The following is a 72089-nucleotide window of genomic DNA, read 5'->3' as shown; positions in this document are numbered from 1 at the left end:
CTGTTGCACTTTCTACTGCAGAAGCTGAATATATTGCAGCTGGAAGTTGTGTTGCACAGATTTTGTGGTTGAAACAACAGCTTGAAGACTTTGAAATTAAATTTGATCACATTCCCATAAGATGTGACAATACTAGTGCTATAAACCTATCAAAAAATCCTGTTCAACACTCTAGAAGTAAGCATATTGAAATTAGACATCATTTTATTAGGGATCATGTTCAAAATGGTGATATTCAAATCGAATTTGTCCCTTCTGAAAAACAGCTTGCTGATATTTTCACAAAGCCACTTAATGAAGAAATTTTCTGCAAAATAAGAAGAGAACTTGGTATGATTGATGCTTTTGATTAAGTTTCGATGCATTCTCATGTTTCCATATGAAAATGAAGTGATATATGTTGGTTTGTAGTGTTAAAGATGCATTCTGATATTTTTGGTGCAATTTGAAAAATTCTGGGTTATATCAGATATGAACAGTAATCTGCAGAATTTGATCTCAGTGGCATACTAATCCGTTTGCTAATTTTCTTGTTTGCTAAATGCTTTACCACTGCTCCTACCTTTTCATTGGCAAACTGGAAGTCAGGTCTGATTGCTCTAAAACTCTAAAATTTTTTTTCTCTCGAGCGCCTATTCTGCATGTTTAAAGCCCATATTACTTAAATACCCCTCTATTTAGAGCATTGTATCTTTATGTATTTAAGGGCAAAATGGACTTTTAACACATTAATTTGCGCGAGATTCAATTTTTTTTCTGAACCATCAGTCTTCTCGCCGTCTCTCCTCTGCTACACGCTACCTATTCCCTGCAAAAACCTACAGTTGTGTCTTTTCAAGTTTTAAAATTCAAAACCTCATTTCCTTCCGTCGCTCCTTCTCCCAGAACCCGAACGGCTGCATTTTTCTCTTCCCACTCACAAAACCATTTCGGTCTCACCCCTTTCAGAAATCATCTTCCTTCATCATTTTTAAATACTTCCGAAACCTATTGGTAGTGAATCGATTAAATCGATTATTTGCAGAAAGAAAATCCCCGAAATTTTTCGTTTCCTTTATTTCACTGAATCTGCCGAAAGAAATCATTTGCTGTTGGTTATTTTTCTTTGCCGATTCGCACTCTCTGTTTCAGTATATTTCAGGTATGAAGTCTAAACCTTTAATGGAATTGTGTTTCATATTCTATCTATGCCTGTTTGTTCTGCTTTCGTAATGTGCTGATATTTTTTTTTTGTTTGATTTGCTCTCGGTTGTTTGTTCTGTTTTAGCGCTCAGTTGTTAATTTTTTTGGGCATTAACATTTCGTAAAATGTGGTATATAATAAATTGATTGCCATGGAGTCGTAAGAATCCGAGTATGTCTTGCTGTCTGCTCTAATTTTTTTTTTGCCATTGCGCTCTGTTGTGCTAAATGAATATTGATATGCTTCGATTGATTATATATAAATATATATATTGGCTGCTCACATCACTGATTTTATAATCTCAGTTCTCACTGTCATTTCGGCCTAACTTGTTTCTGAGATTGGTTATGGCGCGAGACAAAGGAAAAGGGAAAGCCAAAATCACCACATATTCATCATCGGACTCCACTGACGCAAGTGTTCCTGCGTCTCCTCCTCCACAAAAAGATGCTCCTCTGGTAATTGGCAAACCAAAAGAAACACCCAAGAAAAGAACCAGTGAGCTAGTTCAAGAAAAGGGAACCAAAAAGAAAAAGACTTCAAAAGCTCCAGTTGTACATATGGAGAGGGCTATTCATGAGCCAAGGTATATTCACTGGCCTGCTTTTATTGAAGTTCCTGTTCCTTTGCAATCCTTGTTTGAGTATCAAAAATGGGATAAACTGTGTTCTGACACTGAAGGAGTGTATGTGGATTTAGTGCAAGAATTCTATAAAAATTTGAGGGTTGATGATTCTGACAAAGACGAGCCTTTTAAGGTGAAAATGAAAGGGACAATTTATGAAGTGACAGTAGCTAGATTAGCTAAAGCCCTAGGAATCCCAAACAGTGGGAATAAAATTTGTTCTCATAAAGATGTTTTTGCTGTTGGTGGATTTAACAAAAGAGATTTTGAGGGTGAAGTGTTTAAAGGGGAAGTGAAGGATAAAACTAGCATTACTCATGCTCATCAACACATTAAAATTCTTCATAGTTTTATCATTTATGTGTTGAATCCTAGAACTGGCAGTCCCAACTATTTGAGTACCCTTGACCTCTGCATAATTTGGCATATAGTGAACCAAATTGAGTTTAATCTTGCCTATTTTATGCTGAAACAAATCATGAAATGGAAGCCACCTTACAAGCTACCCTATGCTCATCTTCTTAATGGTCTATTTAGAGACTTTGGGATACCTTTGGAAACTGAGAAACTTAGGACCAATATGATCCCAATCACTAGTTTGCAAAAAGATGATGATGGTAGAAAGCTTAGATTTGAGCAAGGTGCTAGCTCCAAAGTAGTGCAAGTGGTACTTTCAATGTTGAAGGTATTTTGGAGGAAGTAAATAACTTGAGAGAATTTATTGAAATGGAACTTGGAGAGCTACAAAAATTTAGAAGTTTTCAAACTATTCTTATGAATGGTCTTGATTCTAAAGTTGATGGGACTTTGATGTTAATGTACAAGATTGTGGAAGAATTGTTTAAAATCAATGTTCATTTGGGTATTTCAACCACTGAGGCTGGAGAAACCAGTAAGGCTGCTACTGGTTCTGTTCCTCAAGCCGAGAAAGAAAAAGAAAAGGAGGAAGAGAAAGAAAAAGAGGAAGAAGAAGAAACAGAAGAGGAACTTAGACTGAATTTTGACATGCATGATTTCTCCCATATTCTTTTGATGCTGAGAAAAAGGGGGAGAAAAGTAATGGATGAGTAATCTTGATGGTATAACTTGTGGTTGATATAGTTTGTGAATAGTGTGTTATTGATATAACTTTATGGTGTGCATATTGTTTATATAACTTGTGAATGATATACAATTTGTGATTAGTGTGCATATTGTGCATATTTAGTTAGTATCTTTAGTCACACTTGACTCCTTAAGAAAATGCTTATGAATATTTCATTGAAATTATTAAGGGGGAGTTATTTGTGATTAATTGTTGATATAAGCACATACATAGGGGGAGTTATTTTCACATATACATTCATACACATACTCACACTTATTAATATTTACATGGTGATTCAATTGAGTTTTGTCATCATCAAAAAGGGGGAGATTGTTGACCCCACAAGCTCAAAGGAGCATAGATTTTGATGATACCAAAACTCAACTAGAATCAAACTAACATTGTTTTTAAGTGTTGTGTATCTCAAAGAAAAAGGACAAAAGGATTTCATGATGGATTCGTGCTTCTGAAGAAAAGATGACAGTCTAAGGATAACACAGGACGAACCAAAGGAGATCAAAGAAGAAAATGTTACCTTCCAAGGCTTCATTGAAAATCAGAATTGAAGGTACATATAGTATAGAAGTTAATTTTATTTTTAGGATTACTTGTGAAAAGAATTGAGGAGTAAAAGTCAATGATCCTTATTTTCAATCCCTTAAATGATTTTTCTTTTAAACATCATTATTATTGGCCTAAAAAGTGTTTGACTATGATTTGGTGTAAAGTTTTATAGTTTTGAAAGTTATGCAGAAAAGTTTTCCTGGTATGCTAACTGGTTTGCTACTTATTTTAGTATGCTAACTAGTTCGCTATTTTCTCAAGTATGCTAACTATTTCAACTCTGCACAATATCGCAGAAAACGACAAAATAACGGCTATTTTCTTGAAATTCGTATCTGTAACGTTCAAATGAGTTCTGCAACGGTAAAAAACGTTCCAAAGCTATAAATACACCTACCTTTGGCCATTTTGCACTTAATGAAAGTCCCTCTACTGTTAAAAATCTTTAAAGCTTTCATTCAAAGTGCTCAAAGTGATTTATTGCTCATCATTGGCTTATTTACTCAACTCTTCTTTATAGATTCTGTTGTAATTGAGTGAGAGTGAGTTTTTAACACATTATTATCATTTGTGAGAGGTCATTCAAGCACCTATTGAAGTTTGGTTGTGATAAGTGTTTGGGATAACACTTGGTAGAAGTGTGAAGCTACTTGTAAAAGCTTTGTTGAGAAGATTTGTAAAGGGCTTTGTCTCCTGCCTTGAAAAGAGAAGAATAGTGGAGTGAAGACTCAAAGTGGGATCTTTGAGAGAGTGGATGTAGGCTAGTTAAAGCCGAACCACTATAAAAATTCCAGTGTTCATTTTCTCAACCCTTGCTCTTTACATTTATGCAATTTAGCTTTATGATTGATATACTTTTGCTGATATGAAAATTGATATCATATGCTGTTGATCTTGTCATTGCCGAGAAAAACAAGCCATCGCTAACCGCTTTTATCGCTAATTTGTTGATATCTGATATATTCTGCTGGTTATCATTTGTCAGCCGCCGATAGGATATCCGTATATCGCTTCGTTGCTGTGTTAAAAACGTATTCAGATTACTGATATATTTACTGAATGCTTATATAGTCTGTTATATCAGTATACTGATTGCATATAGTTTAACCTTGAGTCAACTTGTCAATAGAGCTATATTGTTCATTTTTCACATTAGTTAATTTAGTTGAACCTAGCTGCAATTTTCAAAGGTTTTGAGCAAGAACAGAAAATTGTTTTTAAAGTCCAATTCACCCCCCTCTTGGACATATTTTGGGACATCAGTTTTCAATATAATTCAGCTCTGATTGATAAAAAATGAATCACATCGTTACTAACTAAATTAACACTAGCAGACAACTATATTTAGTCATCAGGAAAATGTCATCAGGTTTTATTTCACTAACATATATTCACCTTAAAAAAAAAAAAAAGGATTTACCAAATCCATCATGACTCAAGAATTCTACCATAGATATAGTGTTTTAGATCTACATGGACCAATCGGTAATTCTGCTAATAATTCCTGAAACACAAGTGACTATAGCTCTACCCTTCACATCCTTCTTAAAAGGGATTTAAAATAATAAAGCAAATTTTATTTATAGCATATGAAAACAGGAAGAAAAAAAATTTTTTTTACCTGTTGATTTGATTTTTCTTCAGCTTTCATTTTCTAGTAAAAATTTCAACCCCGCAAACTTTTCCTTTTTTAACCATTTTCATTTCCGAGATTCGTGTAGAATTCTGCTGTACTGTCAATGCGGTTAGAAGCCGACGGATGAGTAGAAACAAAGTATGACAACTCAAATTAAGGTAAACATTCAAATGCTAACCAAGAATTCAATTACAGAACTGATCCTATTCCAACCAACCAAGAAACTGCACAAGTACCTAGTAATATTTGAACACAATTTGTATATCACATCAAGTAGAATAAGCCCAACTTCTATATATATATATATATATATATATCCTGTGGCGTTTCCAAATTAAGGCAGATCGTGATCTTTCCTCTTCCGAATATGCCATTATACACCGTATCAAGAATCACTATGGTGTCTTACCTCTGCCTTAATTTGGAAACGCCTCAGGGATATATATATATATACTGTTTAACTAAATAATTAAATATTAATTAAACATTTTGTAAATAAATTTATTTTATTTTATTGATATAAGTTATTATTATTTTACTAATTAAACAATTTTAAGTTTAAATACATTTCAATTTATAAATTAAATATAATAATAAGAAATTTAATAGGTATAAAAATAAATTATTAATTATTAAAAAGTTAAAATAGTATATTTTTTTACTAAATGGTCTTTTTGATCATTTTAGTCATAATAGCATTTTAAATAATAATTTTTACCAAAAACATAATAAATAACTTGCTTACTTAGCACTAAATTTTTAATTTTGTTACCAAACAATATAAGCTACTTTTTAAAAATAATAGTTTTATGAAAAATAAATTTAAAACAGCAACAACAGAATGCAATAGCAATGCCAAATAGTTCTGTGTCTATTCATCAAAGTATTATACAGGAGAATTGAGAAATTGCAAGCAATAGTTAAAAAAACTTTAAGTCTACACGACTCTTTTTAATTCTTTAATTACATAATTTTAATTTATTATAAAATTATGATTATAATTAGTTTTTATACATATATGCATATTAATATTAATATCAATATTAATTTTATTTAAATTTAATCATGCATAATTTCTCTATAGGTCTACAATGAATTGGGGCGTATGACTCTCGAAGGGAAGGAATGGTTATGAGGAAGAATGCCAAATGGTCTCATGCAAACTTTTAGTTTCCATATATTTTAAAAAATATTTGATTGTTGTTGTAAAAAAATATAATGTGGGTAAAAAAAAAAAATATTAATGAGTTTAACAATTACATTATCCCATAAAAAATAATAAGAAAAGAAACATTTATGGCAATAAATATGATATTTTTTTATAAATAAAATTCATTTTTTATTGTTTTCACAAAAATTTTTACTTCATTTCCTATAATGTATGTTTTCTCATTATTGTATTTTTCTTGCATTTTGAAAATTTGTAAATAACTCCGCTTAAGTAGTTTGCGCTTAGCCGGTCCCAAGCTCCAATAAAGGAGGAGGGTTGCGGTAGGTGACAACCAGCGTAAAAATTTCGTCACACCCTATGATATGGATTCAAATGATATAAACGTTGGGGCGTCCTCTACTAACGACGCGCTACATCGGAGCCCGGGTGTAGTGATAAATATGCAAGGGTGTAGGGCGTTCACCGAAAGCGACGCGCCATGCCAGCGCCCGGGTGTGGTGTTAAGTGAGCAAGGGTTCCCACATTATGGACGGGTGTGGGTAAAGAAGTTAGTCCATAGGACAGATAGTAGAACAAATAGTGGAATAGAACACAAGATAGACATAGAAAACAATAGAAGATATCATAGAAGGAGACCAATTAGGAAGGAGCAGGATAGGAGGAGGATCAGGATTGGTACTTGGAATGTTGGATCACTTACAGGAAAATTAATGGAGCTTGTGGATACCTTGGAAAGGAGAAGGGTGAATATTGCTTGCATTCAGGAGACTAAATGGGTAGGAGAGAAAAGTAAGGAAGTGGGTAATTCAGGGTACAAACTGTGGTTTACCGGAAAGGAGAGAAACAAGAACGGAGTGGGTATAATCATAGACAGAACATTGAAAGACGCAGAGTAGTCATGTGAAAAGAGTAGGATATTGAATTTTACTAGTAAAGCTAGTACTAGAAGGAGAAACAATAAATATAGTTAGTGCTTATGCCCCACAAATAGGACTAGACAGTGAGAGTAAACAAAGGTTTTGGGAAGATATGGATGATTTAATGCAAAGCATACCGAATGAAGAGAATATTTTCATTGGTGGAGATTTGAATGGACATGTAGGAAGTGATAGACAAGGTTATGAGAATGTTCATGGAGGTTTTGGTTTTGGCAGTAGAAATGAGGAGGGAAAAAGCATCCTGGATTTTGCTATGGCATACAACCTAATACTAGCAAATACCTACTTTATAAAAAGAGAGTCACATTTAGTGACTTTCAAAAGTGGGCAACATAGAAGCCAAATTGACTTCCTCTTAACCAGGAAGACAAATAGAGCTCTATGAAAGGATTGCAAGGTCATTCCAGGAGAGGCTTTAACAAGTCAACATAGGTTGGTGGTCTTGGATGTCAAGTTTAGGAACAATTCAAGTAAGGTCAGAAGAAATAGTGTAGCTCGAACAAAGTGGTGGGAGTTCAAAGGAGTAAAGCAAGCGAAGTTCAAAAATGAGCTTCTCGAGTCCGAAGTATGGAAGCTAGATATGGAGGCCAATGATATGTGGATACAGATGGCATCAAAGGTTAGAGAAGTAGCTAGAAAAGTACTTGGAGAGTCTAAAGGACATGGACCACCCTCAAAAGAGAGATGGTGGTGGAATGAGGAAGTACAAAAGGCAGTGAAGAGAAAAACGGAATGGTATAAGAAATTACCTAAATGTGATAATAATGAGGCATATGAACAGTACAAGATAGCAAAAAAAGAGGCAAAAAAGGCAGTTAGTCAAGCAAGAGCACAGGCCTTTAAAAAGTTATATGAGAAACTTGGAACTAAAGAAGGGGAGAAAGATATTTATAGATTAGCAAGGAGTAGAGAAAGGAAATGTCAAGATCTCAATCAAGTTAGGTGCATTAAGGATAAAGAAGGAAAAGTGTTGGTGAAAGATGAGGACATTAAAGAAAGATGGAGAAATTATTTTAATGATCTCTTTAATAATAGTCAAAATGGTAATAGCGTGAATATAGATTATAGAACAATAGAAAAGAATGTAAATTATACTAGAAGGATTCAATCTTTAGAAGTAAAGGAAGCACTTAAGAAAATGAAAGTGGGTAAAGCCTGTGGACCCGATGAAATACCAATTGAAGTGTGGAAGTATTTGGGAGATATGGGAGTGGCATGGTTAACTAAATTATTTAATAAGATTCTAAACTCAAAGAAAATGCCTGATGAATGGAGAAAGAGTATTTTAGTACCTATTTTTAAAAATAAGGGAGACATACAGAGTTGCTCAAACTATAGGGGAATTAAACTCATGAGCCATACTATGAAGTTGTGGGAGAGAGTGGTGGAGCATCGACTACGTCATGATACTTCTATCTCTCTCAATCAATTTGGTTTCATGCCCGGTCGTTCAACTATGGAAGCGATCTTTCTCATTAGAAGCTTGATGGAGAAATATAGAGATGTGAAGAAAGATCTACACATGGTTTTTATTGATTTGGAGAAGGCTTATGATAGTGTTCCAAGAGAGGTCTTATGGAATGTGTTAGAACAAAAGAGGGTATCTATTAGGTACATACAAGTATTGAAAGATATGTATGAAGGAGCAACTACTATTGTGCACACAGTGGGAGGGGACACAAGAGATTTTCTGATCTCAATTGGATTACACCAAAGATCAGTCATAAGCCCTTACCTTTTTACATTAGTTTTAGATGAACTGACGAAACATATACAAGAGAGTATTCCTTGGTGCATGATGTTTGCGGATGATATTGTTCTGATAGATGAGACACGAGAAGGAGTCAATAGAAAGTTGAAGAACTTTGGAGAAGTACTCTAGAGTCAAAGGGTTTTAAGTTAAGTAGAACGAAGACAGAATACATGCATTGCAAGTTCAGTATAGGTCAAACTGGTGATAGGGAAGGAGTTAGTTTGAATGGAGTGGTACTGTTACAAAGTAATCACTTTAAATATCTAGGCTCAGTCCTTCAAATAGATGGGGGATGTGAGGAGGATGTTAGTCATAGGATTAAAGCCGGATGGTTGAAGTGGAGACGTGCCACGGGAGTTTTATGTGATCGTAAGATTCCCAATAAATTGAAAGGAAAATTTTACCGTACAGCCATACGACCGGCTATGTTATATGGTAGTGAGTGTTGGGCACTGAAAGAGTCGTATGCATCTAAGATAAGAGTTGCAGAGATGAGAATGTTAAGGTGGATGAGTGGCCATACTAGACTAGATAAAGTCCGTAATGAGAGTATTAGAGAAAAGGTAGGAGTGGTGCCAATTGAAGATAAGTTGAGAGAAGGGAGATTGAGGTGGTTTGGTCATGTGAAGCGTAGACATACGGAGGCTCCAGTTAGACAAGTAGAGCACATTAGGTTAGAGGATAGAAAAAAAAAAAAGGGGTAGACCTAAATTGACTTGGAGGAGAGTAGTACAACATGACTTAGAAGCATTACACATTTCTGAGGATTTAACCCAAAATCATTCAGAGTGGAAAAAGCGAATCCATATAGCTGACCCCAAATTTTTGGGATAAAGGCTTAGTTGAGTTGAGTTGAGTTGAGTTTGAAAATTTGTAAATACTTAATTTACAATGATTAATTTGTTAAATTATTTATATAATTTTTCAATAATTACTTAAGCAATAAAAAATAATTAATTTAATAATTATGAAATTTATTAATTCTTAATTATTCAAACTACTCTACAGATTAGCCACGTTCTAATTATTTTAAATTAATATTTTATTTTTTAATACTAAATATATCTAATTAATAACAAAATATTATTTTATTAAGAAATTTAGAATAATTTTATTTAATTAAATAAAACGAAAATATTCCACCGCATCGCTTGAGCTATCATCTAAGTGTGTGCATATATATTAACATATTTTATATATTAATTTTATTATAGGAGTTTCAGGCTACAACTAAAATAAGGGAAGGACTAAACCTCCAAAGGGAGAAATGAAATGATAGAAGTTTCTTTTCTTTTAATTAGTGATCTTAAATTCAATTTTTAAATATGAAATACTTTTAAAACTTAAAAGAAAATGCTTTGTTCTCCTTTATGGGTCTATCTGATACGAATCCAAATTAATCGAATTAATAAACTTCAAATATCGAGTGATTTCTAAAAAAAAAAAAAACAAGTGACTAAAATACTCTTAGATATTACTCATTTATAAATTAAGTAAAATAAATATGACAACCTAGCTTAAAATTGCTGCCATATTATTGTCATATACTTTCTTATATATATATATATATATATATATATATATATATATATATATATATATATATATATATATTATTCTTTTTGTGTTTGTAGAAAGAGGAGATGTTTGGCATCTCCTTTGACAGGGATCGGCACAGCCTGCTTGTTTACCTATTACCAACACAACCGGTTAAAGGTACCCACCTCTTAGGTGGATCTCTAAACCAAAATTTTAGACTCTCTCTCTAATAGTTTAGAGAGAGAATTTTCTCTCCAGCAGTAGACTTATCTTTGGGACCTCGGTCTCATTTTCAATCGAGATTTTCGTCGACTGTCCTCTGCCCCTACAGGCGAGGGACGGCTCTCCTTTCCCTTGCCTGGATGTGGGTCGCCCTCCCTTCCTTTGGGTGGGTTGTATATACTCTTTTGTGTTTTTCGTTTGTTGCATGTAGATATGATTGATAAGTAGAGGGTCTTTTTGAGAAACCTGCAATATTTATGGATATCTTGAGCAGTGGTGGTGGGTCTGTTCTCTAGGCAGCAATTTCATTCGCTAAGTTTAGGCTCTGTGTTAGGAGGTTGTTGTCCCCATAAGCTCAAAGTAGCGTAGATTTTGATGATACCAAAACTCAACTAGAATCAAACTAACCTTGTTTTAAGTATTGTGCTTCTCAAAGAACAAAAAAAAGAACCAAAGAATTCATGATGGATTCGTGCCTTTAAAGAAAGGATGACATTTTAAGATAACACAGGATGAATCAAAGAAGATAAAGGAAGAAAATGTTACCTTCCAAAGCTGCATTGAAGATCAAATTTGAAGGTACATGTAGTATAGAAGTTAGTTTTAACTTTTAGGATTACTTGTGAAAAGAATTGAGAAGTAGAAGCCAATGACACTTATTTTTAATCCTTTAATTATTTTCTTCTGAATATCATAAATGGCCTAAAAGCATTTGATTATGATATGGTGTAAAGTTTTAAAGTTTTCAAAGTTATGCAGAAAAGTTTTCCTGGTATGCTAACTGGTTTGCTACTTGTTTTAGTATGCTAATTGATTTGCTACTTTTTTAGTGTGCTAACTGTCTCAACTCTGCACAACATCGCAGAAAAAGACAAAATAACGAATATTTTCTTAAAATTTGAAATTGTAACGTTCAAATGAGTTCTCAAACGGTCAGAAACATTCCAAAGCTATAAATAAACCTATCCTTGGCCATTTTGCACTCAATGAAAGTATCTCTACTGTTCCTAACCTTTTAAGATCATTAAATCTTTCATTCAAAGTGCTCAAATTGCTTTTATTGATCATCATTGGCTTACCTACTCATATCTTCTTTATAGATTCTATTGTATTGAGTGAGATTGAGTTTTAAACACTTTCTTATCATTTATGAGAGGTCATTCAAGCAATAATTGAAGCTTGATTGTGAAAAGTGTTTGGGATAACACTTGGTAGAAGTGTGAAGCTACTTGTAAAAGCTTTGGTAAGAAGATTTGTAAAGGGCTTTTATCTCTTGCCTTTAAAAGAGAAGATTACTGGAGTGAAGACTCAAAGTGGGATCTTTGAGAGAGTGGATGTAGGCTAGTTGAGCTGAACCACTATAAAAATTCAGTGTTCTATTTTCTCAACCCTTACTCTTTACATTTATGCATTTTAACTTTCTGATTGAAGTATTTTTGCTGACATGAAAATTGACATTGTTTAATGTTAACCTTGCTGCAAACTGAGAAAATTGGTTTACTGTTGAATCTACTGATATCTGATCTAATTTGCTTATTGTTTTATTTGCTATCAACTAATATATCTGGTGTATTGCTCTGTTTGCTGTGTTGTGAACTTATTCAAATTACTGAAATTTTTATTAAATGCCAATACATTCTGTTAGATCAGTGTACTGATTGCTTATGACCCAACTTTAAATCAACTTATCAATTGAACTGTATTGTACATATTTCAAATAAGAAAATTAGGTTAAACCAAGCTGTAATTTTTTAAAGGTTTTGAGCAAGAACAGAAATATTATTTTTAGAGTCCAATTCACCCCCCTCTTGGACATATTTTGGGACATCAATTTGGTATCAGAGCTTGTCTCTCTTGCTTGAGGATTTAACACCTTAGAGTGATCCATACACTTGGTTGGTTCATCTAGAAACTCGGCTAGTATACCTGCTCTGTCACACCTTACCCCTCTGTAAGGCATAACATGATCCCGTAGAATACCTAATGAACTACCGAACTTCACCTACCGATAACTCATTAAGTACCTTACAAGGGATTTTAAAATAATTTTCTTATTTTTGATAAGTGGTGAGCATTTCTAATAAGTATTTAAAACATGTAATTAAGTGGAAGGCTAGTTGGAAATTTTAGCCCATTTTATTTTTCCGCAAATTTTATAAAAATTTTGACAGAGTTCTGTCTGTATTTTGAGAAACCAGTTCTTCAAATACCTGTAAAAAGCACTTCTAAAAATTTTTCTCAACTACTACTTCAATTTCACAATCAAACTCAATCAATTTCACAATCATTTTAATAAATTTCTCAAGTTCAAAATTCAATAATCCTCAGCATACTAGCAACACATTTCATTTAAATTAAATAAAATAGTTGTACTCATATTTCATTAGAGACAAAGCAATTTATATACATTCTTACAAAATTTACATTAAGAGAGTTTCAAACTACAATATATATTACAACTTTATACAAATTTTATACAAACTGCTCAAGACCCATTTTTACATGTCCATACATTTATGTGCAATATATATACATCAAAAGAAATATTTACAGTTAGGGTATAAATTATACCCGAAGACTTCAAGCTGAATGATCCTCAATCTTCAGCAGCTCAGTCTGCTGCTCCTCTAGTCTCTAAATCTGTGATAGCAATAAAAGCTATCGCTGAGTACTAGGACTCAGTGATGCACAACATACTAAAATAATCTTTATGCAGAATATAGATCACATTTATTCAAAAATTTAACTAAACATGAGCATTAAACACAAAACACGAATTATGAAATTTTAATGCAAACCAATTTCATTTCGAAGAATCAAAATACATTTCATAAAATCCACAGTTAGATCATGCCATTCGAAACAAATAGAATCTCAATAGCCAGAGGCTAAAGAGAAATCACATCACAAGGCTAGCTAGCTCAAATATATGGATATCCATTCACATCCTCTTCTACTGGCACACCTCAACACTTCTCCAGAGAAGGAATCAAAATTCGAAACTAATTACCCCCACTAGTCGTGCTAGTGAGGTGTTCAAATATATGGTCATGACACTGTGGTTTCAAAACTTATCTTAACAATTTGCTAAACATTTTCATTTCAAATATACACAATAACTTTCACAATTTAAATCAAACATCATAAGAATGCCATAATTCAATATTTCACATTATTCAAACAGTATGCAGAAGATAATTATAAAAAGTATACGTTGTGCACAAACCTCAAACGAGTCGCCTGTTGGCTTTGACTCGACTCCTCGGGTTCTGTCCCGGTATTCTTTTCCACTGAAACACACAATTTTACAGTGTTTCAGTACCATAACTTAGCATAAATCCAATAATAAATTTAACTTCACTTTTACTTAGCTCTAACGTGCTAAATTCGACGTTCTTGAAATTTTGTGTTTCGGGTTACTATTCACTACACTATTCAAGTCAAATTATTGACTTTCTAAGGCTTAATAGGTATGGGAATTCCAACTTCACCCACATACCACATTTTGGTCACTAAACTTGTTAGTTTTGGTCATTTTCTCAAAACTTAGGCCTTTTAGGCAAAATTGCCAAATTTTCAATTTTGGTGTCCCTAATTGTACTGTTTCATTAGTCAGTTTACTGTTGGAATTTGGCAAAACTTCCTTCATAGAAAATGTTCCTTATTGTCTTAAGTTTATTCTCCTTTTTGAATCACCCCAATTGGAGTTTTTTAGCTCAAGTTATAAGCAAATTACTATTACTGTTCATGCTGCAGAATTTGGTTCTGCAGATTTGTTGATCCAACTTCATTTAGTAGTTTGATCAAGCTAAGTCCATAATTTGGTCTAATTTTCTTCATATGAAATGTTTTACTATGTCTTAGGTTTCCATCGGTTCAAGAATCACCTAAATCGGAGTTTTCTAGAGAGAGTTATAGCCATTGAAACTTTAATGTTCATATGGCAATCTGCAGTTCTGCAGATTCATGTCACCAACTTTGCTCAGTAATTTGATTGGGTTAATGGCATAATTTGGATTGGTGTTCTTCATGAAAGTTTTAGATCTATATCTCATCTAACCCCTGGTAAAAGTTCAGGTCATTTTGACTTGCCTACCTCGAGTTATGACCAAATGAACAAACACTATTCATTTGGTCAGTTTGTGCAGAGGCAGCCTGCGATTTTCCGACTTCGGCCACTTTGTTTACTAGGTTTAAGTCACTTTTTGGGCAGCCTTCCTAAATGAAAATTGTGTCATTTAGTGCCTATTTTCATCCCTAATTGGTCCCATATCCATTGGACTTGTAAAATTTCATTTTTGGTCCCTCAAAGGAGGTTTTGGTCATGCTGCCAGCACATGACCTTAGCCAATCCGAATTGGCTTTTAATTCCAACACTTCTAACACACCTCATTTGGTCACAAATGACCATTTTTCACTTCACATTAGGCCAAATATATCATTTGCCAATTTCTACAAATTTTTGCCTCAAAACCCTAGGTTTCAAACCCTAACCACACTAATTCATTGTAATTAACTAATTCAAAGCATATAAACACAATCTTTCAACTCATTCAAGCATTTTAACATGTTTTACTCACTCAAACTCATGCAAATCACTCTCCCCTCCTTGCTGGACGAATTTTAGTTTAGTCCCTCATACATATTTTTTTTCATTTTAAGCATATTACAAGCTAATTCAAGCTAAAAACATAACAAGTAAACTAATCTTGCACCTTAAATCACTCACCTTTGTGTAGCAACTTCTAACTCCCCTTTTCTCCAATTTTCTTTCTTTTTCTTGCTCCTCTATACTCTTCAAGATGCAAGGATGAGGTTTAGTGAGGAATTTTAGGGGAACTTATGATTAATTTAGAGTGTATAAAGCTTGAGCTAAGAGCTCTAATGGAGGTTTGAGAGTGAGCTTTGGGAGAGGGAAAGTGGACGGTTGGTTTTGGGGGAGAAGATGAGAATAATTTCTTTTTTTTTATGTTGTTTTTTTCTTATTTAAAAGATATTTAACTTAGTCAAATTTGGTAGGAAAAGAATTTTTTTATTATGACATCGTCCTTAATGTCACACATGATGATGTCACTACCTTTTTACTTTTTCATTTTCCTTTTTTTTGTTCTATTTATTTTTCTATTAGTTCTTTAATTTAATTCTCGATTACGAAATTTTCTTTTCTTCGATTTTATTTGACAGTTAGGTCAGGAGTCAGCTCTCGGGGTTAATTGACCAAATTTCCCCTCGCCGGTTCATCCCGGTTTGTAATTAATTCCATATTTCTTCCTGCTTCCTAACCTAATTATTTGACTGGCTTAACAGTTATTTTTCGAGATTTTCTCTTTTCCACTGTGTTTATAAGGGTCCTAAGGACCGCAGCGTCACTTTTTACAGTTCGAAATTTGAGTTTAAAACAACTTCGCAGTCATTCCCGAGAAGGTCACCCATCGCTGTGACTCTCGGCTCGTTTAACTTCTTCTATTCTGTTTTTCTTATTTATACTTAACTAATTGAACATTACTAATTATTTGTGTTTATGGCTTATCTAGTTGTCTTAAGTGTGGTTCTAATCCCCTTAATTTTCCAGACCGACACCGGTCACCGAAACAGTGAAATCTACCAGGCTATGCAAACGGGGGTGTTACAATTCTCCCCCCCCCCCTTAAAATAAATTCCGTCTCGAAATTTTACCTGGTACTAATCTCTGAATAGTTGTGGGTGCTGTCTCCTCATGTCCTCTTCTCATTCCCAAGTACCTCCTGGCCCGAATGATGGTTCCACAGCACTTTTACCAATGGTATTTGCTTGTTCCGTAGCTGCTTCACCTCATAAGCCAGAATCTCTATGGGTTCTTCTTCATATGTGAGGTCTGGATTCACTTCAATTTCCTCTACTGGTAGTACATGAGATGGGTCTGATCGATACCTCCTCAACATAGACACATGGAAGACATTATGTATCTTTTCCAACTCTGGAGGTAGTGCCAAACGATATGCCAAAGGACCCACTCTTTCCAGAACCTCATATGGCCCAATGAAGCGAGGACTCTGTTTTCTCTTTCTGCCGAATCTCATAATTCTTTTCCAAGGAGAAACCTTGAGGAAAACTTTCTCACCCACTGCATACTCAATATCCCTTCTTTTCAAATCAATGTAGGACTTCTGACGGTCTGATGCAGCTTTAAGTCGATCTCTAATCAATTTGATTTTCTCTTCCGTTTGTTGAACAATTTCTGGTCCAATCATCTTCCTTTCACCCACGTCATCCCAACACAACGGGGTTATACATTTTCTGCCATACAAAGCTTCATATGGAGGCATCCCAATGCTTGATTGGTAGCTGTTGTTGTAAGCAAACTCAATCAAAGGCAAGTGTGTGTCCCAACTACCCTCAAATTTAATCACACAAGCCCGTAGCATGTCCTCCAAGATCTGAATTACCCTCTCAGACTGGCCATCTGTCTGTGGGTCGAATGCAGTACTAAAGTTCAATCTAGTTCCTAGGGCTCTCTGAAGACTACCCCAGAATCTAGAAGTGAACCTAGGATCTCTGTCCGATACGATGGATATTGGCACTCCATGCAGTCTCACAATCTCATCAATGTACAACCTGGCCAGTCTTTCTAAACTATAGTCCATCCGGACTGGCAGAAAATGAGCAGACTTGGTCAGTCTGTCAACAATGACCCATACTGCATCATGACTCTTCTGTGTCCTCGGAAGTCCCATCACAAAATCCATTGTTATTCTCTCCCATTTCCATTCTGGTACTGGTAGTGGATGTAACAACCCAGTGGGTACTTGATGCTCTGCCTTTACTTGCTAACAAGTTAGGCATTTGGATACAAACTCTGCCGCATCTCTTTTCATACCCATCCACCAGTAATGCTCCTTTAGCCCTCTATACATTTTTGTGCCACCAGGATGCATGGCAAAGGAGACTCATGTGCTTCCTTCAAAATGATCTGCCTCAAATCAACATCATTAGGAACACACATTCTGCCCTGGTGTAGCAGTAAACCATCATCTCTGATTGAGAATTCTGGTTTCTTGCCCTGCCGAACTTCTTCCAATAGCTTCTGATACTTCTGATCATTCTGAGCGGCCATTCTAATCTGATCAATCAACACTGGCTGTACATGCCATGCAACTGCTGTCTGCCCATCATCATTAATCTCTAAGCTGGCATGTAATGATCTCAACTTATGTACCAAAGACAAAGGAGTAACCTGTAGACTTGCCATAGTCTTGCGACTTAAGGCGTCAGCCACAATATTAGTTTTCCCTGGCTGATAGTCTATCAGACAATCATAGTCTTTTATCAACTCTAACCATCTCCTCTGTCTGAAATTCAGCTCTTTCTGGGTGCCCAAATACTTCAAACTCTTATGATCTGTGTAGATATAACATTTTTCCCCATACAAATAGTGTCTTCAGATCTTAAGAGCAAACACTATAGCTGCAAGCTCCAAGTCATGTGTCGGATAATTCCTCTCATGCGGTTTTAGCTGGCGTGATGCATAGGCAATGACATTTTGATCTTGCATCAATACACAGCCTAACCCATTGTGAGAAGCATCACTATAAACTATGTATTCTTTACCCGGAGTAGGTAAAGTCAGGACTGGAGCTTCAGTCAAACATCTTTTCAATTCATCAAAACACTATTGGCATTTATCCATCCGCTGAAATTTTACATCTTTTCTAAGCAGCTTGGTCAATGGAGATGTCAACATGGAGAATCTCTTCACAAATCTACGGTAGTATCCAGCTAAACCCAGAAAATTACGAATCTCTGTGACATTTCTGGGTGGCCTCCAATTAAGGACAGCTTCAATCTTACTTGGATCTACCTTAATGCCCTCTTCTGATACTACATGCCCCAAGAAAGATATCTCTTTCAGCCAAAATTCACACTTCGACAATTTGGCATATAGTTGTTTCTCCCTCAAAGTCTGCAGTACAATCCGCAGATGTCTATCATGCTCTTCTGCATTCCTCGAATAGACCAATATATCATCAATGAATACCACAACAAACTGGTCGAGGTATGGTCTGAAGATAGTGTTCATCAGATCCATAAAAGCATCCGGAGCATTAGTTAACCCGAATGGCATAACCATAATGGCCATAACGGGTTCTGAAGGCAGTTTTAGCAATACTCTGCTCTTGTACTTTCAACTGATAATAACCTGATCTCAAGTCAATTTTGGAGAACACAGCTGCACCCCTCAACTGATCAAACAAGTCATCAATGCGGGGCAATGGATATCTATTCTTTATTGTCACCTTATTCAACTGCCGATAATCAATACACAAACGGAGAGTTCCATCTTTTTTCTTTACAAACAATACTAGCGCTCCCCAAGGTGACACACTAGGGTGGATAAAACCCTTGTCAAGCAATTCTTGCAACTGCACTTTCAACTCTTTCAATTCTGCAGGTGCCATTCTATATGGGGTTATTGAGATTGGGTCCACACCAGGCATAATATTAATTTCAAACTGCACTTCTCTTTCTGGAGGTAATCCTGGTAATTCATCAGGAAATACATTCAGAAAATCACATACAGTAGGGATGTCCCTTAGTGCTGGACTCCCCACTTGGGTGTCTATCACATGTGCCAAGTATGCTTCACACCCCTTTCTGATCATCCTTCTGGCTAATGCAGCCGAAATGATGTTTGATGGCAGTAAATGCCTCTCCCCATGTATTACCACATCACTGTACAAAGGAGAACCAAAAGTGACTGTCTTCAGTCTACAGTCAATCGAGGCGTAATGCCTGGCTAACCAATCCATGCCCAAGATGATATCATACTCTCTGAAGGGCATTTCAATCAAATCTGATAGAAAAACATGTCCTTGGATCACCAAAGGACAGTCTCTATAGATTCTGTTGACCCGGACCTCTTGTCCTAACAGACTAGTTACTAGCACTTCAAAACCCATTTGCACACATGGAACAGCAAGTGAACTGACTATGCTAGCACTAACATATGAATGAGTTGAACCCAGATCAAACAATACAAATACTTCTTGATCAGAGATAGAGAATGTACCAGCTACCACATCAGAAGTCTCAGACTCTTCTCGCTGTCTCATTGTGTAGATTCTGGTTGAAGCACTTCCTTGTCCCGATCGACCAATCGCGTTCTCGATCGCTCAAGCAAAGGCTCTACCTTTGCCTCTTCCTCTGCCAACTGACTGTGAACCTCTGGGAGCAGGACTCTGAATAGATCCCTCGGCAGTAGTAGGAGTTGGACCATATCTCGAAGACGGAGCACTAGTGCAGTCTCTTGCTAAATGACCCTTGCCTCCGCAGTTAAAACAGGCTCCAGTGGCCCAATAGCATTCCCCTCCATGAACCTTGCCACAAGTCTTACAGGCGTGCGTAATGTGAACCCTCGCCGATCACGACTGCACTAGGGGTCTCTCGCCCGTAAAATCTGCCTCTACCAAATCTTCCACCTTGACCCCTGCTGGGTCCACTAAACTTCTTTTTCTTTCCAAAGGTAGCGTAACTCGCTCAACCGATTTTTCCCCTTGTCTTTTTCTCGATTTCGCCTTTTTCTGATTTTTCTTTCACTGGGGTTGCTTCTGATTCAATTCTCTCCAGTTCAAGTGCTTGAGACATAAGCTCTGAGAAGTTGCTGTGTCGGAATCCCACAACTTGCATCCTTATGCTGGGCTTCAAACCCGTCTCAAATCTCTTACACCTTGCCTTGCTGGTAGTAAGGAGACTCCCAGCATAATGACTTAAGTGGGAGAACTCCCTCTCATACTCTGCCACTGATCTATTGCCTTGTTTTAGACTCAGAAACTCTTGTAACTTCTGATCAACATATGCATCTGGGATGTATTTCTGTCTGAACTCTCTGATGAAGTCATCCTGTGTCAAGATCGTGGTTTAGCCAAGCCGTGGGGATGGTCTTCCACCAATCATACGCATCCTGCGTGAGCGGCGACGCAGTATTCAAACTTCAATTCATCTTGGCAGTGCAGCTTCTTAAATACTCTGTCCATTCTTTGAAGCCATTGCTCTGCCTCTAACCCTTAAATTCTGCAGCCCCATACTTCAATAATTTATCATACTTTTTGGCTGGAGGCAGTGGTTGTGCCACTGGTGGTTGGGGTGGATCTTGAACAGGCATACCCCCAGCTATTTGTTGAAACATCGCAGCCATCTGCTGTGCGAACTGTGCAGGGAACTGTGGCATTTGTGGGGCTGGTGCTGCTAACCCACTAACATTCGGTAAAGCTGGGGCTTCCCCTTGTGCCTCAGCTTCAACAGACTGCTCAACTGAGCGATCCCCTTCTTCCATTTCAGGCTGAAGTTAGGGTATCTCCTGAACAAGTAACATAAGGAGATTTCCCTCCGTTAGTTCATATTCATGATGTAATGCACTGTATGTAACAAATATGGATATTGAGCAGTTGTACTTAACAAGGAAAAGACACAAATTCATAAGTTAAAACATACTTCAAAAATTTGCTCTGATACCACTAAAACATGTCACACCTTACCCCTCTGTAAGGCATAACATGATCCCATAGAATACCTAATGAACTACCGAACTTTACCTACCGATAACTCATTAAGTACCTTACAAGGGATTTTAAAATAATTTTCTTATTTTTAATAAGTGGTGAGCATTTCTAATAAGTATTTAAAACATGTAATTAAGTGGAAAGCTAGTTGGAAATTTTGGCCCATTTTATTTTTCCGCAAATTTTATAAAAATTTTGACAGAGTTCTATCTATATTTTGAGAAACCAGTTTTTCAAATACCTGTAAAAAGTACTTCTAAAAATTTTTCTCAACTACTACTTCAATTTCACAATCAAACTCAATCAATTTCACAATCATTTCAATAAATTTCTCAAGTTCAAAATTCAATAATCCTCAGCATACTAGCAACACATTTCATTTAAATAGTTGTACTCATATTTCATTAGAGACAAAGCAATTTATATACATTCTTACAAAATTTACATTAAGAGAGTTTCAAACTACAATATATATTACAACTTTATACAAATTTTATACAAACTGCTCAAGACCCATTTTTTACATGTCCATACATTTATGTGCAATATATATACATCAAAAGAAATATTTACAGTTAGGGTATAAATTATACCCGAAGACTTCAAGCTGAATGATCCTCAATCTTCAGCAGCTCAGTCTGCTGCTCCTCTAGTCTCAAAATCAGTGATAGCAATAAAAGCTATCGCTGAGTACTATGACTCAGTGATGCACAACATACTAAAATAATCTTTATGCAGAATATAAATCACATTTATTTAAAAATTTAACTAAACATGAGCATTAAACACAAAACACGAATTATGAAATTTTAATGCAAACCAAGTTCATTTCGAAGAATCAAAATACATTTCATAAAATCCACAGTTAGATCATGCCATCCTTGATGTCACACATGATGATGTCACTACCTTTTTACTTTTTCATTTTCCTTTTTTTTTGTTCTATTTATTTTTCTATTAGTTCTTTAATTTAATTCTCGATTCCAAAATTTTCTTTTCTCCAATTTTATTTGACAGTTAGGTCAGGAGTCAGCTCTCGGGGTTAATTGACCAAATTGCCCCTCGCCGGTTCATCCAGGTTTGCAATTAATTCCATATTTCTTCCTGCTTCCTAACCTAATTATTTGACTGGCTTAACAGTTATTTTTTGGGATTTTCTCTTTTCCACTGTGTTTATAAGGGTCCTAAGGACCGCAACGTCACTTTCTACGGTTCGAAATTTGAGTTTAAAATGACTTCGCAGTCATTCCCGAGAAGGTCACCCATCGCTGTGACTCTCGACTCGTTTAACTTCTTCTGTTCTGTTTTTCTTATTTATACTTAACTAATTGAACATTACTAATTATTTGTGTTTATAGCTTATCTAGTTGTCTTAAGTGTGGTTCTAATCCCCTTAATTGTCCAGACCGACACCGGTCATCGGAACAGTGAAATCTACCAGGCTATGCAAACGGGGGTGTTACATGCTCCCTTAGCTAAAGGTTATTCAATCACTAGACCATCACTTTTTAATGGCACAAATTACTCTTTTTGGAAAACTAGAATGAGAAACTTTATACAATCTGTTGATATTGATGCTTGTAGAATAATTAAAGATGGTCCTTACATTCTTATAAAACTAGTGAAGGAACTGTGCAAATTCCTAAAGCTGAAGTTGAATTTGATGATAATGATTGGAAGAAAATTTCTACAAATACCAAAGCTATTAACATTCTTCATTTTGCTCTTGATATTAATGAGTATAATTGTATTTCAGGGTATCAAACTGCAAAAGAAATATGAGACAAACTCGAAGTCACATATGAAGGAACAGATGTGGTGAAAGAGGCAAACCTCCTCATCCGTGATTGTGAGTTATTTGAAATGAAACCTGGTGAAACTATTGTTGAAATGAGTGCCAGATTTACAGATCTTGTTAACCTTCTTAAAGCTCTTGGAAAGAGATTTGAGGAACAAGAACTTGTAAAGAAAATTCTGAGATCTCTTCCAAAGTCATGGAAAGCAAAGACCATTATTATTCAAGATACCAAGGATTTCAGAAAGTACACCTATGATGAGCTAATTGGTTCTCTCATTACACGTGAGATGATCTACAAGAAAGATGAGAAAGAAGGTGATCAAAAGAAAAAGAAAGGTATAACCTTCATATCCGAAAAGGTGGATGAGAAAAAGAAAAGTGATGCTTTCAAAGCTAGTTAAAGTGATGATTCAAGTGCTTCAAGTGATGATGATGAAGATATGGCTATGATAGTCAAGAGATTCAAAAGAGCATTTAGAAAAGGTGGAAGCAAATACAAGAAGTTCACAAAGGAATATGAACCAAAGACTCCAAATCATTCAAGTGAAATAGTTTGTTATGAGTGTAACAAACCAGGCCACATTAAGCCAAAGTGTCCTACATTGAAGAAGAAAAACAATTTTAGAAAGGATAAAAGTAAAAAGGCAATGGCGGCACTATGGAGTGATAGTGACTCTTCATCAAATGATGACACAAGTGACAAAGATGTTGCAAATACTTGTATGATGGCAATTAAAGAAAAAGGTGAAAGCTCGCACATTGAAGATAATGAAAATGAGGTAAATCTTGAACATTCTAATATTGATGAGTTAGAACTTGCATTTGTAAAGGCATACGATAAATATAGATTTTTTAAAAAGAAATGCAAAATTTTGATACATGAAAATTGTGCTTTAAGATCAGAAAATATTTCTTTGAGTATGGCTTCAAAGGAAAATAAATTTTACAAATCTCAAATGAAATTATTTAAGGAAGTTAATGATGAACTTCAAAGATCAAAAGAAGTGCGTGAACAACTTCTTGAGAAAAATAGAATTCTTGAAGTAAAAGTTGAATCTTTGACAAATGATTTAACTAAATTTACAAAAGGAAAAGAAACACTTGATATACTTCTTAGGAATAAAAGATCCACAAATGAAAAATTTGGAACTAGTTATGATGGATTTATGAAATATGGAAAACACAAACATTATTTTGTTAAAGCTTCATCTTCTTCTCAACCAAATATTATATGCTTTTATTGTAATTATAAAGGTCATATGATTAATGCTTGTCCTATTAAAAAAGGAACCTTTAAGGAAAAGAAAGTATGGGTGCCAAAAGGAACCCTATCCAATATTACTAACATAAAAGGACCCAAAGTTGCTTGGGTACCTAAGGACAGTTAACTGATTTCAAGTCTGCCTAAGGAATATGCTGGAAACAGAACACTGGTACATAGATAGTGGCTGCTCTAGGCACATGACAGGAAATTAAGGCAAATTCTCCTCTCTTACTTTGAAAGAAGAAGGTTATGTCAAATTTGGTGATAAAAGTAAAGCTAAAATTATTGGATGTGGAACTATTGATAAAAATCCTTGCATTGAGAATGTTGCTTTAGTATAAGGATTAAAATATAATCTTTTAAGTGTTAGTCAATTGTGTGATAATGGTTTTAAAGTAATTTTTACTTCTACACATTGTGAGATTCATGGAAACAATGTTATGTTTGCTGGTGCTAGAATAGATAATATTTACCTACTTGATTTAACAAGTCTTGAAGAAAATTGTGAACCATGCTTTATGACTTCAGATGATAGTGCATGGTTGTGGCATAGAAAATTAGGACATGCTAGCATGAGTACACTTGCTAAACTTTCTAGAAGAAATCTTGTTAGAGGCCTTCCAAAGTTAAGATTTGAAAAAGAGTTTCAATGCAAAGCATGTGCACTTGGTAAGCATGCAAAACCATCCTTTAAATAAAAAAATGTTGTAACTACATCTAGACCATTGGAGTTATTACATATTGATCTTTTTGGTCTAATCACACCTAGAAGTCTAGGAGGCAAGGCATATACAATTGTAATTGTTGATGATATTTCAAGATTCACATGGACTTTCTTTCTTGCTCATAAAGATGAAACTTTTGATGTGTTTGAAGCATTTTGCAAAAGAATTCAAAATGAAAAAGGCTATTGCATTACATTTTTGAGGAGTGATCATGGAAAAGAATTTGAAAATAGTTTGTTTGAAAATTTCTATTCTCAAAATGGTATTTATCATACATTTTCAGCTCCTAGAACTCCACAAAAAAATGGAGTTGTTGAAAGGAAAAATAGATCTTTGCAAGAAATGACAAGAACAATGCTGAATGAAAACAATTTACTAAAATATTTTTGGGCAAAAGCTATAAATACAGCCTGCTACATTCTGAACAAAGTTTCCATTAGAGCTATTTTAAAGAAAACTCTTTACGAACCTTGGAAAGGAAGAAAACCTAATATTGCATATTTTCATGTCTTTGGTTGCAAATGTTACATTTTGAATAACAAAGACAGTTACAAAGACAACAATCTCAAGAAATTTGATGCTAAATCTTGTGAGAGAATATTTCTAGGTTATTCAACAAATAGCAAAGCATATAGGACTTTCAATAGAAAAACCTTGATCATGAAAAATTCAATGCATATACTTTTTGATAATACTAACACTTTCTTACAAAGGAAAGATACTTGTGATGATGAAATTGAGCAGATTCTAAATTCAAAGAATTCAAATAAAGATGAGCTTGATTCAAAACAACTAGTAGAGGATGATCAAAATGACAAAGAAGAAGAACTTCCTTATTCCACAAATGTTGAAATTCAAGAAGACTCCCAACCAAATGTGGAAGAATTATAAATTGAGGAACTTCAACATCAAGACATTCCACAAGAATGGAGGTACCATAGAAATCATTCCAAAGATGACATTCTTGATAGTCCATCACAAAGAATGATAACAAGAGCTCAACTTAGAAGATATTTTGGTAATGTTGCTTTTGTCTCTCAATTTGAACCCAAAACATATGATGATGCTCAAAATGATGAAAATTTGCTTTTTGCTATGCAAGAGGAATTAAATCAATTTGAAAGAAATAAAGTGTGGAAAAAGCATTCTATTATTGGAACTAAATGGGTATTTAGGAATAAGATGGATGAAAAAGGACATGTAATTAGAAATAAAGCTAAACTAGTAGTTCAAGGATACAACCAAGAGGAGGGTAGTAATTTTGATGAAACCTTTGCTCCGGTTGCTAGAATTGAAGCTATTAGAATGTTGTGTGCATTTGCATGATTTAAAAATTTCATGCTTTATCAAATGGATATTAAAAGTGCATTCTTAAATGGATATATTGATGAAGAAGTTTATGTGGCTCAACCTCTTGGTTTTGAAGACCCTCATTTTCCAAATTATGTTTTCAAGCTTACTAAAGCTCTCTATGGTTTAAAGCAATCTCCTAGAGCATGATATGAGAGACTTAGTAAATTTTTGCTTCAAAATGATTTTAAAAGAGGAAAAGAGGATACTACGCTTTTCATTAAAAAACTAGGAAAAGACATGCTTATTGTGCAAATCTATGTAGATGATATTATTTTTGGTGCTACTAACCATTCCCTTTGTAATAAATTTTCCAATATGATGAAAAGTGAATTTGAAATGAGTATGATGGGTGAACTTACTTTCTTCCTTGGATTGCAAATCAAACAAATGAAAGATGGAATTTTTATAAATCAGTCCAAATACATAAGGGATATGCTAAAGAAGTTCAAAATAAAAGATATGAAAAGCATTGGAACTCCCATGAGCTCAACAGTTAAATTAGAGAAAGATGAGAAAGGTAAGGAGATAGATAATAAATTCTATAGAGGCATGATTGGTTCTTTACTGTACTTGACAGCATCCAGACCAGACATTCATTTTAGTGTATGTTTATGTGTAAGATTTCAATCATGTTCAAAAGAATCTCATCTTGTAGTAGTTAAAAGAATTTTTAAGTACCTCATTAGCACACACAACATTGGCTTATGGTATCCAAAATGTGAATCATTTGATCTTATTGATTATAGTGATTCAGATTTTGCTAGTAGTAGATTGGATAGAAAAAGCACTTCTAGAACTTGTCAATTTCTAGGTCATGCATTAGTTTCATGGCACAGTAAAAAACAAATTTGTGTTGCACTTTCTACAGTAGAAGCTGAATATATTGTAGCTGGAAGTTGTGTTGCACAAATTTTATGGATGAAACAACAGCTTGAAGATTTTGAAATTAAATTTAATCACATTCCCATAAGATGTGACAACACTAGTGCTATAAACTTGTCAAAAAATCCTGTCCAACACTCTAGAAGGAAGCATATTGAAATTAGACATCATTTTTATTAGGGATCATGTTCAAAATGGTGATATTCAAATTGAATTTGTCCTTTCTGAAAACCAGCTTGCTGACATTTTTACAAAGCCACTTAATGAGGAAACTTTTTGCAAAATAAGAAGAGAACTTGGTATGACTGATGCTCTTGCTTAACTTTTGATGCATACTCATGTTTCTATATGAAAATGAAGTGATATATGTTGATTTGTGGTGTTAAAAATGTGTTCTGATATTTCTGGTGCAATTTGAAAATTTCAGGGTCTGATATGATGTGAACAGTATTCTAAAATTTGATTGCAGTGGCATACTAATCTGTTTGCTATTTTGCTTGTTTGCTAAGTGCTTAACCACTGCTCCTAATTCTTCATTGGCAAACTGGTAGTCAGGTCTAATTATACTAAAATTCTAAGATTATTCTTCTTTTCTGAGCGCCTATTTTGTATTTTTAAAAAGGCACATTACTTAAATACTCCTTTATTTAAAGCATTGCATCAATATGTGTTTTGAGGGCAAAATAGACCTTTTACATATTAACCAGCGCGGGACTCAAAAATTTTTGCAGAACCATTAGTCTTCTTTGCTTCTCCACTAGTACACGGTATCCATCACTTTGCCAAATCTCCATTTATGTCTTTTCAAGTTTTAAATTCAAAATTTCTTCTCTTTTTCGACGCATCGCCTCTCGAAACTTGATCGAATGCATCCTCTCTCCATTGTTAACCAGTTTCACTCACAACCCTCTCAACCATCATCTCCCTTCGTATTCTTTAAAATTTCTAAAATTCATTGGCTCTAAAACAAAGCGATTGTTCCGCATTCTTCAAGTTAGAAAATCCCTAAATCCTTCCTATTCATTCCCCTTTATCTCTCTCATTCTGCCGAAAGAAATTATTCAAAGTGATTCTCATTGGATTAAAATTTTCCGACGCATTCTCTCTTGTCATCATCGATTCGTATTCTCTCTCTACAAGTTTCAGGTATTGAATTCGAAACATTAATGGAAACATGTTTTACATTTTTTTTTGTGTCTATTTTGTTTTTTCGCTTTTGTCTCTCACTCTTGAAATTATTTGATGGATTTTCTTATTTTGAGTATTCACATTACGCCAAAATGCGCTATATGACAAAATCTTGAATTTGTTATTGTTGATTCTCAAAAATCCGAATATTTCTTACTATCAGTCCTAAAATTTTTTTTAATAATACATGACATTGTGTTAAAAATGTATTGATATACTTCTAATGGTTATACGTTGACTGCTCACATTGTTCATTTTGTGCACCTAGCTTTCTCTATCCCTACTGCCAATTTTCTTCTGGTTTAGTCATGGCACGGTCAAAAGGAAAAGGCAAAGAAAAGGTCACCACACCCTCATCATCTTCAGACTCTACTGATGCGAGCGTCCCTGCATCACCTCCTCCACAGAGAGAAGTTCCTCTGGTAATTGGAAAATCAAAAGAAAAGTCAAAGAAAAGGACCAGTGAGCTTGTCCAAGAAAAAGGTTCCAAGAAGAAGAAGACTTCAAAAGCTCCAATTGCGCTTATGGAAAGGGCCATTCATGAACCAAGGTACATTCACTGGCCTGCTTTTAATGAAGTCTCTATTCCTTTACAGTCTCTGTTTGAAAATAAAAAATGGGACAGATTATGCTCCTCTATTCCTTTACAGTCTCTGTTTGAATATAAAAAATGGGACAGATTATGCTCTAACACTGAAGGAGTAAATGTGGATTTAGTTCAAGAATTTTATAGAAATTTAAGAGTTGATGATGCTGAAAGAGATGAATCTTTTAAGGTTAAAATAAAAAGAAAAGTTTATGAGGTGATAGTAGAAAGGTTAGCCAAAGCCCTAGGCATCCCAAACAGTGGGAATAGAATCTGTTCTCACAAATAAGTATTTGCTGTTGGAGGGTTTAATAAAAGAGATTTTGAGATTAAAGTGTTTAAAGGAGAAGTGAAAGATAAGACTAGCATTACCCATGCTCACCAACACATCAAAATCCTTCATAGCTTTATCATCTATGTGCTGAATCCTAGAACTGGTAGTCCAAACTATTTAAGCACACTTGATCTCTGCATAATTTGGCACATTGTGAATAAAATTGAGTTTAATCTTGCCTACTTTATGCTGAAGCAAATTATGAAGTGGAAACCACCCTACAAACTTCCCTATGCCCATCTTCTTAATGGCCTATTTAGAGACTTTGGGATACCCCTAGAAACTGAGAAAATTATAACAAAAATGATCCCAATTACAAGTCTGCAGAAAGATGATGATGGCATAAAACTAAGGTTTGAACAAGGTGTTAGTTCTAAGGATAGTGCAAGTGTTGCTTTTAATGTTGAAAAAATTCTAAAAGTGAATAATTTAAGACAATTTGTTGAGATTGAATTTGGAGAAATACAGAAATTTAGATCTTTTCAAACTGTTCTTATGAATGCACTTGATTCTAAGATTGATGGAACTTTGATGCTGATATAGAAAATTGTGGAAGAACTATTCAAGATCAAAGTTCATTTGGGTATTTCAAGCACTGAAGCTGGAGAAACCAGTAAGGCTGCTGCTACTGTTTCTGTTACACAAACAGAGAAAGAAGAGGAAGAAAAGGAAGAAGAGGAAGAAGAAGAAGAAACTGAAAAAGAAGAAGAAAAAAAGGAAACAGGACAAGAAGAAGAGGAAGAGGAAGAAGAAGAAACTGAAAAAGAGGAAGAGGATTCCTATGATGGAAATAGAAAAGGAGGCAGCAAAGAAGGAAATGGAAAGGACATGAGTGACTCTAATTCTGAGCCAGCTGCACCTGCAAAAGGAAAGACAAAAACAGCTAAAGAGAAACAAAGAAGCAAGCAGAAAGAAGAAACTGGTAAACCAGCTAGCAAAAAGGCTAAAACTGGCAAAAAGCCTACTGCAGAATCCGATTCTACTGCTGCATCTAAGTTAATTGCTAGCCCTATTGTTCCCTTAACACCTGGAACTGCAATGGCTGCTTAAATCCTTCAAACCTTGAGTGATAAACTTGTCAAGCCAAAAAGGGTGAAGATGGCTGCTCTAAGACAAATCAGAAGAAGCTCTAGGCTGAAAGGATAAATCCCCATCTTGGATGTTTACTGATTTTAATTTTGTTTGACAGTTTGTCTCTTAGTTTGCTACTTCATTTGCTGTTTTTAGTTTTCTGGACTTTAATTAGTTTGCTATATTATCTACTGTTTTGACTATTTTGTTCACTGCACTTAAACTGAATTTTGGTTTATGCACATGTGCATGCTTTCTCCCATGTTCTTTTGACGCTGACAAAAAGGGGGAGAAATGAATGAGTGATCATGTTGAAAATGATCTTGTTGAAAATGCTTGTGATTAATATATTGTTGATACAGCTTATGAAAATATATTGTGCATATTTAGTTAGTTATTTTAGTCACACTTGCCTAAAATTCCTTGTGACAGAAAATTCTTGTGAATATTTTATTGAAATTATTAAGGGGAAGTTATTTGTTAATATGTGTTGATATAGGCACATACATAGGGGGAGTTATTCACACATATACATTCTTACACATACTCACACTTGATTCTTACATGGTGATTCAATTGAGTTTTGTCATCATCAAAAAGGGAGAGATTGTTGACCCCATAAGCTCAAAGGAGCATAGATTTTGATGATACCAAAACTCAACTAGAATCAAACTAACCTTATTTTAAGTATTATGGTTCTCAAAGAACAAAGAAAAAGACTCAAGGAATTCATGATGGATTCGTGCCTTTAAAGAAAAGATGACATTTTAACATAACACAGGACGAATCAAAGAAGATAAAAGAAGAAAAGGTTACTTTCCAAAGCTGCATTGAAGATCAAATTTGAAGGTACATGTAGTATATAAGTTAGTTTTAACTTTTAGGATTACTTGTGAAAAGAATTGAGGAGTAGAAGCCAATAACACTTATTTTTAATCCCTCAATTATTTTCTTCTGAATATCATAAATGGCCTAAAAGCATTTGATTATGATATGGTGTAAAGTTTTAAAGTTTTCAAATTTATGCAGAAAAGTTTTCCTGGTATGCTAACTGGTTTGCTACTTGTTTTAGTATGCTTACTGGTTTGCTATTTTTTCTGGTATGTTAACTGTCTCAACTCTGCACAACATCGCAGAAAAAGACAAAATAACGGTTATTTTCTTGAAATTTGAAATTGTAACATTCAAATGAGTTCTCAAACGGTCAGAAACGTTCCAAAACTATAAATACACCTATCCTTGGCCATTTTGCACTCAATGAAAGTTTCTCTACTGTTCCTAACCTTTTAAGATCATTAAAGCTTTCATTCAAAGTGCTCAATTTGCTTTCATTTCTCATCATTGGCTTACCTACTCATCTCTTCTTTATAGATTCTGTTGTATTGAGTGAGATTGGGTTTTAAACACTTTCTTATCATTTATGAGAGCTCATTCAAGTACCTATTGAAGCTTGATTGTGAAAAGTGTTTGGGATAACACTTAGTAGAAGTGTGAAGCTACTTGTAAAAGCTTTGGTGAGAAGATTTGTAAAGGGCTTTTGTCTCTTGCCTTTAAAAGAGAAGATTAGTGGAGTGAAGACTCAAAGTGGGATCTTTGAGAGAGTGGATGTAGACTAGTTTAGCCGAACCACTATAAAAATTCAGTGTTCTATTTTCTCAACCCTTACTCTTTACATTTATGCATTTTAACTTTCTGATTGAAGTGTTTTTGCTGATATGAAAATTGACACTGTTTAATGTTAACCTTGCTGCAAACTGAGAAAATTGGTTTACTGCTGAATATATTGATATCTAATCTAATTTGCTTATTGTTTTATTTGCTGTCAACTAATATATCTAGTGTACTGCTCTGTTTGCTGTGTTGTGAACTTATTCAGATTACTGAAATTTTTACTGAATGCCAATACATTCTGTTAGATCAGTGTACTGATTGCTTATGACCCAACTTTGAATCAACTTATCAATTGAACTGTATTGTACATATTTCACATTAGAAAATTAGGTTGAACCAAGTTGCAATTTTTCAAAGGTTTTGATTAAGAATCGAAAAATTATTTTTAGAGTCCAATTCACCCCCTCTTGGACATATTTTGGGACATCAGATGTTTATTTTAGTAGGAATGGCATCTCTGGGGTCTCTCTCTCTCTCGCTATTGGTTAGCCTCTTGTCCTTGATAGCTGATGCTGAAGAGCTCTACCATACCGCTCATTGCGTGACTGAGATTAGTCCCAGTTGAGGTAAAAGAGATGGCTGATGCCATCGTCGATGTTGGAGATCTAGTCTGTAGCCTTTCCTGAGCGTCGGTGTCGACACCATATTTTGGCCGATCCCCAAAATCAATAAAACTTTGGAACTGACCTCAGTACTAAGTCTCCTTTTGACAGCTAATCACATTTCCGATCTCTCTTTGATAAACAGTCACATTTCCGATCTCTCTTGGATAAACAGTCACATTTCCGATCTCTCTTTGATAGACAGTCACATTTTCGATCTCTCCTCACAAAAAATTAAATCAATGCTAAGTCCTCACATCAGTCAAAGACTTACCAATCTATTAAATTGCTCACCGATCTCTCCGACCCGTTGTAGTATAAACGAAGTGAACTAGATCTTTTCTTACCAGTTTTATTGCCGATCTCCCTTTCAAAAGTTTAAGAGCTAAGGTTTTGGTCCGGTTTAATGAGGATTCCGATCTTAAGTGTTCAAGTCTAATTTCCAATTTTAATCAAGTCCCGTTCAGCATTTCTTCCTTACCGATCTCATGCTCATTGTGTTTTTCGATCTCTCACACTTAGGTTAATAATCATCTTCAGTTATTTCAACATACTCAGACAATCAAGTGTTTAATAAATGAGAAATTTTCCGATCACAACCATTCATCGAACAAAAAAGGGCATTCCACTTCATTTCATTTCAAAAATTTGTACAAGTCATTCGGCCCCCAGCCTGATCTACATTTTGCTCATTTTCTCTCTCACCCTCGGCCTCCTCTTCGCTTTCCTCCTCGCCTTCGGGAGCCAGGTCAGCCATCCAAGAGAAGTCCTCCTCTGGGTAACGCTTCTGCAGCTCGGCCAAGAGATCCTTGTGAGCGTTCACATAGGCACCGGCTATTCCAGTCACCATCTCTTCATCTTTTGCCTTAAGCTCCTCAGCAAGATGAGCGACTTGAGCAGCTTTGTTGGCCCAGAGTGCCTGGACTTCTCTAAGAGCTTGATCCCTTTCAGCCAGAACATGAGTCTGTTCGGCCAGCTTATCCTCATAGTACTTCATCCGCCCCTCAATTTGAGATATGTAATCCTGAGCGGATGAGAGTTGGGATCGGAGGGATGCCACCTCTTGACTCTTCTTCTCGACCTCCTTACCCAGGCGGTGCGCCTTTTCCCGGACTATGTGCTGGTTCACCAAGCACTCTACATTCAGACTCATGGATCGGGTTAGGATATCGTCAAGATTGTCCGGAGACAGTCTGTCCCGATCCTCCCGAAGGCAGATGGAAGACCCCAAAACTTTGGCAAAATCGGGGTTCTCCCAAACGGTCCGGTTGTTCTCTAGAGAAGCAATCAGCACTTGGGCGCCATGAGAAGGGGGCCTCGTAGGAGGTCGAGAACGACCCCCTTCTGTGCTTGGAGCAACTAGAGGAGGTGGAGGCGGCTCTTCCTGTTGAGGAGGAGATCGGACAGCTTCTGTGATCGGCGGCCCCGAAGGTCGAGGCGGGCCTCCTTGCGTCTCCCCAGGTTCATGGCCGGGTGTTTGAATTAGTGCCGAACGCTTCATCTCCTTTATTTTCCGGGAAATCTCTCTCTCCTTCTTCCGCTTCCTGGAACCTTCACCACCCGCCATACCTGCACAAAAAAGAGGTCAGTGAGATCGCTAAGGTCCAAAGATCTGAGAAATAGAAAATACCGATGCCAAGATCAGAGAGCTGAAGCCCGCGCTTTTCGCCCGTGATCAACTCCATCGTCCAATGATGCAAATTTCTAGCCACCGCATCTAAACATGAGTCCTTTTGAGTGGAAGCTTGATTCTTTAGCTACATCACTATTAGGCTTTCCTCCTGTTTCAGGGTAATACGCTTCGGAATCAAGGGCCCTCGTGCCACCAATACGGGGAAGTCCTCGAAGCAGGTCGGATTTTTGCTCCTCAGAATGAAGAAGCGGTTCTTCCAATTCTTAAGGGAGGAGGGCAGATCGGTGAAGAGCCCGCAATGAGGCTTCGCCTGAAAGAACTAGTGCTCATTGTCCTTTCGGCGAGTTAGCTTGTGCAGTTCGGTGAACACCTTAGTCGTAGGTCTGATTCCCTTAGCTCCGCACAGGCCTCGGAAGGCTACCAAAATCCGCCGCGAGTTAGGGTGAATTTGGGCAATGCACACTCGGTGAAATTTTAGGACCTCCTTGAAGAAGTCGTCCAGAGGGAACCGAAGACCGGCCTTTAACTGTTCCTCGTATACCATCACCATGTCATTCTCTTCAAAGGAGTGATCGGCTCGGTGATCGCCGTGACACCGGATAAGTTCATATGAATCGGGCTCAATGTTGTACTCCTGGCTAAACGATTGCAGATCGGATTCTTGCAAGATCGACGGCAGCTCGTCCATAGGAAGATTCTCCCTCCCCGAAGGAGGTGCATGCCTTGATGGTGCGATCCGCCCCCGAGCTGGAACGGAGACCCTAAGAGGTTCTGGTTGTGCGCTCGGCCCGACCACCTCTTCTTCATCAGACGACCATGAAACATGGACGGAAGGTGGGCTTGCCGCTCTCTGACCTTCGGTGCCGCTCATTTTTAAGGAAAACAAAGAACTTAAAGCTAAAAGAAGGATTAAAACCCTTACCGGAGCTTGAACGGAGTCGGAAGAGCTTGAAAATCGGGAGAGTTTTGGAATTGCTTGCGAGAAACAGAAAATGGCATAAGTAAGAAACTGGCTAACCCCTACCCCTATTTATACTCGTCCGAGCATTTAATGCTCACGATATCCCAGGCAATGCATCGGTTAACGGGATTCGCCAGCTGTTCTGACACGTCTCTCAAATTCCATAAAGAGAACGGCTAATTAGAGATCGGCATATTAAGATAAATGTTTCGAATTACGGATCAGTTAAGGGTTGTTCAATTGGGAACCAGATCGGATAAACACATCAGAGATCGAAAAATAATCAATGCAATAATAATAAGATGATAATTGACTTTTATTTCCAAGAGATCGGATTACATCATTTGGGCGATCTCTAGGGATCGGAATAATAGAGATCGGAAGATGGGAGATCAGCATGAGAGATCGGAATAGGAGCGTGGGAGGGATCGGAAGGCAAAAAGAATAAGACAAATCCCAAATAACCGTCGTCAGAATCAGAGCCGAGGTAGTTAAAGCGTGGCAGACGAGATCTCCACCGCACGCCTAAGAATCGCCCGCAATGCTGACAGGTGCCAGGGTATGTCATGATAGTCCTATACATCCCAATCTCCACCGTTGATCTCACTTGTAAGGACAAACCCGGGACCCTTGGATCAAGAGACAAGACGACAAGACCAGCGTCTTTCGCTCTTAGCCCTCAGATCACTCCTGACACGAGGATTTGAGACCGTCCGATTGAAAGAAGAAAAGGACGAATATTCTGAAGAATAATCTCAGCCGTTCATTTTGGTTCTCTTTAATTCTCAAGCATCCGATCATGTCCTTCAAAATCCAAACCCTCCATCTCCCTCAAAATAAATCCTGACCCTTCATGGGGAGCACCCGATTCCTATAAATACCTGCCTGAAAACTGTTCAAAAGGACGAAAAAAAAATATATAGACAAGAGGCAGTAACTATAGTAGAATAGCTCTGAAACTTAATTCAGTTTGTTACTCTGCTATTTTTTTTTGGAGTTTTCATAGAAAAAACTTTTGAAACTAGTTTTCTGAAGTGTTTTCTTGCAAAAGAGATTCTTGAATACTGAAATTTTTCATTTTCAGTTCGTTCATTATCCTGTGGCACTCTCACTTTCTGTCTTTGTTTCCATTCACATTGTCTAAGCTCAACTCCACTCAAGCTTGGTTATTTTGACCTGTTTACATTTTAACAAAGAGTACTTCATTTCGAGGCAAATCATAGTCCTCTGGCTGCCAACCTGCAATCTTGCTACCTTTTGCGATTCTGTAGTTAAGTTCAATAGACTCGACTCCCTACAGGTCAGTGTTAATATTGTCATTTTATTAAGTCTAGTTCTCATTTCACGTATTTCCTTTGTTCTTTTTCTTATGCCGATTGTTTTCTTTAAGTTCATGTCACGCTAAAAATACAAAGGAAAGATATGCTCTAGTTTACTCCCGTGTTGGCTAACCCACACTTTCGTTAATCTTTATTATTTCTGAACACAAGTCATCTAGCCCCGAGTTACATAAAAGCAGCTAGACAAAATGTAGGTAACTGTGTTTAAAGTGTCTCTTTGAAAAAAGAGGGTCTAAATAACACGTCAGGGAAATAGCCAAATTGGATCACTAGGCTGACATGGGAAGCGATCCAACATAATGCCATAAGGCGGAATAAAAATCAAAACCCAGATAAATAAAAGGGTACAGATAGGATACTGGTAAAATGACCTTAGGGGAGGTCAGCAAAATTCAGTCCGTCTTCCCTTATTTAGTCACAGAATACCAATTAGTTAAAAGAAGCCTTATCCCCAGCACCTTTGAACGCCAGAATCCTTAGCTATAGGTCCCTATGACATGTAGCTGAAATTAAAATTCGGGAGATCGGAAAGATCCCATTCAGGTTCCTGTTAATTTAAAAGAGATCGGAGGAGAGTTCTTATCCGGTCTCAACTCAAAATTCTAAAATAAATACTTAATAGAGATCGGAGGAGAGTTCTTATCCGGTCTCAACTCAAAATTTTAAAATAAATACTTAATAGAGATCGGAGGAGAGTTCTTATCCGGTCTCAACTCAAAATTTTAAATAAATACTCAATAGAGATTGGAAGAGAGTTCTTATCCGGTCTCAACTCAAAATTTAAAATAAATACTTAATAGAGATCGGAAGAGAGTTCTTATCCGGTCTCAACTCAAAATTTTAATAAATATTAAATAGAGATCGGAGGAGAGTTCTTATCCGGTCTCAACTCAGAATTTTAATAAATATTAAAGAGTTCGGAGTAGAGTTCTTATCCGATTCTTAAATTAAATTTTAATAAAATATTCCTCTCAAATAAAATTAACATACAACAGTAACTCACTAAGGTTGTCTCATTTACTTATGTATCTGGGTGATCCAAATTTAGTGAAAAATCAAACGTTCCTTTAGTCAAAAGGATTAACATGTCCATTCAAGCCCTCCTAACTAATGCAAAATTAAATCTACTTACCCTTATTAAGGGACGAGGTGGGGTGCCTAACACCTTCCCCACCCATTTACGGACCCCGAACCTAGAATCTCTGCCTAGAAGTGGTTTCATTTCAATCTATTTTCACAAATTGTTTTCTTTAGTTTCCCTCAAAACTAAGGCGGCGACTCCTCACTCTTTCCCACTTCGGTGAGGGTTCGTTCAAGCGACCGCAAAATCCCTTGCAACAATCGGTTTGCCTTTTATCTGTTAGTGCGAGGATTTCTCTAGTTTGGGTTCTATGGATCCCATCATTAAATTGTCTGCTATACTTGCAAAGAAGGTAATGCTATCTACTACGCTTGTGAAGATGGTAACGTCTAGGGCTCCAAAACTTTGCGAAGAAGATGAGACCCAGCTTGTTTCTCATAGGTCGATTATTTTGAATTTTGGGGCTCCATTTTTAAGCGATGGGTAGAGTTTTCTTTTACTTCTTGTGTCTCTCTGTGAAGAGCCTGACTAAGCTTTAATCAGCTTTACATGTATTGGCCTTTATTATTTTATCAATTAATGAAATCTAGCCTAACTTAAAAAAAAAAAACTTGAAAAGAATATAAATTTTTAAAAAGATTTTAATTAAATTAAAAAAAAGACTTTGTAGGCTATAAAAAAAATTTGTACATTTGTTCTTAATAAATTAATCATTATCCAAAACAATTATAATTTTTTTATTTAAATTAACACTATCAACTATAATTAAATATCTTAGTAAAATATAAACCATAAGCCAACCACAACTAAATCATTGTTCAAGTAAATAACCCTGTAAACACAAAGACTCAACAGAGCATCCAAGTAAACCCTCCAGTAATTGAATGGCTATTCAAGGACTTGCCTCACAGAAGTGGAGATCAGATTTCGAAAAATCTTGGAATCAAAGTAATTCACCTTGTACTCGACCCACCCCATCACTGCCTATAACACTTTCCTTGCCACCATGTAAGTAATTGCTCCCACCATGTAAGTAATTGCTCCCACCAGTGACACCTTCCTTGCCAAGAACAAACCAAATGTCACAGCTAAATATTCTGGCTTTGAAGTTGCAATTTGATGACCCATTGGAGGCAACTCAATTGCATGGTGGATGGTAGTGCTTGGGGATTGATATTCACGGGGTTGGCTCTATTTACAGATGAGGCTCGTGAGGTTTTGGCTATTTGGAGACTGATCTGGATGAAGAGAGGAGAGATTAGCGACAATAAGGTCTGTGAGCAGTTATAGTAGTGCGCGAGTGTAGATGGAGACTCTAGTGTTTGTCGCGAAGTGAGGGCTTGTAAGATGGGTCTATCATAGAGGTGAGTTATTGAGATGGGTTTGTCGTGGGTCTATCGCAAGATGGGTTTATTGTTTTTTGGAAGTGAGGTCTGAGGAGAGAATGGTGTGATGGTACCACGCAAGTGGAGAAAAACCATGTGTAGGTGACTGATGGTATGAAATAGTGAGCTGGGTCTAGTGGGTTCTATAGATTGGGTTTCTGGAACACCAACGCAGAACGAAAATGAGAGAGATGAGAGGGAGAAGTTAGGGATGAGGATATTTTTGGTATTAAAATCTATTCTCTAACTCCGCCTAAGTAGTTTGCGCTTAGCCGGTCCCAAGCCCGGATAAAGGAGGAGGGTTGCGGTAGGTGATAACTAGCATAAAAATTTCGTTACACCTTATGATATGGATTCCAATGATATAAACATTGGGGCATCCTCTACTAACGACGCGCTACATCAGAGCCCGAGTGTAGTGAGAAATATGCAAGGGTGTAGGGCGTTCACCGAAAGCGATGCGCCATGCCGGCACCTGAGTGTGGTGTTAAGTGAGCAAGGGTTCCCACATCATGGACGGGTGTGGTAAAGAAGTTAGTCCATAGGACAGATAGTAGAACAGATAGTGAAATAGAATACAAGATAGATATAGAAAATAGTAGAAGATATCATAGAAAGAGACCAATTAGGAAGGAGCAGGTTAGGAGGAGGATTAGGGTTGGTACTTGGAATGTTGGATCACTTACAGGAAAATTAATGGAGCTTATGGATACCTTGGAAATGAGAAGGGTGAATATTGCTTGCATTCAGGAGACTAAATGGGTAGGAGAGAAAAGTAAGGAAGTGGGGAATTCAGGATACAAACTGTAGTTTACCGGAAATGAGAGAAATAAGAACGGAGTGGGCATAATCATAAACAAGACATTGAAAGACGCAGTAATAGCTGTGAAAAGAGTAGGAGATAGAATTATACTAGTAAAGCTAGTACTAGAAGGAGAAACAATAAATATAGTTAGTGCTTATGCCCCATAAATAGGATTAGACAGTGAGAGTAAACAAAAGTTTTAGGAAGATATGGATGATTTAATGCAAAGCATACCGAATGAAGAGAATGTTTTCATTGGTGGAGATTTGAATGGACATGTAGGAGGAGATAGATAAGGTTATGAGAATGTTCATAGAGGTTTTGGTTTTGGAAGTCGAAATGAGGAAGGAAAAGCATTCTGGATTTTGCTATGGCATACGACCTAATACTTGCAAATACCTACTTTATAAAAAGAGAGTCACATTTAGTGACTTTCAAAAGTAGGCAACATAGAAGCCAAATCGACTTCCTCTTAACCAGGAAGACAAATAGAGCTCTATGCAAGGATTGTAAGGTCATTCCAGGAGAGGTTTTAACAAGTCAACATCAGTTGGTGGTCGTGGATGTCAAGTTTAGGAACAAGTCAAGTAAGGTCAGAAGAAATAGCTCGAACAAAGTGGTGGGAGTTCAAAGGAGTAAAGCAAGTGAAGTTCAAAAATGAGCTTTTCGAGTCCGAAGTATGGAAGCTGGATATGGAGGCCAATAATATGTGGATACAAATGGCATCAAAAATTAGAGAAGTAGCTAGAAAAGTACTTGGAGAGTCTAAAGGACATAGACCACCCTCAAAAGAGAGATGGTGGTGGAATGAGGAAGTACAAAAGGTAGTGAAGAGAAAAAGGGAATGGTATAAGAAATTACCTAAATGTGATAATAATGAGGCATATGAACAATACAAGATAGCAAAGAAAGAGGCAAAAAAGGCAGTTAGTCAAGCAAGAGCACAGGCATTTAAAAAGTTATATGAGAAACTTGAAACTAAAGAAGGGGGGAAAGATATTTATAGATTAGCAAGGAGGAGAGAAAGGAAATGTTAAGATCTCAATCAAGTCAGGTGCATTAAGGATAAAGAAGGAAAAGTGTTGGTGAAAGATGAGGACACTAAAGAAAGATGGAGAAATTATTTTAATGATCTCTTTAATAATAGTCAAAATGGTAATAGCATGAATATAGATTATAGAACAATAGAAAAGAATGTGAATTATACTAGAAGGATTAGATCTTTAGAAGTAAAGGAAGCACTTAAGAGAATGAAAGTGGGTAAAGCCTGTGGACCCGATGAAATACCAATTGAAGTGTGGAAGTGTTTGGGAGATATGGGAGTGGCATGGTTAACTAAATTATTTAATAAGATTCTAAACTCAAAGAAAATGCCTGATGAATGGAGGAGGAGTATCTTAGTACCTATTTTTAAAAATAAGAGAGACATATAGAGTTGCTCAAACTATAGGGGAATTAAACTCATGAGCCATTCTATGAAGTTGTAGGAGAGAGTTGTGGAGCATCGACTACGTCATGATACTTCTATCTCTCTCAATCAATTTGGTTTCTTGCCCGATCGTTCAACTATGGAAGCGATTTTTCTCATTAGAAGCTTGATGGAGAAATATAGAGATATGAAGAAAGATCTACACATGGTTTTTATTGATTTGGAGAAGGCTTATGATAGTGTTCCAAGAGATGTCTTATGGAATGTGTTAGAACAAAAGAGGGTATCTATTAGGTACATACAAGTGTTAAAAGATATGTATAAAGGAGCAACTACTATTGTGCCTACGGTGGGAGAGGATACAAGAGATTTTTCGATCTCAATTGGATTACACCATGGATCAGCCATAAGCCCTTACCTTTTTACATTAGTTTTAGATGAATTGACGAAACATATACAAGAGAGTATTCCTTGGTGCATGATGTTTACGGATGATATTGTTCTGATAGATGAGAACGAGAAGGAGTCAATAGAAAGCTAGAGCTTTGGAGAAGTGCTCTAGAGTCAAAGGGTTTTAAGTTAAGTAGAACGAAGACAGAATACATGCATTGCAAGTTCAGTGAAGACCAAACTGGTGATAGGGAAGGAGTTAGTTTGAATGGAGTGGTACTGTCCCAAAGTAATCACTTTAAATATCTAGGCTCAGTCCTTCAAATAGATGGGGGATGTGAGGAGGATGTTAGTCATAGGATTAAAGCCGGATGATTGAAGTGGAGACGTGCCACGGGAGTTTTATGTGATCATAAAATTCCCAATAAGTTGAAAGGAAAATTTTACCGTACAGCCATACGACCGGCTATGTTATATGGTAGTAAGTGTTGGGCACTGAAAGAGTCGTATGCATCTAAGATAAGAGTTGTAGAGATGAGAATGTTAAGGTAGATGAGTGGCCATACTAGACTAGATAAAATCTGTAATGAGAGTATTAGAGAAAAGGTAGGAGTGGTGCCAATTGAAGATAAGTTGAGAGAAGGGAGATTGAGGTAGTTTGGTCATGTGAAGCGTAGACATACGGAGGCTCCAGTTAGACAAGTAGAGCACATTGGGTTAGAGAATAGAAAGAAAAAAAGGGGTAGACCTAAATTGACTTGGAGGAGAGTAGTACAACATGACCTAGAAGCATTACACATTTCTGAAGATTTAACCCAAAATCGTTTATAGTGGAGAAAGCGAATCTATATAGTCGACCCCAAATTTTTGGGATAAAGGCTTAGTTGAGTTGAGTTAAGTTTTAAAATCTATTCTCTCACCATTGGCCTTTTTTTCCTCATGGACTTGACTGATTTCATGGATGAAAGAACCTTTCTGTGGGACGAACTATTAGATTAATCATTATTTTAATTTATTATTATTTAATTTAAAATTTTATTTATTACAATGCTAATAATTTATTAATTATTGTAATAATTATAATCTTTGTGTTGAGCTACAAATAACACTATAATTAATTGTATGGATAATGGGTTTAATTCAATATATTTTTCCAGTTGATTTATATTATTAAAGCTAAACGATAAATCAATAATTTTTGGTATCAATACTATAAAATTTTAAATCTAAATTTTAATTAGAGTTAAATAAAGACTAAAAACGAAAGTTAAATGTTAAAAAAAATATATTTCAAGAAACCTTTTTCATGAGAAAAATATTTTTTATAAATAAATTATTTTTTTTATAGAACAAACAAAAACAACACAATGAAAGGATTTTAAATATTTTGTTTTGAGGTTTTAGGTTTAAATTTTTTTTATTTACACTAAAAGAAAATTTTCATTAATTAATTAATTAATTAAAATGATCGAGTCACTTTAATTTAATTATAAATTAAGACTGATTTAGAGTATGATTTATTATTAATTCATTCATCCGACTAATCCATTGAATCTGAATTTAATAATTGTGATTTGCATGATCTTATATATATATATATATTTTAATTTTCAGTATGTAATTCTTATGGTAATTCGTCTGTACTGTCGGCTCTGTCCAAATCCAACGGATAAGCAGCGACCGCGTATAACAATTTAATTAAGGTAACAATTTTACTACTTAATTACCAAGAATCCAACTAGCAATTACAAAGCGCACACTGTAGGAAACAACCAAGAAATTACACTAAGAACCCGACTTTCTGTATTACTCACATCAACTATGTCTGAATCCATTCTGTGTCTATGCACCATTTCCATAGAGGCAAGAGGAGTATTCTAATGGCGGAGTTAGGAGAAGAAAGGCCATCACCAGAAGAGCAACAAGTGCAAGAACAATATGAACATGGAACAAGCCTATCTAAACAAAGATTATTCGATTTGGAGGCAGATGAAGGTAGCGCTAATGCTGTTCGGCAGGTATATAATAAAATTTCTTGTTTGGGTTTGATTTATGATTAGGATTGAATTAATGGGACTTTTTTTGTTGGCTTTGCAGAAGGCAGATTGGGGAACAATCTGGAAGCTTGCGTTTCAATGCATTGGTGTTGTTTATGGTGATTTAGGTACATCTCCATTGTACGTTTTACCTGGAATTTTTCCTGATGGGATAAAGAACGAGGAGGATATCCTTGGAGTGCTTTCTTTGATTATTTACTCGATTATTATCATCTCCTTGATTAAGTATGTATTCATCGTTTTGGCTGCAAATGATAATGGGGAAGGTAAGCCCAAGCTTCTATTAATTAACAATTTCTTGGGTAGGAAAGCCATAGAATTAAAAAAATGGTTTCTAAGTCCTCATCCATTGCAGGAGGAACCTTTGCACTTTATTCTCTTATATGTCGCCATGCCAAGGTCAATTTGATACCAAACCAGCAGGCTGAAGATAGAGAAGTGTCTACTTATAAGTTGGATTTACCAAAACGCAGTACGAGGATGGCTTCGGCTCTCAAATATTCACTTGAGAGTAGCCTTATAATCAAGTATTCTCTATTGTTCACAACCATGATTGGAGTGTCCATGGTCCTTGGAGATGGCATTCTGACACCCTGCATATCTGGTAACTAAATCTTTTTAAAAAATCCACACCCTTTTTTGAAAATAATAAAAATTTTTATGCTTCAATTTCTTGGTGCAGTATTATCTGCTGTTGGAGGTATTAGGGAGGCTGCTCCTAGCCTTTCACAAGATGCAATCATGTGGATTTCAGTGGTGATTTTGATTCTATTGTTCCAAGTTCAGAGGTTTGGAACTGATAAAGTTGGCTACACTTTTGCTCCAATTCTAGTGCTATGGTTTGCTTTTATTGCATTTATTGGGCTTTTCAACTTCATCAAGTATGAGCCTGGTGTAATCAAGGCTGTCAATCCATGGTACATTGTCAAATATTTCCAGAGGAATAAGAAAAAAGCTTGGATTTCTATTGGAGGTGTCATTTTATGCCTCACAGGTACAGATCCTTACATATAGTGGTCTCATGCACTTTGGACTGATGATGAGATACTAATTTACATTTCCTTTTTCACTTGAACAAAATTAGGGTCTGAAGCTTTGTTTGCTGATTTGGGCCACTTCAATATTCGCTCAATTCAATTAAGCAGTTGTGCTGTACTCGTTCCCTCTGTCTTGTTAGCCTATATTGGCCAATGTTCCTATCTCCGTAAAAATACCGAAGATGTCACTGATGCCTTCTATAAATCAATCCCGAGTAAGTATGTTGTTACTAGACATGACTTATATCAGTGCTTATTCCGAGTTTTTATTGATGCAGAACCAGTGTATTGGCCGCAGTTTGTTGTGGCAGTATTGGCCGCCATCATTGCTAGTCAGTCATTAATCTCTGCATCCTTCTCTATCATCCAACAATCTGTAGCTCTAGGGTGTTTCCCCCGAGTTCAGGTCGTGCATACATCTGCAGAACACGAAGGACAAGTTTATGTGCCTGAGATCAACACTCTTTTGATGTTAGCCTGTGTGGGTGTCACTCTTGGCTTCAAAAACACTTTAACGATTGGCAATGCATATGGTAAGGACTTGATTATGTTATGATAATTTTAGCACAACCTTCTTTCCAAACTCTGCATTGATCAATCAATCACTTTTTCTGCTTTCTTGCAGGAATTGCTGTAACATTTGTTTTTGTGATTACATCAATGTTTCTTGTCCTTGTTATGGTTATGATATGGAAAACAAATATCATCCTCATAATCATCTATGTCCTGACCATCGGTCTCATTGAAGTGTTATTTTTGAGCTCTACATTATACAAGTTCGTTGATGGAGGTTACATTCCTTTACTATTTGCCTCCACTGTGGTCTCCATTATGTTCATATGGAACTATGGCTACAGGAAGAAGTATATGTACGAGCTCGAAAATAAAATTGCAATGAAATCACTTACTGATATAGTTTCTGATGAGAGGATCCATCGAGTAGAAGGTCTTGGTTTATTCTATACACATCTTGTTCACGGCATATCTCCCATATTTACTCATTATGTGTCGCATGTCCAAGCGTTGCATAAAGTTCTTGTCTTTATCTCAATCAAGTCGCTGCCCATCAGTACGGTTCCAGCTGAGGAACGGTTCTTGTTCGGACGAGTAAAGCCTGGAGAGTTGATTTTCAGATGTATAGTAAGATATGGATACAAGGATTCGAGAAAGGATCAGAAGACATTTGAGGAGTTGCTAGCAAATCAGTTGAAGGACTTCATAGGGGAAGATAGCGGGGCGGAAGACAGGCAAAGGGAATTGGCATTGGTAGATAATGCTTTGAGAGATGGTTTTGTTTATTTGATGGGTGAGTGTGAGGTGATGGCTGCAAATGGGTCTACCTGGGTTAAAAAATTGACCGTGGACTACCTCTACAATTGGTTAATTAGATTTGTGAGGCAGCCAGATGAAGTTTTCTTGATTCCTCGCAAGCAATTACTCAAAGTGGGAATGACTTACGATGTTTAGAGATCTAGCTAGCCTCACCAGCTCAATTAGTAATAATCTTGATGTTCAAGGAGTATTTTCATCAGCAGGGTTTGGTAGTTATAACTGGACAGGTGTACGGAGTATCTTTGTCCCCTTGTTAACTTTCTTCTATATTAAAAATACTTATCTTTGCTTATGAAAAATAATCTTGGAGTAGTTGTCAATATAATTCAGCTCTGATTGATAAAAAAATGAATCACATCGTTACTAACTAAATTAACACTAGCAGACAACTGTATTTAGTCATCAGGAAAATGTCATCAGGTTTTATTTCACTAACATATATTCACCTTAAAAATAAAAGGATTTACCTAATCCATCATGACTCAAGAATTCTACCATGGATATAGTGTTTTAGATCTACATGGACCAATTGGTAATTCTGCTAATAATTCCTGAAACACAAGTGACTATAGCTCTACCCTTCACATCCTTCTCAAAAGGGATTTAAAATAATAAAGCAAATTTTATTTATAGCATATGAAAACAGGAAGAAAAAAATTTTTTTTTTATCTGTTGATTTGATTTTTCTTCAGCTTTCATTTTCTAGTAAAAATTTCAACCCCGCAAACTTTTCCTTTTTGAACCATTTCCATTTTCCGAGATCCGTGTAGAATTCTGCTGTACTGTCAACGCGGTTAGAAGCCGACGAATGAGTAGAAACCAAGTATGACAACTCAAATTAAGGTAAACATTCAAATGCTAACCAAGAATTCAATTACAGAACTGATCCTATTCCAACCAACCAAGAAACTGCACAAGTAACTAGTAATATTTGAACACAATTTGTATATCAGATCAAGTAGAATGAGCCCAACTTCAATATATATATATAGTGATTCTTGATACAGTGTATAATGGCATATTCAGAAGAGGAAAGATCACGACAAGAGCAAAATATATATATATATATATATATATATACACTGTTTAACTAAATAATTAAATATTAATTAAACATTTTGTAAATAAATTTAATTTATTATATTGATGTAAGTTATTATTATTTTACTAATTAAACAATTTTAAGTTTAAATACATTTTAATATAAAATTAAATATAATAATAAGAAATTTAATAGGTATAAAAATAAATTATTAATTATTAAAAAGTTAAAATAGTATATTTTTTTAATAAATGGTCTTTTTGATCATTTTAGTCATAATAGCATTTTAAATAATAATTTTTACCAAATACATAATAAATAACTTGCTTACTTAGCAGTAAATTTTTAATTTTGTTACCAAATATATAAGCTACTTTTTAAAAATAATAATTTTATGAAAAATAAATTTAAAACAGCAACAACAAAATGCAATAGTAATGCTAAATAGTTCTGTACATATTCATCAAAGTATTATACAGGAGAATTGAGAAATTGCAAGCAATAGTTAAAAAAAACTTTAAGTCTACACGACTCTTTTTAATTCTTTAATTACATAATTTTAATTTATTATAAAATTATGATTATAATTAGTTTTTATACATATGTGCATATTAATATTAATATCAATATTAATTTTATTTAAATTTAATCATGCATAATTTCTCTATAGGTCTACAATGAATTGGGGCGTATGACTCTCGAAGGGGAGGATTGGTTATGAGGAAGAATGCCAAATGGTCTCATGCAAACTTTTAGTTTCCATATATTTTAAAAAATATTTGATTGTTGTTATAATAATATTAATGAGTTTAACAATTACATTATCCCATAAAAAATAACAAGAAAAGAAACATTTATGGCAATAAATATGATATTTTTTTTATAAATAAAATTCCTTTTTTATTGTTTTCACAAAAACTTTTACTTCATTTCCTGTAATGTATGTTTTCTCATTATTGTATTTTTCTTGCACTTTGAAAATTTGTAAATACTTAATTTACAATGATTAATTTGTTAATTTATTTATATAATTTTTCAATAATTACTTAAGCAATAAAAAATAATTAATTTAATAATTATGAAATTTATTAATTCTTAATTATTTAAACTACTCTACAGATTAGTCACGTTCTAATTATTTTAAATTAATATTTTATTTTTTAATACTAAATATATCTAATTAATAACAAAATATTATTTTATTAAGAAATTTAAAATAATTTTATTTAATTAAATAAAACGAAAATATTCCACTGCATCGCTTGAGCTATCATCTAAGTGTGTGCATATATATTAACATATTTTATATATTAATTTTATTATAGGAGTTTCAGGCTACAACTAAAATAAGGGAAGGACTAAACCTCCAAAGGGTGAAATGAAATGATAGAAGTTTCTTTTCTTTTAATTAGTGATCTTAAATTCAATTTTTAAATATGAAACACTTTTAAAACTTAAAAGAAAACGCTTTGTTCTCCTTTATGGGTCTATCTGATGCGAATTCAAATTAATCAAATTAATAAACTTCAAATATCGAGTGATTTCTAAAAAAAAACAAGTGACTATAATACTCTTAGATATTACTCATTTATAAATTAAGTAAAATAAATATGACAACCTAGCTTAAAATTGCTGCCATATTAATGTCATATATATATATATATATATATATATATATTATTCTTTTTGTGTTTGTAGAAAGAGGAGATGTTTGGCATCTCCTTTGACAGGGATCGGCACAGCCTGCTTGTTTACCTATTACCAACACAACCGGTTAAAGGTACCCACCTCTTAGGTGGATCTCTAACCCAAAATTTTAGACTCTTTCTAATAGTTTAGAGAGAGAATTTTCTCTCCAATAGACTTATCTTTGGGACCTCGGTCTCATTTTCTGTCGAGATTTTTGTTGACTGTCCCCTGCCCCTACAAGCGAGGGACGGCTCTCCTTTCCCCTGCCTAGATGTGGGTCGCCCTCCCTTCCTTTGGGTGGGTTGTATATACTCTTTTGTGTTTTTCGTTTGTTGCATGTAAATATGATTGATAAGTAGAGGGTCTTTTGAGAAACCTGTAATATTTATGGATATCTTGAGCAGCGGTGGTGGGTCTGTTCTCTAGGCAGCAATTTCATTCGCTAAGTTTAGGCTCTGTGTTAGGAGGTTGTTGACCCCATAAGCTCAAAGGAGCATAGATTTTGATGATACCAAAACTTAACTAGAATCAAACTAACCTTGTTTTAAGTATTGTGCTTCTCAAAGAACAAAGAAAAAGACTCAAGGAATTTATGATGGATTCGTGCCTTTAAAGAAAGGATGACATTTTAAGATAACACAGGACGAATCAAAGAAGATAAAGGAAGAAAAGGTTACCTTCCAATTCTACATTGAAGATCAAATTTGAAGGTATATATAGTATAGAAGTTAGTTTTAACTTTTAGGATTACTTGTGAAAAGAATTGAGGAGTAGAAGCCAATGACACTTATTTTTAATCCCTCAATTATTTTCTTTTGAATATCATAAATGGCCTAAAAACATTTGATTATGATATGGTGTAAAGTTTTAAAGTTTTCAAAGTTATGCAGAAAAGTTTTCCTGGTATGCTAACTGGTTTGCTACTTGTTTTAGTATGCTAACTGGTTTGCTACTTTTTCTGGTATGCTAACTGTCTCAACTCTGTACAACATTGCAGAAAAAGATAAAATAACGGCTATTTTCTTGAAATTTGAAATTATAACGTTCAAATGAGTTCTCAAACGGTCAGAAATATTCCAAAGCTATAAATACACCTATCCTTGGCCATTTTGCACTCAATGAAAGTCTCTCTACTGTTCCTAACCTTTTAAGATCATTAAAGCTTTCATTCAAAGTGCTCAAATTGCTTTTATTGCTCATCATTGGCTTACCTACTCATATCTTCTTTATAGATTCTATTGTATTGAGTGAGATTGAGTTTTAAACTCTTTTTTATCATTTATGAGAGGTCATTCAAGCACTAACTGAAGCTTGATTGTGAAAAGTGTTTGGGATAACACTTGGTAGAAGTGTGAAGCTACTTGTAAAAGCTTTAGTGAGAATATTGTAAAGGGCTTTTGTCTCTTGCCTTTAAAAGAGAAGATTACTGGAGTGAAGACTCAAAGTGAGATATTTGAGAGAGTGGATGTAGGCTTGTTGAGCCGAACCACTATAAAAATTCAGTGTTCTATTTTCTCAACCCTTACTCTTTACATTTATGCATTTTAACTTTCTGATTGAAGTGTTTTTGTTGACATGAAAATTGACACTGTTTAATGTTAACCTTGCTGCAAACTGAGAAAATTGGTTTACTGCTGAATCTACTGATATCTGATCTAATTTGCTTATTTTTTATTTACTATCAACTAATATATCTGGTGTATTACTCTGTTTGCTGTGTTGTGAACTTATTCAGATTACTGAAATTTTTATTGAATGCCAATACAGAATGTACTGATTGCTTATGACCCAACTTTAAATCAACTTATCAATTGAACTGTGTTGTACATATTTCATATTAGAAAATTAGGTTAAACCAAGCTGTAATTTTTCAACGGTTTTAAGCAAGAACAGAAATATTATTTTTAGAGTCCAATTCACCCCCCTCTTGGATATATTTTGGGACATCAATTTGGTATCAGAGCTTGTCTCTCTTGCTTGAGGATTTAACACCTTAGAGTGATCCATACACATGGCTGGTTCATCTAGAAACTCGGCTGGTATACCTGCTCCCTTAGCTAAAGGTTATTCAATCACTAGACCACCACTTTTTAGTGGCACAAATTACTCTTTTTGGAAAACTAGAATGAGAAACTTTATACAATTTGTTGATATTGATGCTTGGAGAATAATTAAAGATGTTCCTTACATTTTTATAAAACTAGTGAAGGAACTGTGCAAATTCCTAAAGCCGAAGTTGAATTTGATGATAATGATTGGAAGAAAATTTCTACAAATGCCAAAGCTATTAACATTCTTCATTGTGCTTTTAATATTAATGAGTATAATCGTATTTCAGGGTATCAAACTACAAAAGAAATATGGGACAAACTAGAAGTCACATATGAAGGAACCGATGTGGCGAGAAAGTCAAAGGCAAACCTCCTCATCCGTGATTATGAGTTATTTGAAATGAAATCTGGTGAAACTATTGCTGAAATGAGTACCAGATTTACAGATCTTGTTAACCTTCTCAAAGCACTTAGAAAGAGATTTGAGGAACAAGAACTTGTAAAGAAAATTCTGAGATCTCTTCCAAAGTCATGGAAAGCAAAGACCACTGTTATTCAATACACCAAGGATTTCAGAAAGTACACCTATGATGAGCTAATTGGTTCTCCCATTGCACATGAGATGATCTACAAGAAAGATGAGAAAGAAAGTGATCAAAAGAAAAAAAGAAAGGTATAACCTTCATATCCGAAAAGGTGGATGAGAAAAATAAAAGTGTTGCTCTCAAAGCTAGTTCAAGTGGTGATTCAAGTGCTTCAAGTGATGATGATGAAGATATGGCTATGATAGTCAAGAGATTCAAAAGAGCATTTAGAAAAAGGTGGAAGCAAATACAAGAAGTTCACAAAGAAATATGCTCCAAAGACTCCAAATCATTCAAGTGAAATAGTTTGTTATGAGTGTAACAAACCAGGCCACATTAAGCCAAAGTGTCCTACATTGAAGAAGAAAAACAAGTTTAGAAAGGATAAAAGTAAAAAGGCAATGGCGGCAACATGGAGTGATAGTGACTCTTCATCAAATGATGACACAAGTGACAAAGATGTTGCAAATACTTGTATGATGGCAATTAAAGAAAAAGGAGAAAATGAGGTAAATCTTGAACATTCTAATATTGATGAGTTAGAACTTGCATTTGTAAAGACATACGGTAAATATAGATCTTTTAAAAAGAAATGCAAAATTTTGATACATGAAAATTGTGCTTTAAGATCAGAAAATATTTCTTTGAGTATGGCTTCAAAGGAAAATGAATTTTACAAATCTCAAATGAAATTATTTAAGGAAGTTAATGATGAACTTCAAAGATCAAAAGAAGTGTGTGAACAACTTCTTGAGAAAAGTAGAATTATTGAAGTAAAAGTTGAATCTTTGACAAAAGATTTAACTAAATTTACATAAGGAAAAGAAACACTTGATATACTTCTTAGGAATCAAAGATCCACAAATGAAAAATTTGGAACTGGTTATGATGGATTTATGAAATATGGAAAATACAAACATTATTTTATTAAAGCTTCATCTTTTTCTCAACCAAATATTACATGCTTTTATTGTAATTATAAAGGTTATATGATTAATGCTTGTCCTATTAGGAAATGAACCTTTAAGGCAAAGAAAGTATGGGTGCCAAAAGGAACCCTATCTAATATTACTAACATACAAGGACCCAAAGTTGCTTGGGTACCTAAGGACAGTTAACTGATTTCAAGTCTGCCTAAGGAGTATGTTAGAAACATAACACTGGTACATAGATAGTGGCTGCTCTAGGCACATGATAGGAAATAAAGGCAAATTCTCTTCTCTTACTTTGAAAGAAGAAGGTTATGTTAAATTTGGTGATAAAAGTAAAGCTAAAATTATTGGATGTGGAACTATTGGTAAAAATCCTTGCATTGAAAATGTTGCTTTAGTACAAGGATTAAAATATAATCTTTTAAGTGTTAGTCAATTGTGTGATAATGGTTTTAAAGTAATTTTTACTTCTACACATTGTGAGATTCATGGAAACAATTACCTACTTGATTTAACAAGTCTTGAAGAAAATTGTGAACCATGCTTTATGACTTCAGATGATAGTGTATGGTTGTGGCATAGAAAATTAGGACATGCTAGCATGAGTACACCTGCTAAAGTTTCTAGAAGAAATCTTGTTAGAGGCCTTCCAAAGTTAAGATTTGAAAAAGAGTTTCAATGCAAAGCATGTGCACTTGGTAAGCATACAAAATCATCCTTTAAATCAAAAAATGTTGTAACTACATCTAGACCATTGGAGTTATTACATGTTGATCTTTTTGGTCCAATCACACCTAGAAGTCTAAGAGGCAAGGCATATACATTTGTAATTGTTGATGATATTTCAAGATTCACGTGGACTTTCTTTCTTGCTCATAAAGATGAAACCTTTGATGTGTTTGAAGCATTTTGCAAAAGAATTCAAAATGAAAAAGGCTATTGCATTACATTTTTGAGGAGTGATCATGGAAAAGAATTTGAAAATAGTTTGTTTGAAAATTTTTATTCTCAAAATGGTATTTATTATACATTTTCAGCTCCTAGAACTCCACAATAAAATGGAGTTGTTGAAAGGAAAAACAGATCTTTGCAAGAAATGGCAAGAATAATGCTGAATGAAAACAGTTTACCAAAATATTTTTGCGCAGAAGCTGTAAATACAGCCTGCTACATTCTGAACAGAGTTTTCATTAGAGCTATTTTAAAGAAAACTCCTTACGAACTTTGGAAAGGAAGAAAACCTAATATTGCATATTTTCATGTCTTTGGTTGCAAATGTTACATTTTGAATAACAAAGATAGCAATCTCAAGAAATTTGATGCTAAATCTTGCGAGAGAATATTTCTAGGTTATTCAACAAATAGCAAAGCATATAGGACTTTCAATAGAAAAACCTTGATCATGGAAGAATCAATGCATATACTTTTTGATGATACTAACACTTTCTTGCAAAGGAAAGATTCTTGTGATGATGAAATTGAGCAGATTCTAAATTCAAAGAATTCAAATAAAGACGAGCTTGATTCAAAACAATTGGTAGAGGATGATCAAAATGACAAAGAAGAAGAACTTCCTTATTCCACAAATGTTGAAATTCAAGAAGACTCCCAACCAAATGTGGAAGAATTATGAGGAACCTCAACATCAAGACATTCCACAAGAATGGAGGTACCATAGAAATCATTCCAAAGATGACATTCTTGATAGTCCATCACAAAGAATGATGACAAGAGCTCAACTTAGAATATATTTTGGTAATGTTGCTTTTGTCTCTCAATTTGAACCCAAAACATATGATGATGCTCAAAATGATGAAAATTGGCTTTTTGCTATGCAAGAGGAATTAAATCAATTTGAAAGAAATAAAGTGTGGACACTTGTTCCTAAACCTAAAAAGCATTCTATTATTGGAACTAAATGGGTATTTAGGAATAAGATGGATGAAAAATGACATGTAATTAGAAATAAAGCTAGACTAGTAGCTTAAGGATACAACCAAGAGGAGGGCAATGATTTTGATGAAACCTTTGCTCTGGTTGCTAGAATTGAAGCTATTAGAATGTTGTGTGCATTTGCATGTTTTAAAATTTTCATTCTTTATCAAATGGATGTTAAAAGTGCATTCTTAAATGGATATATTGATAAAGAAGTTTATGTGGCTCAACCTCTTGGTTTTGAAGACCCTCATTTTCCAAATCATGTTTACAAGCTTACTAAAGCTCTCTATGGTTTAAAGCAAGCTCCTAGAGCATGGTATGAGAGATTTAGTAAATTTTTGCATCAAAATGATTTTAAAAGAGGAAAAGTGGATACTACGCTTTTCATTAAGAAACTAGGAAAAGACATGCTTATTGTGCAAATCTATGTAGATGATATTATTTTTGGTGCTACTAACCATTCCCTTTGTAAGAAATTTTCCAATATGATGAAAAGTGAATTTGAAATGAGTATGATGGGTGAACTTACTTTCTTCCTTAGATTGCAAATCAAACAAATGATAGATGAAATTTTTATGAATCAGTTCAAGTACATAAGGGATATGCTAAAGAAGTTCAAAATGGAAGATATGAAAAGCATTGGAACTCCTATGAGCTCAACAGTTAAATTAGAGAAAGATGAGAAAGGTAAGGAGATAGATAATAAAATCTATAGAGGTATGATTAGTTCTTTACTGTACTTGACAGCATCCAGACCAGACATTCATTTTAATGTATGTTTATGTATAAGATTTCAATCATGTCCAAAAGAATCTCATCTTGTAAATAGTTAAAAGAATTTTTAAGTACCTCATTGGCACACACAACATTGGCTTATGGTATCCAAAATGTGAATCATTTGATCTTATTGGTTATAGTGATTCAGATTTTACTGATAGTAGATTGGACAGAAAAAGCACTTCTAGAACTTGTCAATTGCTAGGTCATGCATTAGTTTCATGGCACAGTAAAAAGCAAACTTCTGTTGCACTTTCTACAACAGAAGCTGAATATATTGCAGCTGGAAGTTGTGTTGCACAAATTTTATGGATGAAACAACAGCTTGAAGATTTTGAAATTAAATTTAATCACATTTTCATAAGATGTGACAACACTAGTGCTATAAACTTGTCAAAAAATCCTGTCCAACACTCTAGAAGCTAGCATATTGAAATTAGACATCATTTTTATTAGGGATCATGTTCAAAATAGTGATATTCAAATTGAATTTATCCCTTCTGAAAAAGAGCTTGCTGACATTTTTACAAAGCCACTTAATGAGGAAACTTTTTGCAAAATAAGAAGAGAACTTGGTATGACAGATGCTTTTGCTTAACTTTTGATGCATACTCATGTTTCTATATGAAAATGAAGTGATATATGTTGATTTGTGGTGTTAAAAATGTGTTCTGATATTGCTGGTGCAATTTGAAAATTTTTGGGTCTGATCTGATGTGAACAGTATTTTGCAGAATTTGATTGCAGTGGCATACTAATCTGTTTGCTAATTTGCTTGTTTGCTAAGTGCTCACAAAGAAGTATTTGCTGTTGGAGGGTTTAATAAAAGAGATTTTGAGGCTAAAGTGTTTAAAGGAGAAGTGAAAGATAAGACTAGCATTACCCATGCTCACCAACACATCAAAATCCTTCATAGCTTTATCATCTATGTGTTGAATCCTAGAACTGGTAGTCCAAACTATTTAAGCACACTTGATCTCTGCATAATTTGGCACATTGTGAATGAAATTGAGTTTAATCTTGCCTACTTTATGCTGAAGCAAATTATGAAGTGGAAACCACCCTACAAACTTCCCCATACCCATCTTTTTAATGGCCTATTTAGAGACTTTGGGATACCCCTAGAAACTGAGAAAATTAGAACAAAAATGATCCCAATTACAAGTCTGCAGAAAGATGATGATGACATAAAACTAAGGTTTGAACAAGGTGTTAGTTCTAAGGATACTGCAAGTGGTGCTTTTAATGTTGAAAAAATTCTGGAAGAAGTGAATAATTTAAGACAATTTGTTGAGATTGAATTTGGAGAAATACAGAAATTTAGATCTTTTCAAACTGTTCTTATGAATGCACTTGATTCTAAGATTGATGGAACTTTGATGTTGATGTATAAAATTGTGGAAGAACTATTCAAAATCAAAGTTTATTTGGGTATTTCAAGCACTGAAGCTGGAGAAACCAATAAGGTTGCTACTACTGGTTCTGTTCCACAAACAGAAAAAGAAGAGGAAGAAAAGGAAGAAGAGGAAGAAGAAGAAGAATAAACTGAAAAAGAAGAAGAAGAAAAGGAAACAGGACAAGAAGAAGAGGAAGAGGAAGAGGAAGAAGAGGAAGAAGAAGAAGAATAAACTGAAAAAGAAGAAGAAGAAAAGGAAACAGGACAAGAAGAAGAGGAAGAGGAAGAGGAAGAGGAAGAAGAGGAAGAAGAGGAAGAAGAAGAAACTGAAAAAGAGGAAGAAGATTCCGATGATGGAAATGGAAAAGGAGGCAGCAAAAAGGAAATGGAAAGGACATGAGTGACTCTGATTCTGAGCCAGCTGCACCTGCAAAAGGAAAGACAAAAACAGCTAAAGAGGAACAAAGAAGCAAGCAGAAAGAAGAAACTGGTAAACCAGCTGGCAAAAAGGCTAAAACTGGCAAAAAGCCTACTGCAAAATCCGATTCTAATGTTGCATCTAAGTTAGTTGCTAGCCCTATTGTTCCCTTAACACCTGGAACTGTAATGGCTGCTGAAATCCTTCAAACCTTGAGTGATAAACCTGTCAAGCCAAAAAGGGTGAAGATGGCTGCTCCAAGACAAATCAAAAGAAGTTCTAGGCTGAAAGGATAAATCCCCATCTTGGATGTTTATTGATTTTAATTTTGTCTGACAGTTTGTCTCTTAGTTTGCTGCTTCGTTTGCTATTTTTAGTTTTCTGGACTTTAATTAGTTTGCTATATTATCTACTGTTTTGACTATTTTGTTCACTGCACTTAAACTGAATTTTGGTTTATACACATGTGCATGCTTTCTCCCATGTTCTTTTGATGCTGACAAAAAGGGGGAGAAATGAATGAGTGATCTTGTTCAAAATGATCTTGTTCAAAATGCTTGTGATTAATATATTGTTGATATTGCTTATGAAAATATATTATGCATATTTAGTTAGTTATTTTAGTCACACTTGCCTAAAACTCCTTGTGACAGAAAATTCTTGTGAATATTTTATTGAAATTATTAAGGGGAAGTTATTTATTAATATGTGTTGATATAGGCACATACATAGGGGGAGTTATTCACACATATACATTCTTACACATACTCACACTTTAATCTTACATGGTGATTCAATTGAGTTTTGTCATCATCAAAAAGGGAGAGATTGTTGACCCCATAAGCTCAAAGGAGCATAGATTTTGATGATACCAAAACTCAACTAGAATCAAACTAACCTTATTTTAAGTATTGTGCTTCTCAAAGAACAAAGAAAAAGACCCAAGGAATTCATGATGGATTCGTGCCTTTAAAGAAAGGATGACATTTTAAGATAACACATGACGAATCAAAGAAGATAAAGGAAGAAAATGTTACTTTACAAAGCTGCATTGAAGATCAAATTTGAAGGTACATGTAGTATAGAAGTTAGTTTTAACTTTTAGGATTACTTGTGAAAAGAATTGAGGAGTAGAAGCCAATGACACTTATTTTTAATCCCTCAATTATTTTCTTCTGAATATCATAAATGGCCTAAAAGCATTTGATTATGATATGGTGTAAAGTTTTAAAGTTTTCAAAGTTATGCAGAAAAGTTTTCCTGGTATGCTAACTGGTTTTCTACTTGTTTTAGTATGCTAACTGGTTTGCTATTTTTTCTGGTATGCTAACTATCTCAACTCTGCACAACATCGCAGAAAAGACAAAATAACGGTTATTTTCTTGAAATTTGAAATTGTAACATTCAAATGAGTTCTTAAATGGTCAGAAACGTTCCAAAACTATAAATACACCTATCCTTAGCCATTTTGCACTCAATGAAAGTCTCTCTACTATTCCTAACCTTTTAAGATCATTAAAGCTTTCATTCAAAGTGCTCAATTTGCTTTCATTGCTCATCATTGGCTTACCTACTCATCTCTTCTTTATAGATTCTGTTGTATTGAGTGAGATTGGGTTTTAAACACTTTCTTATCATTTATGAGAGGTCATTCAAGCACCTATTGAAGCTTAATTGTGAAAAGTGTTTGGGATAACACTTGGTAGAAGTGTGAAGCTACTTGTAAAAGCTTTGGTGAGAAGATTTGTAAAGAGCTTTTGTCTCTTGCCTTTAAAAGAGAAGATTAGTGGAGTGAAGACTCAAAGTGGGATCTTTGAGAGAGTGGATGTAGACTAGTTGAGCTGAACCACTATAAAAATTCAGTGTTCTATTTTCTCAACCCTTGCTCTTTACATTTATGCATTTTAACTTTCTGATTGAAGTGTTTTTGCTGATATGAAAATTGACAATGTTTAATGTTAACCTTGCTGCAAACTGAGAAAATTGGTTTACTGCTGAATCTATTGATATCTAATCTAATTTGCTTATTGTTTTATTTGCTGTCAACTAATATATCTAGTGTCTTTGCTCTCATTTCTTGTGTTGTGAACTTATTCATTCATCAAATTTTCTTGAATGCCAATACATTACATTAGATCGATTATCTTGATTGCTTATGACCCAACTTTGAATCAACTTATCAATTGAGCTGTATTGTACATATTTCACATTAGAAAATTAGTTTAAACCAAGCTACAATTTTTCAAAGGTTTTGAGTAAGAATCGAAAAATTATTTTTAGAGTCCAATTCACCCCCTCTTGGACATATTTTGGGACATCAGATGTTTATTTTAGTAGGTATGGCATCTCTGGGGTCTCTTTCTCTATCTTGCTACTGGTTAGCCTCTTGTCCTTGATAGCTGATGCTGAAGAGCTCTACCATACCGCTCATAGCGTGATTGAGATTAGTCCCAGTTGAGGTAAAAGAGGTGGCTGATGTCATCGTCGATGTTGGAAATCTAGTCTGTAGCCTCGCCTGAGCATCGGTTTGCCTTTTATCTATTGGTGCGAGGATTTCTCTAGTTTGGGTTCAATGAATCCCATCATTAAATTGTCTGCTACACTTGCAAAGAAGGTAATGTCTATCTACTACGCTTGTGAAGATGGTAACGGCTAGGGCTCCAAAACTTTGCGAAGAAGATGAGACCCGCCTTGTTTCTCATAGGTTGATTATTTTGAATTTTGGGGCTCCATTTTTAATCGATGGGTAGAGTTTTCTTTAACTTCTCGGGTCTCTTTGTGATGAGCCTGACTGAGCTTTAATCAGCTTTACATGTATTGGCCTTTATTATTTTATCGATTAACGAAATCTAGCCTAACTTAAAAAAAAAAAAAAAACTTGGAAAGAATATAAATTTTTAAAAAGATTTTAATTAAATAAAAAAAAAAGACTTTGTAGGCTATACAAAAAAATTTGCACATTTTTTCTTAATAAATTAATCATTATCCGAAACAATTATAATTTTTTTATTTAAATTAACACTATCAACTATTATTAAATAACTTAGTAAAATATAAACCATAAGCCAACCACAACTAAATCAGAGTTCAAGTAAATAACCTTGTAAACACAAAGACTCAATAGAGCATCCAAGTAAACCCTCCTGTAATTGAATGGCTATTCAAGGACTTGCTTCACAGAAGTGGAGATCAGATTTCAAAAAATCTTGGAATCAAAGTAATTCACCTTGAACTCGACCCAACCCATCACTGCCTATAACACTTTCCTTGCCACCATGTAAGCAATTGCTCGCACTAGTGACACCTTCCTTGTCAAGAACAAACCAAATGTCACAGCTAAATATTCTGGCTTTGAAGTTGCAATTTGATGACCCATTGGAGGCAACTCAATTGCATGGTGGATGGTAGTGCTTGGGGATTGATATTCATGGGGTTGGCTCTGTTTACAGATGAGGCTCGTGAGGTTTTGGCTGTTTGGAGACTGATCTGGACGAAGAGAGGAGAGATTAGGGACAATAAGGTCTGTGAGCAGTTATAGTGGTGCGCGAGTCTAGACGGAGACTCTAGTGTTTGTCGCGAAGTGAGGCTTGCAAGATGGGACTGTCGTAGAGGTGAGTTATTGAGATGGGTTTGTCGTGGGTCTATCGCAAGATGGGTTTATCGTTTTTTGGAAGTGAGGTCTGAGGAGAGAATGGTGTGATGGTACTACGCAGGTGGAGAAAAACCATGTGTAGGTGAGTGATGGTATGAAAGAGTGAGCTGGGTCTAGTGGGTTCTATGGATTGGGTTTCTGGAACGGCAACGCGGAATGAAAAAGAGAGATGAGAGGGAGAAGTTAGGGATGAGGATATTTTTGGTATTAAAATCTATTCTCTCACCGTTGGCCTTTTTTTCCTCATCGACTTGACTGATTTCATGGATGAAAGAACCTTTTTATGGGATGAACTATTAGATTAATCATTATTTTTATTTATCATTATTTAATTTAAAATTTTATTTATTACAATGTAAATAATTTATTAATTATTGTAATAATTATAATCTTTGTGTTGAGCTACAAATAACACTATAATTGTATGGATAATGGGTTTAATTCAATATATTTTTCCAGTTGATTTATATTATTAAAGCTAAACGATAAATCAATAATTTTTAGTATCAATACTATAAAATTTAAATTTAAATTTTAATTAGAGTTAAATAAAGACTAAAAACGAAAGTTATATGTTAAAAAAAATATTTTACAGAAACCTTTTTCATGAGAAAAATATTTTTTATAAATAAATTATTTTTTTTATAGAACAAAAAAAAACAACACAATGAAAGGATTTTAAATATTTTGTTTTGAGGTTTTAGATTTAAATTTTTTTATTTACACTAAAAGAAAATTTTTATTAATTAATTAATTAATTAAAATGATCGAGTCACTTTAATTTAATTATAAATTAAGACTGATTTAAAATGTGATTTATTATTAATTCATTGATCCGACTAATCCATTGAATCTGAATTTAATAATTGTGATTTGCATGATATATATATATATATATATATATATATATATATATATATATATATATATATATATATATATATTTTTTTTTTTTTTTTTTTTTAATTTTCAGTATGTAATTCTTATGGTAATTCGTCTGTACTGTCGGCTCTGTCCAAATCCAACGGATAAGCAGCGACCGCGTATAACAATTTAATTAAGGTAACAATTTTACTACTTAATTACCAAGAATCCAACTAGCAATTACAAAGCGCACACTGTAGGAAACAACCAAGAAATTACACTAAGAACCCGACTTTCTATATTACTCACATCAACTATGTCTGAATCCATTCTGTGTCTATGCACCATTTCCATAGAGGCAAGAGGAGTATTCTAATGGCGGAGTTAGGAGAAGAAAGGCCATCACCAGAAGAGCAACAAGTGCAAGAACAATATGAACATGGAACAAGCCTATCTAAACAAAGATTATTCGATTTGGAGGCAGATGAAGGTAGCGCTAATGCTGTTCGGCAGGTATATAATAAAATTTCTTGTTTGGGTTTGATTTATGATTAGGATTGAATTAATGGGACTTTTTTTGTTGGCTTTGCAGAAGGCAGATTGGGGAACAATCTGGAAGCTTGCGTTTCAATGCATTGGTGTTGTTTATGGTGATTTAGGTACATCTCCATTGTACGTTTTACCTGGAATTTTTCCTGATGGGATCAAGAACGAGGAGGATATCCTTGGTGTGCTTTCTTTGATTATTTACTCGATTATTATCATCACCTTGATTAAGTATGTATTCATCGTTTTGGCTGCAAATGATAATGGGGATGGTAAGCCCAAGCTTCTATTAATTAACAATTTCTTGGGTAGGAAAGCCATAGAATAAAAAAAATGGTTTCTAAGTCCTCATCCATTGCAGGAGGAACCTTTGCACTTTATTCTCTTATATGTCGCCATGCCAAGGTCAATTTGATACCAAACCAGCAGGCTGAAGATAGAGAAGTGTCTACTTATAAGTTGGATTTACCAAAACGCAGTACGAGGATGGCTTCGGCTCTCAAATATTCACTTGAGAGTAGCCTTATAATCAAGTATTCTCTGTTGTTCACAACCATGATTGGAGTGTCCATGGTCCTTGGAGATGGCATTCTGACACCCTGCATATCTGGTAACTAAATCTTTTTAAAAAATCCTCACCCTTTTTTGAAAATAATAAAAATTTGTATGCTTCAATTTCTTGGTGCAGTATTATCTGCTGTTGGAGGTATTAGGGAGGCTGCTCCTAGCCTTTCACAAGATGCAATCATGTGGATTTCAGTGGTGATTTTGATTCTATTGTTCCAAGTACAGAGGTTTGGAACTGATAAAGTTGGCTATACTTTTGCTCCAATTCTAGTGATATGGTTTGCTTTTATTGCATTTATTGGGCTTTTCAACTTCATCAAGTATGACCCTGGTGTAATCAAGGCTGTCAATCCATGGTACATTGTCAAATATTTCCAGAGGAATAAGAAAAAAGCTTGGATTTCTATTGGAGGTGTCATTTTATGCCTCACAGGTACAGATCCTTATATATAGTGGTCTCATGGACTTTGGACTGATGATGAGATAATAATTTACATTTCCTTTTTCACTTGAACAAAATTAGGGTCTGAAGCTTTGTTTGCTGATTTGGGCCACTTCAATATTCGCTCAATTCAATTAAGCAGTTGTGCTCTTCTCGTTCCCTCTGTCTTGTTAGCCTATATTGGCCAATGTTCCTATCTCCGTAAAAATACCGAAGATGTCACTGATGTCTTCTATAAATCAATCCCGAGTAAGTATGTTGTTACTAGACATGACTTTTATCAGTGCTTATTCCGAGTTTTTATTGATGCAGAACCAATGTATTGGCCGCAGTTTGTTGTGGCAGTATTGGCCGCCATCATTGCTAGTCAGTCATTAATCTCTGCATCTTTCTCTATCGTCCAACAATCTGCAGCACTCCGGTGTTTCCCCCGAATCAAGGTCGTGCATACATCTGCAGAACATGAAGGACAAGTTTATGTGCCTGAGATCAACACTCTTTTGATGTTGGCCTGTGTAGGTGTCACCCTTGGCTTCAAAAACACTTTGACAATTGGCAATGCATATGGTAAGGACTTGATTACGTTATGATAATTTTAGCATAAGCTTCCTTCTAAACTCTGCATTGATCAATCAATCACTTTTTTCTGCTTTCTTGCAGGAATTGCTGTAACATTTGTTTTCGTGATTACATCTTCGTTTCTTGTTCTTGTTATGGTTATGATATGGAAAACAAATATCATCCTCATAATCATCTATGTCCTAACCATAGGTCTCATTGAAGTGTTATTTTTGAGCTCTACATTGTACAAGTTCACTGATGGAGGGTACCTTCCTTTACTATTTGCCTTGATTGTGGTCTCCATTATGTTCATATGGAACTATGGCTACAGGAAGAAGTATATGTACGAGCTCGAAAATAAAATTGCAATGAAATCACTTACTGATATAGTTTCTGATGAGAGGATCCATCGAGTAGAAGGTCTTGGTTTATTCTATACACATCTTGTTCACGGCATACCTCCCATATTTGCTCATTATGTGTCGCATGTCCAAGCCTTGCATAAAGTTCTTGTCTTTATCTCAATCAAGTCGCTGCCCATCAGTAAGGTTCCAGCTGAGGAACGGTTCTTGTTCGGACGAGTAAAGCCTGGAGAGTTGATTTTCAGATGTATAGTAAGATATGGATACAAGGATTCGAGAAAGGATCAGAAGACATTTGAGGAGTTGCTAGCAAATCAGTTGAAGGACTTCATAGGGGAAGATAGCGGGGCAGAAGACAGGCAAAGGGAATTGGCATTGGTAGATAATGCTTTGAGAGATGGTTTTGTTTATTTGATGGGTGAGTGTGAGGTGATGGCTGCAAATGGGTCTACCTGGGTTAAAAAATTGACCGTGGACTACCTCTACAATTGGTTAATTAGATTTGTGAGGCAGCCAGATGAAGTTTTCTTGATTCCTCGCAAGCAATTACTCAAAGTGGGAATGACTTATGATGTTTAGAGATCTAGCTAGCCTCACCAGCTCAATTAGTAATAATCTTGATGTTCAAGGAGTATTTTCATCAGCAGGGTTTGGTAGTTATAACTGGACAGGTGTACGGAGTATCTTTGTCCCCTTGTTAACTTTCTTCTATATTAAAAATACTTATCTTTGCTTATGAAAAATAATCTTGGAGTAGTTTTCAATATAATTAAGCTCTGATTGATAAAAAAATGAATCACATCGTTACTAACTAAATTAACACTAGCAGACAACTGTATTTAGTCATCAGGAAAATGTCATCAGGTTTTATTTCACTAACATATATTCACCTTAAAAATAAAAGGATTTACCTAATCCATCATGACTCAAGAATTCTACCATGGATATAGTGTTTTAGATCTACATGGACCAATTGGTAATTCTGCTAATAATTCCTGAAACACAAGTGACTATAGCTCTACCCTTCACATCCTTCTCAAAAGGGATTTAAAATAATAAAGCAAATTTTATTTATAGCATATGAAAACAGGAAGAAAAAAATTTCTTTTTTATCTGTTGATTTGATTTTTCTTCAGCTTTCATTTTCTAGTAAAAATTTCAACCCCGCAAACTTTTCCTTTTTTAACCATTTCCATTTACGAGATCCGCGTAGAATTCTGCTGTACTATCAACGCGGTTAGAAGCCGATGACAACTCAAATTAAGGTAAACATTCAAATGCTAACCAAGAATTCAATTACAGAACTGATCCTATTCCAACCAACCAAGAAACTGCACAAGTACCTAGTAATATTTGAACACAATTTGTATATCAGATCAAGTAGAATAAGCCCAACTTCTATATATATATATATATATATATATATATATATATATATATATATATATATATATATATATATATATATATATATATACCGTTTAACTAAATATTTAAATATTAATTAAACATTTTGTAAATAAATTTAATTTATTTTATTGATGTAAGTTATTATTATTTTACTAATTAAACAATTTTAAGTTTAAATACATTTCAATATATAAATTAAATATAATAATAAGAAATTTAATAGGTATAAAAATAAATTATTAAAAAGTTAAAATAGTATATTTTTTTTACTAAATGGTCTTTTTGATCATTTTAGTAATAATAGCATTTTAAATAATAATTTTTACCAAAAACATAATAAATAACTTGCTTACTTAGCAGAAAATTTTTAATTTTGTTACCAAATATATAAGCTATTTTTTAAAAATAATAGTTTTATGAAAAATAAATTTAAAACAGCAACAACAGAATGCAATAATAATGCCAAATAGTTCTGTATATATTCATCAAAGTATTATACAGGAGAATTGAGAAATAGTTAAAAAAAACTTTAAGTCTACAAGACTCTTTTTAATTCTTTAATTACATAATTTTAATTTATTATAAAATTATTATTATAATTAGTTTTTATACATATGTGCATATTAATATTAATATCAATATTAATTTTATTTAAATTTAATCATGCATAATTTCTCTATAGGTCTACAGTGAATTGGGGCGTATGATTCTCGAAGGGGAGGAATGGTTACGAGGAAGAATGCCAAATAGTCTCATGCAAACTTTTAGTTTCCATATATTTAAAAAAATATTTGATTGTTGTTATAAAAAAAATATAATAATATTAATGAGTTTAACAATTACATTATCCCATAAAAAATAACAAGAAAAGAAACATTTATGGCAATAAATATGATTTTTTTTTATGAATAAAATTCCTTTTTTATTGTTTTCACAAAAACTTTTACTTCATTTCTTGTAATGTATGTTTTCTCATTATTGTATTTTTCTTGCATTTTGAAAATTTGTAAATACTTAATTTACTATGATTAATTTGTTAAATTATTTACATAATTTTTCAATAATTTCTTAAGCAATAAACAATAATTAATTTAATAATTGTGAAATGTATTAATTCTTAATTATTTAAACTACTCTACAGATTAGTCACGTTCTAATTATTTTAAATTAATATTTTATTTTTTAATACTAAATATATCTAATTAATCACAAAATATTATTTTATTAAGAAATTTAAAATAATTTTATTTAATTAAATAAAACGAAAATATTCCACCACATCGCTTGATCTATCATCTAAGTGTGTGCATATATATTATCATATTTTATATATCAATTTTATTATGGGAGTTTCAGGCTACAACTAAAATAAGGGAGGGACTAAACCTTCAAAGGTGAGATGAAATGATAGAAATTTTTAATTAGTGATTTTAAATTTAATTCTTAAGTATGAAACTCTTTTAAAATTTAAGAGAAAATGCTTTGTTCTCCTTTATGGGCCTATCTCACGCGAATCTAAATAAATCGAATCAATAAACTTCAAATATCGGGTAATTTCTAAAAAAAAATGACTAAAATACTCGTAGATATTATTCATTTATAAATTAAGTAAAATAAATATGACAACCTAGCTTAAAATTGCTGCCATATTTATGTCATGTCCTTTCTTATATATATATATATATATTATTCTTTTTGTGTTCGTAGAAAGAGGAGATGTTTGGCATCTCCTTTGACAAGGATCGGCACAGCCTGCTTGTTTACCTGTTACCAACACAACTGGTTAAAGGTGCCCACCTCTTAGGTGGATCTCTAACCCAAAATTTTAGACTCTCTCTCTAATAGGGGACTCTCTCTCTCTTGCTACTGGTTAGCCTCTTGTCCTTGATAGCTGATGCTGAAGAGCTCTACCATACCGCTCATAGCGTGACTGAGATTAGTCCCAGTTGAGGTACAAGAGATGGCTGATGCCATCGTCGATGTTGGAGATCTAGTCTATAGCCTCGCCTGAGCGTCGGTTTGCCTTTTATCTGTCGGTGCAAGGATTTCTCTAGTTTGGGTTCTATGGATCCCATCATTAAATTGTCTGCTATACTTGCAAAGAAGGTAATGTCTATCTACTATGCTTGTGAAGATGGTAACGTCTAGGGCTCCAAAACTTTGCAAAGAAGATGAGACCTGACTTGTTTCTCATAGGTCGATTATTTTGAATTTTGGGGCTCCACTTTTAAGCGATGGGTAGAGTTTTCTTTTACTTCTTGGGTCTCTTTGTGATGAGCCTGACTGAGCTTTAATCAACTTTACATGTATTGGCCTTTATTATTTTATCAATTAATGAAATCTAGCCTAACTTAAAAAAAAAAAAAACTTGAAAAGAATATAAATTTTTAAAAAGATTTTAATTAAATTTAAAAAAAAAAAGACTTTGTAGGCTGTGAAAAAAAATTTGCACATTTGTTCTTAATAAATTAATCATTATCCAAAACAATTATAATTTTTTTATTTAAATTAACACTATCAACTATTATTAAATAACTTAGTAAAATATAAACCATAAGCCAACCACAACTAAATCAGAGTTCAAGTAAATAACCTTGTAAACACAAAGACTCAACAGAGCATCCAAGTAAACCCTCCTGTGATTGAATGGCTATTCAAGGACTTGCCTCACAGAAGTGGAGATCAGATTTCGAAAAATCTTGGAATCAAAGTAATTCACCTTGAACTCGACCCACCCTATCACTGCCTATAACATTTTCCTTGCCACCATGTAAGCAATTGCTCGCACCAGTGACACCTTCCTTGCCAAGAACAAACTAAATGTCACAGCTAAATATTCTGGCTTTGAAGTTGCAATTTGATGACCCATTGGAGGCAACTCAATTGCATGGTGGATGGTAGTGCTTGGGGATTGATATTCCTGGGGTTGGCTCTGTTTACAGATGAGGCTCGTTAGGTTTTGGCTGTTTGGAGACTGATCTGGACGAAGAGAGGAGAGATTAGGGACAACAAGTTCTGTGAGCAGTTATAGTGGTGCGCGAGTAGACGGAGACTCTGGTGTTTGTCGCGAAGTGAGGGCTTGCAAGATGGGTCTGTCGTAGAGGTGAGTTATTGTAGGAGGGGGGCGTGAGGCAAAATATCATCTATTGGAATTATATAAAATGCACCGGCTAATGCTTAGGAAAGTTGGTGGAGTCACAATGGTCTCACTTAAGTACCACCTCCTTAGACAGCATTTCCTAGACATGCACTTCATACAATCCAAATAGAATCAAACCACTGGTAAGTACCATCTTCTCTCATAACACTACCACAGTACTAAGGATTTATGCCACAAAGGCATAGATAGATAGGAGTCGCCACCCGGGTAATAACCGGGACATATTCAGTGTTTCTTCTGAGGGTCATGGATGGCAACTTACTCCTTGCAGAGTTTCTACAACCGTCATTACCATAGCCCAATGTCTAGGTTCGGGATAGTGGGTACGTAAGGGGAAGGTGTTAGGCACTCCTTACGCCTGGTCTAACCTCATTGATTCGAGTGCCAGTCCTCTACTAATGTTTCTAGAAGTCTTGTTTATTATTTCTTTATTAAACTTTATTCTAAAAAATGCAATTCTAATCCTACACACATAAGTAATTCACAAAAGGGTTGTTGTTTACACACAATTTTCATGCACAAGTAATTCCTATCTATGGGGTTTCTAATTATTTAAATGATATTTACCAAATGACTAAAATTAATTTATTATTGAGAATTTAATTTACAAATAAATTCAATTTCAAATAATCCTACGTTTCTATTTAACCTAATTAATTAATTTTCACCAAGTTACCCTAAGGATAATTGAACTAAGTTAATTATGTATATGTATAATTTATTCTAATATCACATAAGGCCCAAACAATCACAACCTAATAAAGATTTCTAACATGTAAATTTATTTTACAATTACCAAGTATTAAATTGAACTTATTTATATGCCAATGTTAGTTTAATTTACAAACAAGATTAATTTTAATTTACAAAGTATTTATTTAAATTAATTACATGGAAAAGTCAGTTAAATTAAAAACACAGTTAATTTTAATTTACCAAATAAAAGTTCTATTATTACTACAAATTCATGCCAATAATTATTCGAGAAGTTTAGAGCTATTTACCTGTTGGTAAATGCAGTTGCCATTGGGACAAGCTACTCTTCAAAAAAGGTCTTCTCTTCTAGTATGGCAATGATATCCCTGGCTTAATCCCGTTTAGCTCCATATAAGCTCCACGCAAATGCCCTCTTTGGTACTTACCTTAGAGCTACTTACCAATTTTGTTTGTAATAAAAAAATAAAGAAACTAAAGAAAATAAAAGAAATAAAGAAAATATTAACAACAATTTACATTGGATCCTAACTCTAGTCTCCTAAAGGGTTAAGATTCCTAATTAGTTATAACTACCTAATGGTCTAAGTCTTCTAACATGATTCAAATACTTTATAACACTTCTTGAATTAAAAGAACACAGAAAAATAGATCAAATATCAATTAAAACCCAAGAAAATATAAGAACATGCATAAATATACAATTTCTAAATTCTAGCAGATTAACGGTAGCAAGAAATCCAATTTTTTAAAAATAGTTATACATGCCTAAAAATCATAAAAAAAATTATAGAAGACAGCCTACATATCATACAAGATCATAAAATTTATAAATCAAATAAAACCCTAGCCGAATGGTCTACATAAATCGTAACTTTTTTAAGTGACAAAATCATACTACTTTTTTGTAAAATTCATAACTCATTAACCACAATTGATATGAATGCAAAACCAATTGGAAAAGATTCATAAGATTCTGAAGTTAATTTTAGACACTAGATTTACAAAAAAATATTAAGGAACAAGGGAGATATGGGCTCTACAAGTCGGATATCCTGCAAATCAGATTTTACAGGAATTCTAACTTCAAACAACCATAACTTACAAAGTATTAAAGCTTTTTTAGTGATTCTTGAGCCTAAAATTAATGGAATTTCGTGAAGAATATGAATATAATTTTTACAAATTTTTTACAGGTTCAGAAAATAAATAAAAATAATAAAAATATGAGAGACAGAAACTAAACATGTGCAGAGTTGTGTATCCCCTCAAATTAAACATGATTACATGATCTATATGAACATATAAAATAAATTGAACACAAAGAGCATAGAATTAAAATATTGTGTGGCATAGATCTTAAAAAAAAAACAATAAAAACTGACATTCCAGAAATCTTGTATGAAAATCTTCTTGAAGAATAGAAAAAATAAGGAAGAACTCAAAGAGTCTTGAATATCTCTAAATTTCTTATAGCTCTGAATTTTCTCTTCCTCTTTCCTCCCATCTCCCTTTCTTCCCTTCTCTAGTAGGGTATTTATAGGGTTTTGGGAGAGAGGTGCGATAGGGTTTGGAGTCTTAGGGTGATAAAGTTTAGATGACTTAAACAACTATGATTGCAGAATTCGAATAAGACTGAGATATGGGTGAGGTATTTCAACCAATAGGAAGACAGGAAAAAATGGAAGGCACCAATAGGGAGTGAGGAAGAGGTGTGGTAGGGTTTGGAGTCCTAGTGTGATAAAGTTCAGATAACTTAAATAACTAGGATTGATGAATTTGGATGAGACAGGAATATGAGTGGAGTGTTCCAACCAATAGAAAGAGAGGGCAAGGGGGTGACACCAATAGGGAGTGAGGAAGAGAGTGGGGCCAAGGAGGAGAGAGATATTTTGTTATTTTAATTTTCAAAAAATAATTAAATGAATTCCATTTAAAATTTCTAACTATATTAAGAATCGGATAAGAACTCTCCTCCGATCTCTTTTAGATATTTACTAAGATTTTTTATTGAGAATCGGATAAGAATTCTCCTCTGATCTCTTTTAGATATTTATTAGAATTTTTTATTGAGAATCAGATAAGAACTCTCCTCCGATCTCTTTTAGATATTTACTAAGATTTTTGATTGAGAATCGGGTAAGAACTCTCCTCCGAACTCTTTTAAATATTTATTAAAATTTTGGTTGAGAATCGGATAAGAACTCTCCTTCGATCTCTTTTAGATATTTACTAAGATTTTTTATTGAGAATCGAGTAAGAACTCTCCTCCGATCTCTTTTAAATATTTATTAAAATTTTGGTTGAGAATCGGATAAAAACTCTCCTCCGATCTCTTTTACTTGAATGAGAGTCGGATAAGGACTTTTCCGACCTCTTAAAATTTGATTATAGCTACACATCATAAGAGCCTAAGACTAAGGGTTCTGGCATTCGAAGATGCCGGGGACCCGAATAAGGCTTCTTTTAACTCATTGATACCTCGTGACTAGATAGGGGATACCAGACTGAATTTTACCGACCTCCTATGTGATCGCCTTACCAATACCTTTTGGCAGGCAACATTTACTCTATTTCATTTGCTAGTCTGAAATTTAATTTTACTCCGACCCTCCACCTTACCCAGTCATCTTCTTGAGCTAGTCTGGTGGTTCGACTTCGTAATTCTCTGATTTATTATCCGAACGTTTATTTAAAAAACTCTTATGTTAAGATACTGCTACCAACATTTTATCAAACTACCTATACGTTACCCATAACCAGAACACCTTAATTAGGAGATAATAAAAGACCAAGAACAAATAAAT

The 72089-nt window shown here is 34.5% G+C and overlaps 2 protein-coding genes and 3 non-coding genes across 6 annotated transcripts; all 5 read left to right on the top strand.

Annotated features, from left to right (window-relative positions):
- The first annotated feature begins 10581 nt into the window (after nt 1–10581).
- Nucleotides 10582–10713, top strand: LOC131179793 (U6atac minor spliceosomal RNA). Its single transcript, XR_009148679.1, has one exon. It is a non-coding gene; the product is annotated as a U6atac minor spliceosomal RNA (small nuclear RNA).
- Nucleotides 10714–43566: 32853 nt separating this feature from the next.
- On the top strand, nt 43567–46479 carry LOC131179116 (potassium transporter 5-like). Of its 2 annotated transcripts, XM_058144981.1 has the most exons (7): nt 43569–43769; nt 43849–44074; nt 44164–44412; nt 44491–44802; nt 44893–45060; nt 45124–45378; nt 45471–46479. In XM_058144981.1, the coding sequence occupies exons 1-7, from the start codon at nt 43596–43598 to the stop codon at nt 46310–46312; spliced, it is 2226 nt and encodes a 741-aa protein (XP_058000964.1). In that variant the 5' UTR covers nt 43569–43595; the 3' UTR covers nt 46313–46479. The 2 variants fall into 2 exon arrangements, with proteins under 2 accessions (XP_058000963.1, XP_058000964.1); XM_058144980.1 differs by having other exon boundaries at nt 43567–43769; nt 44893–45378.
- A 2428-nt stretch (nt 46480–48907) lies between these two features.
- LOC131179792 (U6atac minor spliceosomal RNA) lies at nt 48908–49038 on the top strand. The gene has a single exon (XR_009148678.1). It is a non-coding gene; the product is annotated as a U6atac minor spliceosomal RNA (small nuclear RNA).
- Nucleotides 49039–61605: 12567 nt separating this feature from the next.
- LOC131179117 (potassium transporter 5-like) lies at nt 61606–64744 on the top strand. Its single transcript, XM_058144982.1, has 6 exons — nt 61606–62033; nt 62113–62338; nt 62428–62676; nt 62755–63066; nt 63157–63642; nt 63736–64744. Exons 1-6 carry the CDS (start codon nt 61860–61862, stop codon nt 64575–64577), a joined length of 2289 nt encoding a protein of 762 aa, XP_058000965.1. The 5' UTR covers nt 61606–61859; the 3' UTR covers nt 64578–64744.
- Nucleotides 64745–67105: 2361 nt separating this feature from the next.
- On the top strand, nt 67106–67236 carry LOC131179791 (U6atac minor spliceosomal RNA). The gene has a single exon (XR_009148677.1). It is a non-coding gene; the product is annotated as a U6atac minor spliceosomal RNA (small nuclear RNA).
- Nucleotides 67237–72089: the final 4853 nt, after the last annotated feature.

This window comes from Hevea brasiliensis, chromosome 4, assembly GCF_030052815.1.
Source record: "Hevea brasiliensis isolate MT/VB/25A 57/8 chromosome 4, ASM3005281v1, whole genome shotgun sequence".
Lineage (NCBI taxonomy): Eukaryota > Viridiplantae > Streptophyta > Magnoliopsida > Malpighiales > Euphorbiaceae > Hevea > Hevea brasiliensis.
The sequence above is the reverse complement of the archived record's forward strand: the minus strand, read 5'-3'. Positions and strand labels throughout refer to the sequence as shown.

Excerpts from the sequence above, each read along its gene's own strand:
- LOC131179116 (XM_058144980.1), top strand. The coding sequence starts at position 43,596 with ATGCACCATTTCCATAGAGGCAAGAGGAGTATTCTAATGGCGGAGTTA. Across the intron at positions 44,803-44,892 it reads TGTCATTTTATGCCTCACAG|GGTCTGAAGCTTTGTTTGCT; the intron begins GTACAGATCCTT and ends GAACAAAATTAG. Across the intron at positions 45,379-45,470 it reads AACGATTGGCAATGCATATG|GAATTGCTGTAACATTTGTT; the intron begins GTAAGGACTTGA and ends GCTTTCTTGCAG.
- LOC131179117 (XM_058144982.1), top strand. The coding sequence starts at position 61,860 with ATGCACCATTTCCATAGAGGCAAGAGGAGTATTCTAATGGCGGAGTTA. Across the intron at positions 62,034-62,112 it reads GCGCTAATGCTGTTCGGCAG|AAGGCAGATTGGGGAACAAT; the intron begins GTATATAATAAA and ends TTGGCTTTGCAG. Across the intron at positions 62,339-62,427 it reads TGCAAATGATAATGGGGATG|GAGGAACCTTTGCACTTTAT; the intron begins GTAAGCCCAAGC and ends CATCCATTGCAG.